Source organism: Ammospiza caudacuta, chromosome 10 (assembly GCF_027887145.1).
Source record: "Ammospiza caudacuta isolate bAmmCau1 chromosome 10, bAmmCau1.pri, whole genome shotgun sequence".
Classification (NCBI taxonomy): Eukaryota; Metazoa; Chordata; class Aves; order Passeriformes; family Passerellidae; genus Ammospiza; species Ammospiza caudacuta.
Window position 1 is genome coordinate 5,201,588 of NC_080602.1, and position 69,943 is coordinate 5,271,530.

At 51.8% G+C, this 69,943-nt stretch overlaps 2 protein-coding genes across 2 annotated transcripts; one reads left to right on the forward strand and one right to left on the reverse strand.

Moving 5' to 3' along the window:
- Nucleotides 1–20,780: 20,780 nt before the first annotated feature.
- Nucleotides 20,781–23,871, reverse strand: LOC131562142 (serine/threonine-protein kinase pim-1-like). Its single transcript, XM_058811710.1, has 6 exons — nt 23,845–23,871; nt 22,696–23,283; nt 22,519–22,569; nt 21,955–22,321; nt 21,136–21,312; nt 20,781–20,887 (listed from the first exon to the last, which is right to left on the reverse strand). The coding sequence occupies exons 1-6, from the start codon at nt 23,869–23,871 to the stop codon at nt 20,781–20,783; spliced, it is 1,317 nt and encodes a 438-aa protein (XP_058667693.1).
- Nucleotides 23,872–24,840: 969 nt separating this feature from the next.
- On the forward strand, nt 24,841–46,114 carry LOC131562143 (thrombopoietin receptor-like). The gene is made up of 9 exons (XM_058811711.1): nt 24,841–24,861; nt 43,934–44,096; nt 44,259–44,388; nt 44,646–44,818; nt 44,922–45,064; nt 45,207–45,366; nt 45,533–45,620; nt 45,739–45,830; nt 45,912–46,114. The coding sequence occupies exons 1-9, from the start codon at nt 24,841–24,843 to the stop codon at nt 46,112–46,114; spliced, it is 1,173 nt and encodes a 390-aa protein (XP_058667694.1).
- Nucleotides 46,115–69,943: the final 23,829 nt, after the last annotated feature.

The following is a 69,943-nucleotide window of genomic DNA, read 5'->3' on the forward strand; positions in this document are numbered from 1 at the left end:
AGGTGCTGGGCTCAGGGAGTGCCCTGCCGAGGGGCAGAGCCCGCGCCGAGCCTTCTGTGTCGGTGCTCCCCGCAGCTGCTGCAGGACGAGAGCCCACAGAGGACCCTGCGAGAGGCTGCCACCAGGTTCATGGGTGAGCCCCGAGCCTGGCGCCCCTCCCTGCCCCCGGCCTGGCTGCTGCCCCATCTGTAGCGGGAGCTGAGCCCGGGCCACTGCAGCCGGCTGGCATGGCCCTGGCAGGAGGCTTTCCTTGGATTTCCTCAATCTGGCCTCTGACCTTGGCACTGTTCTTCTCTCTTCCAGCTCTTCAAGCCCTGAAGGAAGATGAGAGTCCATCGTGCATGAGCAAACTGCTTCAGATGATCTTTGAAAGAAGATGGATCAGATGTACCAGCGTTCATCAGCGATTTCCAGTGCCCATTGAAGATGCGACCCCCCTGCAGAGCAGGATGGACCAGCTGGAGCTCCAGGCACAGCTCTGGCTGCTCACAGCTGAGCCTGTGGGAAGCTCCAGGAGCTCCTGCCATCTCTCTCCCTGTTGGCAATTCCCTCCCTGCAGTCCTCAGGCCCTGCCCATCCCCTTTTCTGCTTCCCAGCTCACCCCTTTGCTTTGCTTTCCCTTAATAAACTGTTTGGGTTTTTCACTTTACCCGCATCTCCGTGCAGCTGAAGCAACACAAAACCTGAGCCCGGAGACATGCACGGCCCTGCTGCCGTTCTCCTCTGCGCTGCATTCTGGGCATGGACAGAGAGGAACAAGGGCAGCTCAGGCTGCAAAGGTCCCTGTCCTGCTGCTCCAGCTGCACAGCAGCATGGAGTTAAAGGTTGTGCTGAGCATGCTGAAGGCGATAAGGAGCCTGGCTTTTAGAAGAGCCAGCTTGAGTTTGCTGTGAACCCAGCTGTGCGGGATTCCATGGCAAGCATCCACTGAGGGCAAAGGAGCTTGCATTGGCGGAAGGTTTCACAAAGAGCTTCCTGAAAGCACAGCAATGCTCCATCCGTACACAGGGACAGGAAGAAGGCAGAACCAGAGACCACCGTGGCCTAGCAGTGAGCTTTGGGTGTGCCTGAAAGCAAATGGAGCAGCAGCAGCAGCGCAGTGGCTGGGACTCAGGGGCGCCACCATCCCAGCGGCCTGAGCGCCGTCAGGCAGTGCCTGCACGCTGGGCGTGCTTCTGGCAGCTCTGGTCTTCCCACAAGCAAGGAACCACAGCCCCTGCCTCAGAGCCAGTCAGAAACCCAACCAAGCGAGACCAGAGGCAGGGGACCCTTCCCATCTCTCTGAGGCATGGCTGCAAAACAGCCGCAGCTGTGTCTTCCTGCCCCTCTGTTTGGGCTGTGCTGAGCCCAGAGTCAGCCAGCTTGTGCTCTGCTGTGCCAAGAGCATTCTGGGCAGGTAGGAGAAGGGCTGCCTGCACAGTGGGGAAGGGGCTCACGAGAGCCTCCTGTGGGAACAGGGCTCCGCTCCCTGCCTGTGAACAGCCTGGTTTTGCTTCCATGAGAGAAAGCAGGAGCTCAGGCACGTGAAGAGACAGCGGGCAGCTCTTGTTTATAGGGGGCCTGGGGCTGTGTGCACCAAGGGACACATGGAAACAGGCTCGGGAGAAGGAAGATGAGCTCCAGCTGGAGTGCCTGTGTGCGGGGCACGGAGGTTCAGGGATATCACACCATGACCAACATGATCCAGTGAAGCCAAATTTATTATCCCTAAAAAGACTATATTTTTAAAAAATCTCTACTGTCCACATGTCTCTAGCTAATACATGATTGGTTAATCCTAGCTGTTCACACGTCTAAATTAGAATGCTGATTGGATCACCTAATTTTTCACATGTCTTGCTGTGGTTGTCTGGCCCACCCATGGCTCACTTTTTTCTTACTTTCCCAAGCTCGCTGACAAACCTCCTGAGTCTTAACAACTCTTCTTCTTTTATCGCTTTCAAGAATATACCAAGCCCATTTCTGAATATGTCCATTATTCATTGTTTGTGAACGTGACCATTGTTCATTAGTACAAGCAGGCTGGATTGTGCATCGGCTGAATATGGCCATTGTCTAGCAAGAACTCCTCAATCTGCAAAAAACTCTCAACAGTCCCCCATGCCCAGTCTGATGCTGCACATGGAGCCACTGCCCACAAGTGCCTGGCTGCGTCCGTCTGGCCAATGGCTCGTGTCCACAGCAGCCCACTCTGCCAAGGCAGGGCTCTGAGGGTGCAGGTCAGCCTGTCAAGTAGGACCATGACATAGTGGGTGCACGGTGGGACTGTGGGAACGGCCTGAGCACAGCAAGGGCTGCAAATGCCCAAGGCCAGGGGCTTCTCCATGCAGCTTCCAGTGGGCTCAGCTGCTGAAGGGCTGCTGGGTGTGGCCCTTTGTGACACAGGGCCCTTGATGATGCAGGACATGGTGGTGCCCAGAGACCATTGTGACATCAGAGAGCCCCACCATGACTGAGGGTGTATATAAGGGGCGCAGAGCCCTGGGGTGCCCAGTCCCATGAGAGCTACTCTTGTAGAAGGAAGCAGCTCCTGGGATCTGTCCGTGCTACAGGAGCTCCAAGATGGAAGAGAGCAAGACAAAGCTCAACTCCTTCCAGTCACCCAGCCCCCTGCCCAGCTGGGGGCAAGACCAGGCTCTCAGCAGGCACTTGGTGGGGGCAGTGGATGCCTCAGCCTGGCCACGGTCAGACACTGAGGAGGAGGAGGAAGAGAAGAAACTTGACAGAGATAACAAGTGGGGAGATGTTGGGGCCCGAGAGCTTGGCCTGAGGGAAGAGGTGACAAGCTGTGAATTCTCCCAGTCAATGCCAGCAATGGCAGCCAAGGAAGTGTCCCCACGCAGAGCAAGGAGTGCCCATGAGTTGCAGCAGTGGAAGGCGGCTGTGAGGGTGCTGTGGGGAGATGGGGCACAGCAACAGCCCTACCAGGGGCAGCAAAGGGCAACAGTCCAGGAGCTGCCCCCAATGGAAGAGGAGGTGACTGAGCCAAAGCTGAGCCAGCGAGGGGAAGGAAGTGTGAACAGCCGGGAGAAGCAGGCACATTCTCCTGCCCCCAGGGAGGAGGTGCCATCAGCAGGGACACAGAGCCCAGTGCCTGCTCCAGACAGCCCCAGCTGCCTGGACAGCCTCTCACCCAGCCCACTGGGAGCCCAACCTCCCAGGGAGCAGCTGGAAGAGGCAGAGCAGGGCTCAGTGCTGGCAGAGAAGGAGAGTGAGGAGGGCACCTCAGCTGGCAATGATGAAGACTAGGAATCCTACACCCAGACTGAGCTGTGCCAAGAGTGCCAAGGTGAGGCAGAGCCAGAGCTGTCCCAAGGAGAGTTCAGCAGCTCCCAAGACCTCTCCAGCTGGGAAGACTGCAGTGAACCAGAGCTCAGAGAATTCTGAGATGATTCCATGGAGGAAGACAGCAGCAGCACAGACCTGCCACAGGACTGCTGTGAAGGTAACAGCATCTTCAGCTTCGCGCCCACTCCCTTGCTGTGGGAGGAGGAGGACAGTGACTGAATGAAGTCAGCATCCACGAGCTGTCTGAAGGGGAAGGCAGGGTCCAAAGGCTGGCAGATCTTGCGGCAGATGGGCTGCCACTACCCTTCCCTCAGGAGGTCTGGGTTGAGGGGCAGTCAGCAGAGTCCCTGCGTGCCTCGCTTCCCTCCCTGTGCAGGGGGGCTGTGGCTCCGTGGGCCAGCAGGGGCCTGAGGCAGGGCCACAGAGCCCAGGGCCTGCCCCGCAGAGCCCTGGCGGCGCTTTAGCTGGCCAGCTGGGAGCGCAGGCCCGCAGGCAGCAGCGGCTGCCCCGAGCAAACGGCCCGGCCGCCTCAGGCGGGCGCTGAGGGCACTGCGGGCGCTGCTCTGCTGGCCCTGCCTGGCGCGGCAGCTGCAGGAGCAGCGATCATGGCCCTGCCCAGCCCGGGCCGGCCGATGGTGGCTGCTCCCTGCGCAGGGCCCCAGGGAGCCGCACGGGCGGCCTCGGCCTGGACATGGCCCTGCAGCCTCAGCTGCCCCAGCCAGCCTGGAGCATCTCCCCAGCACCCACAGTCACTGCTGGGGCCAGCCCCAAACAGCACGCGTGGGACACGATTGGTGCCAGAGCGCTCAGCAGGAAATCCCAGAGTCATCGAGGTGGGAAGAGACCCTGACGCTCACCCAGTGCCACCGGCACCCTGGCAGCACCATCATCACTGCAAAACCACGTCCCCAAGGGCCACCTGGAAGCAAGGGACTGTTGGGACACTGTGGGGCCCCATGGAACCCAGGGAACATGGAACAGCTCTGGCTGGCTTGGCCTCCCAGGGGCCACCTGACAGCTCTGGCTGATCTTGGGAAGTCAAGGGCTGCCTCTCATCAGCTCCTGGAGCACTGAGGCTCCATGCTTTCCTTGCTATGGAAAAGAACTATCTCACTTTTCAGATGCCCATTGCCAAAATTGGTACTCTGCCTAAACTATTTCCTCTATGCAAGGGTATCTTGCAAAACAAAACCTGCCAGCCCTGGCTGGCCTTGGCCTCTGGTGGTCATCTCTCATCTGCCCCTGAAACAGAGGGGCTCTGTTCCTTCATTCCTATGGAAAAGAAACAGCCTTCTTGTCCAGGGACCACGGCCAAAATTAGAATTTGGCCTCCCAAATTCTGTATATCCAAGGATTGCTCCCAGACAAAAGTAACCAGGACAGACAGGTCCGGCTGTCTCTTGTGATTTTCTTAGACTATGAGCTGAATGTTTTGATTTGGAAACACCTTGGAGAGGGCTCAGAGGTGTCCCAAGGAGGGGTTTGGAGGCCTTGGGCACATGAGCACAGTATAGGGACAATGGAGCTCTGTGCTCAGTGGGTTGGAGACTGAGGACAGTGGAGCAGAGCCATGAGAGTGTTTAAAGAGCAGCTTCAGGGATGGTGGATCCTTTTGATATAATGGAAAACAGCCAGAGAGAGGAAGTATTAATGCTAAGGGCAGCTGGGGAGGCCCAGACTGGTACCAGGAGAAAGGAATTTCCCTGGCAGGGCAGGGCTGTGGTGCAGCACGGCCCCCAGCAGGAGCCTGGAGCAGCCCCAGGCTCTGTGTGGGCAGGCAGGGGCAGGCAGGAGGCAGAGCTGTCAGCAAAGGAAGGGCCCAGCCGGGTGGGGCAGCCGGGGGATGCCGACAGCCTGCAGGGACAGAGGCGCAGGGCAGGGACACCGTGGGACAGCCTGGGCTGCACAGGGCACAGGGATGGGCAGCAGCTGCAAGACAGCCCTGCCAGAGCCAACATGGGCAGCACTTTGGCCATGGCTGCTGGGCCTGGGCCTGAGGCCACGAGGGGACAAGTGACCCTTGCAGGCCTGGGGCCTCATTGCCTCCTCGTCCCTGCTCAGCAGCCTGGCAGGGGCCGCCCCATGCTCCTGCCCTTGGCATTGCACATCCTCACATGCCAGTGCCCATCCCGGGAAGAGCCCTGAGCAAGGAGGGAGGGACAGCATCTGCCTGGCCAGGGGCTGGGGCTCAGGCCTTGGCCCTTGGCATTCCTGAAACACATCCCCACCATTTCCCTCATCCAACCCCTGGCACTCAGAGCAGCTGAGGAATGGAGTCACATCCAGGGGTGTCCCCAGGGCTCAGGATTTTGGCCAGGTCAGTTCAATCTCTTTATTGCTGATCTGAACAAGGCCATCAAGGGCACCCTCAGTCAGTTCCCAGGTGAGCCCAAGCTGGGTGGGAGTGTGGCTGTGCTGGAGGGTGGGAAGCTCTCCTGGGGAGGGATCTGGCCAGGCTGGAGCCATCCATGGGCCCAGGACAGCTGGATGAGGATCACCAAGGCCAAGGGCTGGGTCCTGCCCTGGGCTCACAACCACCCCAAATCCCTGGCTGTGCCCTGCCCCTGATCCCCCAGCCTGTCCTGTTTCCTTCGTCCCTGCATTACCAGGGACTTTCTGGGACAAGAGAGCTCTGCTCTGGGGATGGAGGGAGGTCCAAGTGCCACCACTGGAGTGGGAAGCACAACTCATCAGGTTTGTGTCGTTTGGGGGTCAGGAACTGGTGAGACTCAGAGGCACAAAAAGTTTCTCTTCATGGCCAACAGACCACAATTGAACAGGACACAATTTAATAACAATCATGCTCTTCCCTGATCCATGTGCAATGTCCCAGCAGCGTCTGATGAGTGCATGATCCACAGGTGATTTCCATACTAAAATTAATTTTAGACAAACATGGTTCTGTGATAGATACAAACAGAATTAAGTTCTTGTATCAGGATGTCCATCCTGGAGTGGGGGCAAAACAGCTCAAACAATTCCTGATTTGCAAAGCTGTCAGTGGTGGATAGAGAGGGGAGGTCAGGCTGCTCTTGGTGTTAAGGAAATGCTGAAACCAGCCTGACTCATTTCATCTCCTCATGCCCTGCCTGATCTCCCCTCTTTCCCCTCCCACTCATTGGCTTTTGTCTCCCACCAGGCTCCCCGGTGAAGAGCGTGGCTCTGTGTTCTCCATCCCCTCCTCACTGGCACTGCCAGGCTGGCATGAGGAGCCCCTCAGCCTTCCCTGCTCCAGGCTGGACAAGCCCAACTCAGCCTCTGCTCACAGCCCAAGGGCTCCAGCCCCACCTTGGAGGCCCTTCCCAGACCCTGCTCCAGCTGCCAGACATCTTTCCTGCCCTGGGGAACCCAAACCTGGCCACAGTGACCTGGATAATCCCCGTCCTTGATGTCCTGGTCACACAGCCCTGGCCCCTTTTCCCCTGTCAGGCTCTGGAGTGGATCCTGTGGAACATCCTTTGGTGGAGGCTGTGGCTCCAGGTGGGCCGGGGGGATCCTGGGGGACAGGGACCACGCTGGGCATGGACAGCATTGGACTTGTTGGGAGAAACTGTGAGGGGGAGCTGGGGCAGAGTGACCAACCCAGTGACCTGACACAGCCCTGCTGGGATGTCACACAGCCCCTCTGTGATGTCACAGCCCATTCTCTAATGTCACACAGCTGGTCTCTGATGTCACAGCCAACTCTGTGATGTCAGAATCTGCTCTGTGATTTCAGACCCCTGCCCTGTGATGTCACAGCTGGCTCTGTAATGTCACATAGGATGCCTGTGATGTCATCGCTTCTCAATGACCTCACATAACCCACTCTGTGATGTCATAGCCCACTCTGTGACCTCATATTAGCAGATGATAAATTGTCTCCACCAGCTGAGCTGACACCTGGAGTTTGTTCTCCAAAGCCCCAGGCCTGTGGAAACCACACAATGCCCATTGTGTGAGAAGGGGAACTAGAAGTTCAGCAGCCTCAGTGTCCTGCCAGCTCAGCCAGGCCCATGGGAACATTGGGGTCCACAAGCACCAGGGACCACCAGAGAGACCCCCAGGACAGAAGAACACATGGGTTAAGGGGAGGGAAAATATGTTAATGATTTTGGGTAAATAATTACCACATGTGTTAAAAAAAATAGAAAATTACCATATTTGCAGATGACACCACGCTGGGTGTGAATGTTGATCTGCTGCAGGGTACGAGAGCTCTGCAGAGGGCCCTGGACAGGCTGGATCCAGGGCCCAAATCCAACAAGGTGAGGTTTAACAAGTCCAAGTGCCGGTCCTGCACTTTGGCCACAACAACCCCTGCAGCGCTACAGGCTGGGGACAGAGTGTCTGGAGAGCAGCCAGGCAGAGAGGGACCATCAGGGACTGATGGACAGCAGGCTGGACATGAGCCAGCAGAGTGCCCAGGTGGCCAAGATGGCCAGTGGCTCCTGGCCTGGATCAGGAATGGTGTGGCCAGCAGGAGCAGGGCAGGGATTCTTCCCCTGTGCTCGGCACTGCTTGGACAGCGCCTCGAGTGCTGTGTCCAAGTCTGGGCCTCTCAATTTAGGAAGGACATGGAGGGGCTGGAGTGTGTCCAGAGAAGGGCAGCAAGGCTGGTGATGGAGCTGGAACACAAGAGCTGTAAATAGCAGCTGAGGGAGCTGGGGTTGTTTATCCTGGAGAAGAGGAGGCCCACGGGAGACAAGGTAGTGTCAGGGCACAGGTTGGACTTTATGATCTCCATGGTCTCTTCCACCCTTGCTGATTCTGAGATTCTCTAAAGCCACCCTTGGAGCAGTTGCAGGAGGAGCCCTGGGCCTCCTGTTCAGAAGCTCCAGCAGCCCAGGTCCCTCAGCTTCTCCTGCCAGCCCCAAAGCCCATCCTGTCAGTCCTGCAGAGCCTCTGCAGCTCCTCCTCACTGCCCAGAACAGGGAGCCCCAGAGCCAGACACAGCAGCCCAGATGTGCCCCCCTGGCCTGGGGTGCCTCTGGCAAGGGAACAGCACCAGGCACTGCAGGAGCCTGCAGACAATTCCTGCAGCACTTGCAGGATGATCCTGCTGCCCAAGGGACGTTCCCATGGGGCCAAGTCAGGAACTGCAATGGGGAGTGGGGCCAGAGAGGAAAGGGCAAGCAGGGATGGGCTGTTTGCAGGGGAGGGAACAGGGGTGGGCAATGGGAAGACATTTGTATCAGGAAGAGGAAAGAAAGCAAAGGTGAAGCCAAGGAAATGCTCAGGGCAGTTTGAGGGTGGCTGCCAGGCAGCCCTGGCTCTGAGCAACAGCGTCTGCAGTGGGACAGGAAACTCCCAGCTGATGGGAACAAACTTTCTGGCTAAATGCAGAGGCCAGGACAAAGCTGAGTGGTTTCCCTGGTGTCCCCCAGCCCTTGCTGGCCCCAGGGGCTGACGGCATTTGTGCTCCCTCAGGTTGATGTCCCCACAGCAACAGCATGGGGGTGCTCCCCCTGCTGTGTGCAATGCAAACAGGGGCTGCTGAGCCAGTGCTGCCGTGTCTGTGCGTGCAAGGATGGGGCACCTGTGTGAGCTGGGGGAGAGGCCAGGGCTGCAGAGGGGGGATGTTGTTGGCAGCTCCATCAGGACGCTCTGGGACGCTGCCCTGGGCTGTCCAGCACCTTGGGGATGGATCAGCCCCTGCTCTGCTGCTCCTTTTTTTTTTTGCTCCTTTTTTTTTTTTTTTTTTTTTTTTTTTTTAATGGCGGACAAGACAGTGTCCCTGCGCTGAGCTGTGCTGCGAGACTGTGCTGCGGGACTGTGCCGCGGAACTGTGCCGTGGAGCTGTGTTGCTGCGGAGCTGTGTTGCCGCGGAGCCGGGCCTCAGAGCCGGGCCTCGGAGCTGGGCCGCAGAGTTGTGCTGCGGAGCTGAGCCGCGGAGCCGAGACGCGGAGCCGGGCCTCGGAGCTGGGCCGCGGAGTTGTGCTGCAGAGCTGTGCCGTGGAGCCGGGCCTGAGAGCTGGGCCGCGGAGCTGTGCCGCAGAACTAGGCCGCGGAGCTAGGCCGTGTAGCTGTGCCGTGGGGGTGTGCCGCGGAGTTGTGCTGCGGAGGTGAGCTTCGGAGCTGTACCACGGAGTCGTGTCGTGGAGCTGTTCTGTGGAGCTGTGCCTTGCTCCCTTCCCTGCATTCTGCATCCCTTGAAGAGTCTGTGTTACTACCTTAGCAGCTCTGTGGTGCCAACTTGCTGCTGGAGAATTCCTGGAACTCTGAAACCCTGGATTTTTAAATCCTTAATTTCCAAATCTCTGTATTTTTAAACCCCTAGACTCCTATAATCTCAGATTTTAGAATCCTTGGATTCCTAAACTCTCGGATTTCCTGAATCCCCGGATTCCTGAACCTCCGGATTTTGAATCCCCTGCCGTCTGGTTGTCTCTGGGGTGTTTGTTAACAATGGTTTCTACAAGATCAAAAGCTGTGGCTGGTATAAGTGATCAAGTTGGGCCCTCCAAAAACGATGTGAGTGTACAGACCCACCCCTGCCCAGAATGTTTGAGTTTATTGGTGGCATCAGGGAGTGCTGTGGAGGAGAATTGTTTACGCTGCGAACAAGTGAATGACCTCCTTTTAATGGTGGCTGAGCTTAGGGAGGAAGTAGAAAGATTAAGGAGTATTAGGGAAAGTGAAAGGGAAATAGATTGGTGGAGTTCAGCCCTACCATCTTTAAAGGAGGTTACTAATCAAGAGACTGAGGATTTATATGCCTCCCACTCTCAGACGCTAGAAGGGCACTTGGTGGATGAAGAGGAATGGGAATGGGTCCCTGTGAGGGGTAAAAATGGAAAAATCTGCCCCCCTCCATCATCCAGCCAAGTACCACTACAGAACAGGTACGAGATATTGGATCCAGAGATACAACTAGATGGTTTAGGAGAGAATTGTCTACCTAGTGAACCTCCTAATTATGTTTCACCTGCAACACGAGTTATTACCTCTAGTACCAAAAAGAAAAGAAGGGTAATCGTCGTAGGTGATTCCCTCCTGAAAGGAACTGAAGGTCCTATATGTCGACCAGACCCATCCCACAGGGAAGTCTGTTGCCTCCCTGGGGCCCGGGTACAAAATATTACTGAGAGACTTCCTGAACTGATTCAGCCCTCTGATTATTATCCACTGCTGATAATTCAGGCTGGCAGTGATGAGATCGAGAAGAGGAGCATTAAGGTAATCAGGAAGGACTTCAGGGTACTGGGTCAGGTAATTGACAAGGCAGGAGCACAGGTAGTGATGTGCTCAGTCCCTTTGGTGGCGGAAGATAAAGATGGAAGAAATAGGAAAATTCGTATCATTAACAAGTGGCTTAAGGGTTGGTGTCATCGACATAATTTTGGATTTTATGACCATGGCGAAACTTTTACAGCATCTTCTCTGCTGGAATCAGATGGGGTACACCTCTCCGTTAAGGGCAAAAGGATTTTAGCTCATGAACTGGCAGACCTCATTGAGCGAGCTTTAAACTAAGCTTGAAGGGGGAAGGGGAACCAGCTGAGCTAACTGGAAGCAGCCCCAAGAATTGTAAACGTAAGATAGGGGTGAACTCAGTTGCCCAGATGAAGTGCATGTATACAAATGCACGCAGTTTGGGCAATAAACAAGAAGAGCTGGAGGCCATGGTAAAACTGCAAAGTTATGATGTAGTTGCCATCACGGAAACGTGGTGGGATGACTCATATAACTGGAGTAATACATTGGCTGGATACAGACTCTTCAGAAGAGATAGAAAAGGAAGAAGAGGAGGTGGCGTAGCTCTTTATGTTAAGCAAACCTTCGATGCCATTGAAATTGAAACAAAGGAAGAAGGGGTCGAATGTTTATGGATAAGAATCAAGGGGAAGGCCAACTACGCCGACATCATATTGGGAGTCTGTTATCGTCCACCTGATCAAGAAGAAGAAGTAGACGATTTATTCTATAAGCAGTTGTGCAACGTTTCAAGAGCATCAACCCTTGTTCTTGTTGGTGACTTTAATCTACCAGATATCTGCTGGGAATTTAACACAGCAGTAAAGAGGCAATCAAGAAAATTCTTAGAAACTATGGAAGATAACTTTTTGTTACAGCTGGTAGATCAACCCACCAGGGAAGGGACTACATTAGACTTGTTATTTACAAACAGGGATGGGCTGGTGGGGGATGTGATGGTTGGAGGTCGTTTAGGGCAGAGCGATCATGAAATAATAGAGTTTTCAATACTTGGCGATATTAGGAGGAGCACGAGTAAAACTCGTACATTGGACTTCCGGAGGGTGGACTTTGGCCTGTTTAAGAGATTAATTCAGAGTGTCCCTTGGGAAGCCGCCCTTAAAAATAAAGGAGTTCAGGAAGGGTGGGCTTACTTCAAGGCAGAGATCTTGAAGGCGCAGGAACAAACCATTCCTGTATCCCGAAAGATCAGTCAACGGGCCAAACGTCCAGCCTGGCTGGGTAAGGAGATCTTGGAAGAGCTTAGGAATAAAAAGAGGACGTATCAGAGTTGGAAAAAGGGTCAGGTCTCCAAGGATGTATTCAAGAGGGCTGCTAGAGTTTGCAGGAAAAAAATTAGGGAGGCCAAAGCCCAGTTTGAACTCAGGATAGCGACTGCTGTTAAGGATAACAAAAAATGTTTTTATAAATATATTAATAGTAGGAAAAAAGGTAAGACCAGCCTTTGTTCCTTAATGGACACAGGTGGTAATTTAGTATTTACAGACGAGGAGAAGGCAGAAGTGTTCAATGCCTATTTTACCTCGGTTTTTAATGAGAAGATAACTTGCCCTCAAGACTCCCGTCCGTCTGGACTGGTAGGTGGTTTTAGGGAACAGAATGGTCCCCACATTATCCAGGAAGAGGCAGTTATAGAACTATTGAAATGCTTGGATATTCACAAATCAATGGGACCAGACGGGATCCACCCCAGGGTGATGAGAGAGTTGGCGAGTGAGATTGCAAAGCCACTCTCTATCATTTACCAACAGTCGTGGATTACTGGTGAGATTCCGGATGACTGGAAGCTGGCCAATGTGATACCTATTCACAAAAAGGGTGCAAAGGAAGATCCTGGCAATTATAGACCAGTCAGTCTGACATCTATACCTGGCAAAATAATGGAACAGTTCATATTACGTGCCATCATGCAAGACTTGCAGGATGGCCAGGGTATCAGACCTAGCCAGCACGGATTTAGGAGGGGTAGATCATGTCTAACTAACCTGATCACTTTTTATGATCAGGTAACCCGGCTAGTGGATGCAGGGAAGGCTGTAGATGTTGTTTTTCTGGATTTCAGAAAGGCCTTCGACACTGTTTCCCATAGCATACTCCTACACAAGCTAGCTGGCCGTGGTCTGGATAGGAATACCCTTTGCTGGGTTCAAAACTGGCTGGATGGCCGGGCCCAAAGAGTGCTGGTGAATGGTGTCACATCTAGCTGGCGACCAGTCACCAGTGGTGTCCCTCAGGGTTCTGTGTTGGGACCAGTTTTGTTCAATATTTTTATTGACGATATGGATGAGGGCTTAGAGTCTTTTATTAGTAGTTTCGCTGATGATACCAAATTGGGTATGAGTGTAGATCAACTAGAGGGGTGTAGGGCTCTGCAGAGAGACTTGGAACGGCTGGACAAATGGACAGAATCAAATGGGATGAACTTCAATAAGTCCAAGTGCCGAGTATTGCACTTCGGCCATAATAATCCCCTGTACCGATACAAGCTGGGGATGGAGTGGCTGGATAGTGCCCAGGTGGAAAGGGACCTGGGGGTGCTGGTTGACAGTCGATTGAATATGAGCCAGCAATGTGCCCAGGTAACCAAGAGGGCCAATGCCATCCTGGCCAGTATCAGGAACGGTATGGCCAGCAGGAACAGAGAGGTCATTCTTCCCCTGTACTCGGCACTGGTGAGGCCTCACTTGGAGTACTGTATCCAGTTCTGGGCCCCTCACTTTAAGAGGGACGTTGAGTTACTTGAGCGTGTCCAGAGGAGAGCAACGAAACTAATAAGGGGCTTGGAACACAAGCCATATGAAGAGCGACTGAGGGAGCTGGGGTTGTTCAGCCTGGAGAAAAGGAGACTAAGGGGTGACCTCATCACTCTCTACAACTTCCTGAAGGGTGGCTGTAGTGAGCTGGGGGTCGGCCTCTTTCTCCGGGCGACAACGGATAGAACAAGAGGACACAGTCTCAAGTTGCGTCAAGCTAGATGTAAGTTAGAAGTAAGAAGGAAATACTTCACAGAAAGAGTGGTCAGAAACTGGAATCATTTACCCAGTGAGGTGGTAGAGGCATCATCCCTTGAAGAATTTAAAAAAAGACTGGATGTGGCACTTGCTGCCATGATCTAGCTGAACAGTTAGAACATCGGCTGGACTAGATGATCTTATAGGTCTCTTCCAGTCTTGAAAATTCTGTGATTCTGTGATTCCTTCCCGTCTGCCCCAGGGCCCTTGCAGAGCCCCAGCTGTTGCTGCCCTTGGCTGCCATGGCAACCCTGGGACAAAGCGGTGCCAGGGCTGTTCCAGGTACAATTGCAGTGACACTCGTTGGTGCCACCAGGTGCCATGGCACGGCCACAGGGACCCGTTCCTTGGTTTGGTGCAATGGCAACCAATGCCCGGACCCGTTGTGATGGTTGGTGGCCATGGAAAGCTGCCCTGGCCTCTGGCTCAGGGCTGGTGTCAGTGCCCAGAGCCAGAGGGGATCCCTTGCTGGGGGCTGTGCCATGGCCACCTGCCCTGTGCCGCGCTGGCCGCTCTGGCACCAGGAACCAGCAGCCACCGGCACTGCCAGGGCCAAAGGCCAGGTCAGCCAGACAGAAAGGGGCAGGGCTGGGCACTGTTTCCATGGCAACCGGCACTGGGGGGACACCTGGGTCACCTGGCCTGGCAGTTGCCATGGAAACCCCCGGCAGGGACTGAGGGCACAGCCCCTGGCACTGAGACACTGCTGGGCCGGGTGCTGAGCACAGCGCTGAGCACGCAGAGATGGTTTTGTTCTTGCTGAGCTGCAGCACAGCCAAGGCCTGTCCTGCCCCTCGTCCAGCCACGCTGGGGAGGGGCTGGGGCTGCGGGGGAGCTGGGCAGGGGACACAGCCAGGACAGGGGACCCCAACTGACCCCCGGCATAGCCCAGAGCAGAGCACATCATGCTCAGGGTATGAAGGGGGGAACAGGGAGGAAGGGGGGAATTTTGGAGGGAGGGCTTTTGCCTTCTCAGGGAACACTTAGGCAAGAGAGGGCCCTGTTTCACCAGTGGGCAGGGTCACTGCCAAAGACACAGACAACAACTTAAGGAATTGTGTCATTTATATCATACACAGCTGCAAAGATTTACAAAAGGATAAGCTCAGCAAAGCACATCATCATTAGGAAAGAATTACAAAAGAAGCTCAGCAATCCATCATAACTCATTATTACATTTTGATGACCAATCCCTTGGTGAAACACTAGAGGTGTTTTTGGCAGGCAAAGATTCTGGCTGACTATCAAGGTACACCTTACAGACATCAGTAGTACTTTAGTGACACCATTCTTCATTCTTTTTTCTCAATCTCATTCCAATTAGGAACAAGAATTCTGTTGTGCATGGAGCTGGCATCTTTTTAATTCCAGAATAATGCCCCCAGGCCCTTTGCTGTTCAGCTTTCCCATGCTGTCTGTGGCTAACAAGGCTTGGGGGGCCCTTTCCCCTCTGGCTGGAAGGGGCCGGGTCCCAGTCCCTGAGGGGCACCCAGGCTCCTGGATGGAATTCCTGTGCAAGTCCCTCAGTGTCACAGCAGCTTTCCCATGGAGCCCCGTGGATCAGAGCATGTTCCAAAGGGGCCCTTGGGGCAAACAGGGAGATCTGGTCTGGCAGGATGTGTAAAACCATATCCTGGCAGATCTACTTGTTCTCACACAGAATCCTTGGCTGCAGGGACACATTCCCATTGTTCCTGCCCAGGGTTCAGGACGCAGAGTTGTCTTTCCCAGGAGCTGCTCCTTCAGCTGCCTCGGGAGGGCCTTTTGGCCTCGGGACCCACACTCTGGCTCCATTATTAGGGCTGCTGCCCCCAAACCCTTTATCTGCACAAATGGTGGTGACTGGAGGTGGATCTCCTGTTTTCACAATCGTTCTTAAAATTGCAAAATCAGTAATTGTGCTACCCTGTCATGGGGTTGAACAATCCAATCTTGTTTGTTATTGTTTACAGAATTACTGTAATTTCTCCTTGATATTCTGCATCATTTCCTCCTGCCATGACAGGAACACTTTGCAAGGCCAAGCTCCAAGGGAGCAGTTACCAAATCAAAGTGTCCTGAAGGAATCTGAATTCCTGTTTCAGGATTGATAGCTCTCATTGGCTTTGAATTTTTCCTAATGAATTCCAATGCATGAAGGCCCAGCTCTGCAGCCTCTGGGCTGGCCCTGCCAGGGGCCATCACAGCCAGAACAATTTCCCAGGCACCCCAAGTCTCACTGCCCATGGTTGGATTTGCAAATTGGGGGCAGCCGTGCACAGCCAGGGGGTTTCCATTTCCCCAGTGGGCCATTGTGAAGGACATGGAGCACATCTGGGAGATGGGTTCTCCATGGGCAAAGGTTCCCATCTCCTCATTTTTCCAACTGCTCTTTTAACAACCCCTTCACCCATGCAACCAATCCTGCAGCTTGTGCATAATCTGGTACATGAAAAACCCTGCAGGCAAAATCACTGTATTTTTCACAGGAACAGACAAAGCACTCTGCATCACAGTATCAGCAAACCCTGCAAAAATAGCCAATTTCCTCCCTTCCTCCTTTTTTCATTGTATACAATCTCCCAAAGTTGACCACTGACATTAGGGTCCTGGCCAATCCTGTTCTGTAGAGTATTTAGTGTTACATCCCTGAGCAGCCAAAGATACCAAATTAGTATTGTCAGCACTATTTCACATTATTATATAATTTTATACATAGATAGTGATATAGAAATATAGATAGATACAGACATAAATAAATATATATAAATAGATATATTGAAGTCTTATTATACTATAAATACATATATAATTATTATGTATATAGATATTTCACTTGCACAAATGCATCTGAGCTCAAGACTAAAACCTTCTTCTCTTGCTCCATGTGGGAGCATTCCAACCATAATTGTTCCTTCTGAAGGTGCTGTTTCCTATGTACTCTTTCCTTTTCCATATGCAATTATTGGATGCATTTGAAGCCATCCAGGGGTGCAGCTTCTTTTACCCGACTGCCCCACTACTCCCACAGGGCTCCAACCTCAGCCCACTCCAGAGCCAGGGAACTCCAGGGAAGGGCTTCCCAGCTGGGTATTTCTGATGGGACTGATTCCTCACATTGACACTGAACAAGTGACATTTTGTTGGCATCTGGCCAGACTGTGCCAGTTTTGTTTTACCAGTGGCCAAAGTCAGCACCAAAGACACAGACTCCAACTGAAGGAATCAGTGTCATTTCCTGCAGCTCAGAGCAGCAAAGAATCACAAAAGGAGCAGCTCAGCAATGCACCCAACCATCCCCACCAAAGATTGCCTGCAGTGATTAACAAAGATCCAGCAGCATTTACCCTCAGCCTTTACCATCCCCCAGACCCACACAGCAGCTGGGGAAGCTGTCACAGCCAAGGGCTGCAGAGCCACTCCTGGGCACTGGGAATTCCTGCAGGTGCCTCCAGCCCCAGGTGAGGCTCCAACCCCGCTGGGAGAGGGCCCAGCTCTGACAGTGCTGAATGAACAAACTGACAGCACTGCTAGTGTGGCAACATCTGCTTTCATCCTCCTCTTGGGTCCCTCCCAAAGCCTGGCCAGGGCTCAAGGAGGAACCAAGGGAGCTGACTTTGACCATACAGCCCCAAACAAGGCCAGATGTCAGATTTCATGGCCTTGTCTGGCTTCTAAATACACAAAGGTCAATACATGTTTCACTAGTGAGTGGCTACATCTATCACAGGGCTAATGACCATGCATATTTCATCAGGGAGCAGATACAAAGAGAACCTTTGCTTGGAAGGTTCATCCAGAGGCCACCTTTGGCTCAGGGCCTGCTGTCCAGGCCTCACTCAGGGCTGGTGTCCAGGCCTTGGCACTTCAGGGACGTGGTTTAGTGCTGGGCTTGGCACTGCTGGGTGACCGGCTGCACTGGGTGAGCTCAGAGGGCTTTTCCAACAGAAAGGATTCTGTGATTCCATGATTATATCCACTGCATTCAGCTGGGGCTATTTTAGCAGCATTCCTTTGCTCCAAAAGTTCCCTCTTGCCCAGCTCCTGTGGCCTGAGGCTTCAGCTCCTTCAGCTCCTGGTGCTGAGCTGCTCATGCTGAACGAGACGGCTCAGAGAGAAGAACACAGTCCATGCAATTCCTTCTGGGACACGGAGAGGGGAGGCTGTGCAAACAGGAGCTTGTTTGCTGTGGCCTCCTCTCTGCCCTTCACACCTTTCAGCGCTTTGAACCAGCCAAGAGCTTTCTCCAAGAGTGCAATGGAGCAGCTGTTCCTGCTCCCAGGCCTGGCTCTCTCCAGTCTCTGCCCTTGCCTGCTTCTGTCCCTCTTGCTGTGCCCTCTGTTCCCCCAGGGCTCGCTGGCTGCTGCCCAGGACTGTGGCACTGGCACAGATCCAGTGCTCCAGAGCCTCCTTTCTGTGCCCTTGCAGCTGCCTGGGCACAGCAGCCTTTTCCATCTGGAAGCTCCCCATGCACAGGGAGTGCCCAGCTCCGTTCCTTGCACAGCCTCCAGGAGCCCAGGGCTGCCATCTCCAGTCCCTGCTGGCACTGGGGGCTCCCAGGTGCCTCAGGCTGCTGTGACACCGCTGCACACGGGAGGGAAGAGGGGCAGGGGCTGTGCTCAAAGTCAGCTCCATGTGCTGCTGCTGCTGCTGCTGTGGGGTCATTTGTGCAGCCCTGTCTGCCCAGAGTCAGGGATCAGATGCTGCCAGTCTCTTCCAGCCCTGGCTGCTCAGAGTTTGGGCCTTGGAGCCCCAGGTGGCCAAAGGCAGCTGCTGCTGGTCCCTCTGTGTGCCCGTGTTCAGCAGTGCTGCTCCATCAGTCTGTGCCCAGCAACGGGGAAAAGCCTCAGCCCTGCAGGGCCAGGAGCTGCTGGGCTCTGCCTGAGCAGCTCAGCCAGCAGGAAGGGAGCTGCTCCACATGGGAACCAGGAGCAAAGGACATTCCTTTTGTAGGACATGTTTTCGATTTAGAGGGAAAAAAAAGGAAAAAGGAAAAAAATAGGTAAATTGTAAAAGATAAGAATAAAATCCAAGTGTTAGTGAAAAAACATAACACAATGTTAGTGAAAAAACCAAAACATAAATGCAAAGATACATTCTTTGCATTAAGAGGTAAATGATCTTTTTCAGAAGAGAACTCAGTTCTTTACATTGTAAATGTGCTGATGGCATGGATCCATCTTACTGACCTCAGCAGCCTCTTAAAAGATTTTGGGCTTTTTTCCCAACACTGGTATTTGAAATTGTGCTCGAAGCAAGAGGAAATTGCTTTGTGCCCTTCCAGCTCCAAGCAGGACTGGGAATGGAAACTCTGTCAAAGCCCAAATCCTTTAGAAGATGACCTTCCTTCTCACCCTGCGAATGAGCTGCACATTCCCTTTGAAACTGCCAGGAGTTTCTTAGAGTCACAAAGTCCCACTTACGGCTTTTTGCTCTGGTTTGGAAGTGCAGAAGGGCAATTCTCCATCCACCAGCTCCAGACTGCACTGCCTCAGGAGCACGGCCCACTCGCCAGCTTTGGCCCACTCGTGGCACTGCTAGAGGAGGAACAAAGTGCAATTGCACAATTCCAGCCAATAAAGAAGGAAGAATGGGACAGACAAAACACCCTGTGCAGATCCAGGCGTTCAGCTGGGACTGTGGAGAGTTTGGGTCCTTGCCAATTGGATGTGTGTCCCCAGCTGCAATCTCTGGGCCTGCAGCAGAGTCTCACTCACCTGCCAAAGCAGAAAGCTCAGGCGCTGTGCTCACAACGGGCTTGTCTGATGCAGAGCTGTCAGAGCAATGTGAAGGCAGAGCCAGCCCAGCTGGGCCCAGGGCTGAGCCCAGCTGAGCCCTGGCAGAGCCCAGAGCAGCCTCAGCAGCTGCAGAGCCCGGCTGCAAGGAGAGAAAGCAGAAACCGCCCGTCAGCTGAGGGCTCCTGTGCCCTTGTGCCAAGGCCTGCGGTGCCCAGGCCATGCTGGCTGTGCCCAGAGCTGTGCCCAGAGCTGCCCATCCCTGCTGCCTTTGGCACAGAGCAGGAGGGCAGCACATGTGCCCAGCCTGCAGCCAGCCACGGCACATCCAGCCCTCAGCAGCTGCCCAGAGCAGGATGCTCCTGTGCTCGCTGCCAGCTCCCAAAAGCTCTGATACCACCCTGCCAAGCACACAGGGACCCACCTCACGCCAGCCACGGCTGCAAGAAAAGCTGCTCCCAAACGATGTCCTCAGCCTTCTTCAAGGGCACGGCCCATCCACGCCACAGCTGCTCCCAAGCACTTCCCCATCCACACTGGACCACCTCGAATGCTTCCTCTGGAATAACAAAAAACACATTATTGAAAAGAGTTTAGAGACAAAAAGGGAAAAAAAGAAAAACGGTAAAAACTCTTATCTCTGTCAGGCCCTTGAGGAAGGCCCAACCCCTACATGGTAGGGAAAAACCCAGCCATGGCTGTGAGAAACCCACACTTTCTCTCTTCCCCCCTGCACTGCCCCCCAAAATCACGGTGACCCCAAAGCAAACAAGGGCAGTGGAGCAGCCCAGCCCTTCCTTGCCTGCACAGCAAAGCAGCTGTGCACAGGTTCTGGAGTCCCACCTCTGCTCCCACCATGGGCTTTGTTTGTGTCGGGCTGGCTGCCCCAGCCCCAGCCCGGGGCACGGTGGGTGCTGGGGCTGTTGGCAGGGCCAGGAGCCCACTCCCATTTCGTACCCACCCCAGCCCATCCTCCCAGCCCTGCCAAAAGCAGCTGGGCAGCCACTGAAGAATGAGTTGCATCTGCCCCAGCAAAGGGGGAGCCTTTGGTTCCCCGCCATGCTGGGCAATGCCCAAATCTGGCAGAATTTCCCTGGGTGGGGACTCACCTGCAAATTCCCTGTGGAGTTTGGCTTTGAAGAAGGTGCCAGAATCAAAGTCCATCACCTTCAGCCTCCCGTGGCCAGGCTGAGAAGAGCTTGTCATTACTGATGTCACCCTCGCTGTCTCCAGCAGCAGCAGCAGCAGCATCATCCCCACCCGGTACAGCTTCTCCAGGGGCTCCTTCTCCTTCCCTGGGGGCAGACCAGGCTCTCAGGGCTCTGCCCAGGGCCCCAGCTGTCAGGGAACCAGGACAAGCAAAACCAGCTGGGATGGCGGCCACCAGTGCTGGGCAGAGCAGCTCAGCTCCAGCACAAGGGCTGCGTGTTCCCATCCCATGACCCCGGTGCTGTGACACAGGCAGCACAAAAAACTCTGGGTTCCTTTGCTTCTGACTGCCAAGGCACATGTGGAGTAGGAACTTACCAGGGCTCTGGATCAAAGTGTGCCTGTGGCTCTCTCCCTTCTTCTATGGCAGAGGAATATCCCACATCCAAGGATCACAGAACAGGTCTTCCAGTGTGGGTCTGTCCAAGGAGTTCACGGATAAACACCACCTGATCAGGTCTTTGCACTCTGGGGAGAAAAAGCAGAAACTGAAGGTCAGCCAGAGAAGGCTCCTGTCTGCTTTGCCCCACTATTCCCATGCCCAGGCCATGCTGGATGTGCTCAGAGCTGGGCCTAAACTTTCCCATCAATTCCCTGTTTTGGAGGAGAGCAGGACATGTGCCACCTCCTCAGCAGCTGCCAGAGCGGGATGCCCACGAGCCTGCTGCTGGCTCCCAGCACTGGCATTCCCCCCGTGCCCAGACAAGAGGATCCACCTTGAGAGAGCCGTTGTGGCAGCGGGAGCTGGCCCCAGCTGAGGTTCTGGCCCCTCCTGAAAGGGTGCTCCCCGCAGACCATCTGGTGCAGCAGGATGCCCAGGGACCAGACCGTTGCTGCCTCGCCATGGTACCAGCCAAAGTCGTTCCATTCCGGGGGGCTGTACGACAGTGTTCCTATGGAATACAGATGGAGTTCATCAGGGGGATGCTGCTTCTCCCAGAGCCTGGCCCCAGCATCCCTGCACCTGCGGGGGCTGCATCAGGGGCACACAGGGTGACCACTGCCCTCTCGCCAGCACCTGGGACTTGTGCACAAAGTTAGGGTTGGAAAAGAAGCCTCTGGTGCTGGAAGAGGGCAGCCCTGGCTAGGCTCAACCATGACATGCAAAGGAAAAACCCACTCTATGCTGGGGAAAAAACCTGCCCATATCCTCCCTGCCTGCATTGCCCCAAAAATATTATGAAGCCAAGGCAAACAGGGCGAGTGGAGCAGTCCAAGCCCTTCCTCTCATCTGCACACCAAAGTGGCTGGGGCACAGGTTCCGCCCTCCCTCTCTGCTACCCCCACCCACGGGGGGTTTGGTCGGGCTGGCTGCCCCAGCCAAGCCCCAGTCCTGGGCAGAGTGGCTGGCAAAGGCTGCCAGCAGGGCTGGAAGATGGCTGCCCACCCAGCCCTGCTCTAAATCAACTCAGCTGAAGATTCAGTGCCCTGACTGGCAGCAAAAGGGAGAATCCCCGCTGCCACAGCCAGCTTGGGCTGGGAGATGTTGGGCCATGAGATGTCAGCAGCGGGAGCACAGCCCTGTGTAGGCTCACCTGCAAAGTGAGTGTAGACTGTGTCCTGCAGGTAGGTGCCACAGCCAAAGTCAATCAGTTTGGCCTGCCCGGTGTCCAGGTCAACCAGGATGTTCTCTGGCTTGATGTCCCTGTGCAGGACCCTGCAGCTGGTGCAGTGCCGCACGGCCTCCAGCACCTGGCGGAACAGCTCCCGCGCCTCCTCCTCGGGCAGGAACCGCCGTGCCCGAATGAAACGCTGCAGGTCCTGACACTGCTCTGGCCGCTCCAGCACCATCACGATGCAGTTGGGGAGCTCGAGCCACTCCAGCAGCTGGACCACACCGGGGAAGCCAGTAGACACCTTGGTCAGCAGCACAACCTCCAGGGGTGCGCTGGTGCCGTCGGGCTGTGGAAGGAGCACGACGCCGTCAGTGGGGCCGATGCCGTGCCGGGCCTGGGGAAGCCCTCAGCCAGCCCGGGATGCTCTGCGCCCTGCGCTGGCCCCACGCCCGCTCTCCCTCGGGGCGTCCTGGCGGCTCCCACCGTGCCGGGCCCCGGCTCATCCCCGGCCGGCAGCCCCGGCTGCTGGCCCCGCTCACTCACCAGCTCGCCCCAGTGCCGGACGCGGTTCCGTGGCACCCTTTTGATGGCCACCTGCAAGCCAAGGGCAGCAGCGGGGTGAGCTCGCTGCCCGTACTGCGAGCCCCATCCTCCGCTCTCCGCCCTCCTCCTCCTGCATCCCCTCCTCCTCCTGCGCCCGCCGCCGGCCCCGCCGCTCACCGGGGCGCCGTCCGAGAGCCGCGTGGCCGCGAAGACGCTGCCGAAGCCGCCGCGCCCCAGCAGCGATCCCAGCCGGTACCGCTCCTGCAGGGCCTCCTGCGCCGTCCCTGCGGGCGGGACGCGGCTGTCAGCGCTCGGCCCGGGTCCAGCAACGGCCCCCGAGCGCCCCTCACCCGCCCCGGGCCGGCCATGCCCGGGCGTTCGCTCCCAGGAACGCGGCACGGGAGGCTCGGGGCCGGCGGCCGCGCTGCCGAGCGGCGGAGCTCGGGCCGGGGAAGCCGCAGTGGAGGCGGCGGGAGCGGCCGCGCCGCGTGTGCGCTCCGCGGGCCCCGGGAGAAGCCGGGGCCGGGGCCGGCGCCGGGGCTGTGGCCGGGGCCGGGGCCGAGGTCGGGTCGGGGGCCGGGCTCGGGCCAGGCGGAGCCGAAGGGCGGCGATGCCGCCCCAGCCCCAGGCACTGATGCCCGCCCAGCAGCGCCACCGCCAGTACACCCAGAGCCGGGCGGAGGCGAGACCGTGGCGGGACGGCCGGGGCCGGGCACGGGGCAGCCCCGCCCGGGGCCGGGGGCGGGCCGGGGGCATGGCCCGGCCCTGCAGGGGGGAGGGAGGAGGGGAGAGGAGAGGGACGCCGGACAAGGGACCCCGAGAGAAGGGTGCCCGACAGCGGGAAAGGGAGAGAAAGAGAAAGAAGAAGAGAAAGAAAAAGAGAAATAGAAAGAGTGCTTAAAACTATCTGTTTGCTGCTGCTGCTGCTGCCGCTGCTGCTGCCGCCGCTGCCGCCGCTGCCGCCGCTGCAACTGAAGCACCGGGGCCGTTCGTCCCCGTGTCCGTTCCCCGCTCGCCCCACGAGCCCCACGTTCGAGCCCCGCGCGCCCCGGGGACAGCCCCTCTGTCTGCCCAAACACGGGAACTTTGCAGCCTTGAGCCCGGATGCAGAGCCCTGACTCCTGCACACTGGCACAGCGATCCCCTCGCTCGCTGCTGTGCATTGTCCTTGCTGAGGGGCAAACACTGTCGGGCCACCTTCCCTTGGGGTAGGATTCCTACCTGAGCCCAGCACTGCACTTACATCTCCAGTGTTGCTTTGCAGTAAAAACAGGGGAAGGAAAACTGTGTGTGGCTCATGGTATTTTAGTGTCTAAAAATCACTACGTCATCGATCTTAGAGATGAGATGCATCTGGAATTACTGGGATGCAACATGAAAAAGGGGAGCATAGAAATAGATAAGGGAAAACATCTTAGATTGTTTCTTTCATTTTCATTTTACTTCTGGAAAGCTGTTTCAGTTTTCCAGGAATCTCCTCCTGTCTGCTCTCCCCAAGAACCTCTCATGGAGAACGAGGTCAAGTTTCTGTTGCAAGATTTTCCATCAGGGAATTATGCCACATGTGAAGTTTTCATTGTGACTGTTCTGGTTTAGGGCAAATTTTGGGAGGAAATCTCCAAAAGGGGTCCATCTAGAAAGCAAGTTCAAGCGTCCCCTCCCCGACTAGTTCAGGAAAAGACTTCCCTTGAGAAAAGTTAAAAACCCCAGTTTGTTTAACAAGTAAAGTATTCACAAGCATGAAAAATGAATAATATTAAATAAAACCTCGGACAGTGCTGAAGAGATGGCAAATTCAGAAGGTCCTTTTTGTGGGTTGTAGTTGGCTCCCTCGGTCTCTTCTAAGTCCCTCTGGTGCTGGAATGCAGCGTCCCAGAGCTCGGGGGGCCACAGGTGTGAGCTGCTGCTGCCGGTGTTTTTCTGGGTTTTCAGTCCAGAGCAGGTGTAAACAGTTCCAAGAAAAAAGAAAGTCACAGTCCAAGGAACTTCCCTGCCCCAGCTAGCTAAAAAACAATTGCTAGACATGGGCTGTGAAGGCATCAGGAAGTTTCCAAGTCTGAGCACTGGTGGTCTCAGCTAACACCAGAGCTGGATGGTGCTGGAGCCAGAACCTGCAGATTTCCAAATTTTGGCTTTCTGTGCCAGCAAATCGCTGGACTTGGGCTGTGCCAGCACTAGGAAGTTTTCAGATCTGGGCACTGGCGTTGCCAGCAAACACCAGATCTAGGTGATGTCGTTGCCAGTGATAGAAATCTGCTGGATTTGTGCTCTGCTGGCACTGAGAAATTTCCAAATCTGGGTTCTGGTTACATGAAACGCAAGATGTGGGTGGTGCCAGAGCCAGTAAGAGGAAGCTGCCACAGGTTTTGGATTTCTGTGCCAGCAAATTGCTGCACTTGGGCTGTGCCAGAATAGGGAAATTTCCAGATCTGGGCACTGGCAGTGGCAGCAAACAGCCCATTTCAGGCTCCAGGCTCCAGGCAGGACTGTATCTGGATGCCTTCCTCTTTGTCTTCCTTCTTTCCTTCCTTCTTTCTTGGGATCCTGCGGCCAGCAAACTCCAGATTGTGCAGTGCTGGCAAGGGGAAATTGACAGGTTTTAGCTTACTTTGCCAACAAATTCTGGACACGGGTGGTGCCAGAAGAGGGAAATTGCCAGATGTGGGCACTGGCAGTGCCAGCGCACACCAGATCTGGGTAGGGAATGTGCCAGCACCAGGAAATTGCCAAATGCTAACTTTCAGTGCCAGCATATTGCTGGAATTATGCTGTGCAGGAACCTGAAAAATTCTGGATCTGGGCACTTGTGGTGTCAGCAAACACAAGACTGGGTTGCTGTAGGTACCAGGTATTTGCAAGGTTTTGGCTTTCTTTGCCAGAAATCACTAGACTTGGGCTGTGCTGGCACCGGGCAATTCCCGCATCTGGGCACTGGTGGTGCCAGCAAACACCGGATCTTGGCATTGCCAATGACAGTAGCAGGGAATTGCCACATTTTGGCTTTCTTGACCAGAAAATTGCTGGACTTGGCTCTGCCAGAACAGGGAAATATCCAGATGTGAGCACTGGCAGTGGCAGCAAACACCAGGTCTGGGCACCTGTATTGGCATCAGGAAATTGCCGGATTTTGGCTTTCTGTGCCAGCAAATTGCTGGACTTGGGCTGTGCCAGGACAGGGAAATTTCAAGATCGGGGCGCTTGTGCAGCAAACACCAGATCTGGGTGGTGCTGGTGGCAGCACCGGGAAGCTGCTGGGTTCTGGCTTTCTTTGCCAGAAAATTGCTGCATTTAGGTTTTGCTGGCACTGAGAAATTTCCAGATGCTAATTTTCTATGCCAGCAAACTGCTGGAATTAGGCTGTGCAAGCATCTGAAACATTCCTGATCTGGGTACTGGTGGTGTCAGCAAACCCGAGATCGGGTTGCTGTAGGTACCAGGTCTTTGCTTGGTTTTGGAATTCTTTGCCAGCAAGTTGCTGGACTTGGGCTGTACCAGAATAGGGAAATATCAAGATCTGGGAACTGGCAGTGCCAGCAAACACCACATTTCAGGAAGGACTGGATCTGGACCCGTTCCCTCCCTGCCTCCCTCCTTTAGCAAGGTGCCAGAGGGGCTGGACAGCAGCCAGGCAGAAAGGGACGTGGGGACACTGATGGACAGCAGGCTGGACATGAGCCAGCAGTGTGCCCAGGTGGCCAAGGAGGCCAATGGCTCCTGGCCTGGCTCAGGAATGGTGTGGCCAGCAGGAGCAGGGCAGAGATTCTTCCCCTGTGCTCAGCACTGCTTGGGCAGCACCTTGAGTGCTGTGTCCACTTCTGGGCCCCCAATTTAGGACATGGAGGGGCTGGAGCGTGTCCAGAGAAGGGTAGCAAGGCTGGGGAGGGGTGTGGAGCACAAGTCCTGTGAGGAGCAGCTGAGGGAGCTGGGGTTGTTTATCCTGGAGAAGAGGAGGCTCAGGGGAGACAAGGCGGTTTCAGGGCACAGGCTGGACTTGATGATCTCCAAGATCTTTTCCAACCTTGCTAATTCTGGGATTCTCTGGAACTACCCTTGGACCAGTTGCAGGAGGAGCTCTAGGCCTCCTCTTCAGAAGCTCCAGCAGCCCAGGACCCTCAGCTTCTCCTGCCAGCCCCAAAGCCCATCCTGTCAGTCCTGCAGAGCCTCTGCAGCTCCTCCTCACTGCCCAGAACAGGGAGCCCCAGAGCCAGACACAGCAGCCCAGATGTGCCCCCCTGGCCTGGGGTGCCGCTGGCAAGGGAGCAGCACCAGGCACTGCAGGAGCCTGCAGACAATTGATCTGAAGGCCAAAGCTCCTTAGCTCCTTCTGAAAGAGCAGGAACAGTTTCTCATTCCAGAGTGGTGGAATGCTGGGCACCGCAGCTCCGGGTGAGGACTGGACACAAGTTTGCTCCCACTGAGTGCTGGGATGGGTTCTGCAGGAGCTCTGGGCTCCTGTGCTTGCCAGGCACAATGAGGAGAGAAGGAGCCAAGTCCACTGATGTGGGAAATGGATTTGTAGAAAGTTTTTAGAGCCTAATAGAAGGCCCACAAAGTATGAATCTGTATATAAATCTTGAGACAAGAAATGCTAACTTAAAAATTTCCATGGAATAGGACAGATATTGTTGAGAGAGAAATGCAGCTGGAAAAAAGTTTCAAAAGATGGCCTTGCAAATAAGATTTTGGAAAAACAGAGCTATGAAAGATGCATTGTAGTGGGACCCACAAAGAGTAGTTTTAAATAATTGGCTTTAAGGCATCTACAACATGGCATGGCAAAAGGCTGATAGACCAAGAAACGCTTATAATGTAAAATATTTAGGAAGTAGTTGGCTTCTGATTGTGATGGCGTGAATGATAACATCTGTATTGTCTCACCCTTCTCATGAGACTGAAAATGGAATAGAAGTTTTTAAAACACCTCTCAGTTGCCCCATCTCTAGGTCAAGAAAAGAGTATTATCCAACACACTGACACACCTTTTCCTCAAGCATAGCCCAGCCTGGACCAAACACACTGAAAGGTTTCCCCTGTGGCCCATGTCTCGAAACATCAGGTCTGCTGTTTGACAACTCAGGTTGGTTTGGTGTCAAGGAGTTCCCTCAGAAATACTGGGTTTGTCTTCCTCTGTGCCTTCCCCTCAGCAGCCTTGGGGATGCTCCTGTGTGAAGCCATCTGTCTCACACAGTTTGAGACAACTTCAAACAGGATACTGTGCAATAAGTCGTCTCCTCTAAAGTGTTCCTGCAATCCCTTTCCAGCAATGGGAAATTATTACTGATAGATGAAAGTGGAAAACCCCCAACAGTTTATTATCAAACAGAATCCCCCATGACACGCGTTCCAAGAAGGCGCCGGGGTCTCTCTCGGAAGAACAGGAGCTGTCACGGAGCAGTTCCAGCAGCTGATGGAAGCTCGGGGACTCATCCGGTGTCGGCTTTCTCCCACGGCAGAGCTCCATGGGGCGGGCAGGGCAGTGAAGCAGCTGGGCTGGAGCCCCTCGCTGCCTTGTCTCCCCGGCGTGGCTCAGCCCACAGACTCTCGGGCTGGGAGCGGGGCCGCTCCGCTCCTGCCGGCACCGTGTCCCTGGGCTTGGACAAACAGTTTCCTGCCAGGAGAGCCCTGCACACTGCTCCACAGATCTTTCATACAGGCCCAAACCAACACCAAACACTCTGTCTGCAGCAGCTTTGCACAAAGGGCTGCAGCAATCCGGGACAGCTGCAAGTGAGTGTCGGAAGGCTCTTGTCTTGTTCCTGTCAGCAGAATGCTTGATGATCTGATGCAGTTTTATTCAGATGTAACATGAGAGCGGAGGTTTTTTGTTAAAATATTTCATGATGAGTAACAAGCCTTGGGTGCATGAGGTACAGGACTGACATGCCAAAGCATGAGCGTATCCTCCAAAGCGGCCAGTCTAATTGTCCATTTTATTACTCTTGTAATTACTTCACACTAATGAGGAAAACCAAGCTCTGCTTGGAGGCAAAACAGGCATGGGATACACTATGGTCCCTCGCAGGCTCAGCAGGGCTGGCAGTGACAAAGCAGGCCGTCTGCTTCATTGTGAACCACTACAGAGCTACATCCCAATCTGGTTTATGTAGCGTGGTATTATTAAGAGCTCCTTTTCTGCATGAGACACAAAAAGGAGATTCCAAATGATCTTCATGCAAGCATGCAGTAAAGAACTGCTTCTGCTATCCTAACAAAGCATTTGCTTTGGCAATTACACTCTTCCCATTCATCTTTTGATGCAGACACGTCAGGTTTTCTCTCACACCCCTGCAAGGCTGGCAGTCTCTGTTTCCCATTTCCTGTTCTTCTCTAGAGATGGTGCAGTGGCTGCTTTGAAACAAAAAGCCCTGAGATCTGGACAGCGTGAAGGAGCATGAAATGCTAATTAAGTGCTCATATTGGTAACACCCAGGTCTGCACTGCCCAGTGCTCTGCAGCAGCAGCAGCAGGACCATGCATCATTCCTGTTGGTTGATGTTCATGTTTCTGGTGTGCAAGAGCAATGACTTTGAGGAGGGACAAAAATGCCCCTCTTCAAACAGTGGGTGTGCAAGGAGATGTGAAGTTTCACAGCCTTTTCTAGGATATTTCAGAAAGATCTAAGAGAATATTGTGGCATGGGGTAGGTCCCTAATTTTGTCTCCAGAGAAGTCCCCAAAGGGCACATTGACTCTGCTGCTGATGGCAACCCCATAAGCTCATGGACCAGTTTTCCCTGCAACGTTCCACCCTGCCTGGGCTTTGCTAGGCCGGGACTAGACCCAGAGCCAAGCAAACACAGGCAGCCAGGTGACATTGTGTAACATCAGAAGCTGGCAACCATGAGGACTTTCCTGTCAAAAGGTTACAGCTTGCACTGGGCCCAGAAGTGTTTTACCCTAATGCAAAGCAAATTGAAATGTGAAGTTTAAAAGCTTCAAATGACTATGAAAGGAAACTGCAGAATAATTTCTGGAAGGGCAGCATTGTCAATGATCATGCTGCCCACCAAGAGCTGGAGCTGAATCCAGAATTGCTTCTTCCAGCTGGGCAGGAATTCATTCCACTGGCAAGCACTGATCCACGGGAACAAATGATCCCCTAGCTCTGGGCTGAATGGCAGCCAGGCTGCAGTGCAGATTTGAGGAGCCCTTGTCACTTGTTATTGGCCTCCCAGGGCACTCATCCTTCTGCAAACAAGGTGCAAACAACACAGCTGCACTGCTGTCCCGGATAAATATACATATGGGTGACTTTGCCAAAGCAGTGCATCATTTCCCAGTGAAATACATGACCTCTTCTTACCTATGGAATTGTGATTGAAGACACCTGTGAGCCAGATCTGTGGGAGATTGCAAAGGAGAAAAGCTTTGGGATTTGGGCACACTTCTCTTGGTTTCTTTGCTCAGGCCTTTGGTGAGCACAGAACACACCTAGGTAGAAAACCTTTGATTATACAGGATCTTTTGGATCCATTGTCCCTCAAACAGGTCAACAGGTGACTGTTGTAATGCTAAGTAACAAAGAGCAGCACAAATGACACAAAGATAACATGGCCAAAGTGGAAGAGGAGAGGCCCAATGAGGAAAGGATGTGGTGAGACACTGGCACACTGAGTGAGCTGCACTCCCATAATCTCTACGCCAGAAGGTCCTGGTCTCACATTCTCCTCTTGGTTTTTTCGATTTTGTTTATTTATTTACTTTTTTTTCATCATCAAAATGAAATATATAGAATTAAAGACATGTCATCAAAACTTAAAGACAGAATCAAAACACATTAATTCAAAACTACATCTAAAGATCAGAACATATGTACATCTATAACTATGAAGCCTAACGCATCAATCCTTTTCTTCAAGCACTCTCCATACAGGCGGCAGCTTCTTCCTGAGCTTGGAGGATAGAGAGCTCTTCTGGATGAGAGACAAGGACTTTGTGGGTGAGAGAACATCGGAAGTGTCCCGAGACAACTTCTCGGTAAGACTGTAACCAGCCAGATCTGCAAAATGGAGACACAAAGTTTAACAGAGGCCACAATGCAAACCTAAAGCATCTGAAGCTCTGTATTTCATGGGACACATTTCCTGGAGATGTGTAAACAGCTGCACAGGGAAACATGCTCCTGCTGGCAGACACTGAGGCAGGCCAGGGCAAACCCTGAGCCACTTGCCCAGAGCTGGCACAGGCCCAGCCTGGCCTCTGGGCTGCCCTGGGACAGCAGGGAGCCCAGAGCCCTGTGCTCCCCAGGAATGGCTCAGCTGCACAGGCACCCTCCTGCTCCTCTGCCTGCCCCACAGCTCAGCAGCCCCACAGCTCCAGGGGCACTGGCAGCAGCACAGCTCATTGCAGGGGCACATGCAGGGCACAGCTGTTCCCTGGCAATGTGCACAGCCTCTCTGGGCTGCCACAAGACCCTTCCTGCCAGCAGAGATTGGCCCAGCTCCCCCCTCACCTCTGTGTGAGGCTGAGCCATGATTGCCTTCACCTTGTCCTCCATCTGGAGCTGCTTCAGGCCCCCATGCCATGACTAGGAAGGGCAATGGAGAGAGTGGGGCAGATGCACACCCTTCCTTAGGATTTTGTCATTTTTGGCACAGCTCAAAAGGCAAATCCAGAGGTTTCCAACTCAGCGCTTCCTCAGCCTTCTGGAGAACATCTCGCCTTCACCAGCCCAGCATTTTGGAGAGGTTTTCCCGCACATGTGGAGGCTTGCTGGCAGCACATTCCTTCAGCTGGGTGCCCATCACCTTGCAGAGGGCAGAGGCCAGCTTGGTGGCCACGGTGCGGACGCTGGCGCTCCGCACAGGCAGCGCCTTGTTCTCCAGGCAGGGCCAGAGCACGGGCAGGGCGTCGCGCTGGGCGACTTCAGGGCTCCTGGCATGAACCCCCTGCACAAGCACTGCCGGGACAGAGACACAGCTCCTTACCCACCAGCCTCACTGCAACAAGGATCTGCCTCTGCTTCTGCTTCTTGCCAGCCTCTCTGGCCAAGAGCAGCAAAACAGCACCCAGAGCCCCTTGGTCCAGAAAGGGGCAAAGCAGCTGAGCATCCTGGAAACAGAACCACCAACCCCTCAGCACTAACTGCTCCAACCAGAGCCTTGTCCCTGCGGCAGACTTCCTACCTTTACTAAATTAGTACACAATCTCTGCATAAACAATGAATGAAATGTCCAATTGCCTTTGATTTCCATTAAGAAGTTGTCTAAACCCACACTGAAGATTTGGAAATGCACCATAGAGAGGAAATGGAGAGATTTCTAATAAAAGGGATGATTCCATTTTTGTAGCTTTGATGTCAAGTGCCAAATGTCTAATCTGGCTCTTCCCTGTGCTCAGTGGCACACAGCAAAGGGCAGGGTTAGAACACACCTCAAAACTCCAGCCCACCAGAGATGGCTGCTGCCTGACAGCTGGATGAGAAGCATCAGTGACCAGCTGGGGTCTTTGGCAGAATGCTTTTGGGGCTTCCAACAAAGAGCTGTTTCAAACCTCAGGGTGTCTTAGATAATTACTCAGACCCCATTGCCTTGGCATTTGGGCATCTCCACATTTTAATGCCACTTCCCCTCTCAATCTTAATGGCATTTTTTCTTATGATGTCCACTTGAATAAGGGCATAGAGAAAGAAAAATGCTACACAGGGGACTCAAATATAACCAAAACACGAGTGTTTTCTCATATTGTCTCTGAAATATCTCTGCTCATTTTCTGAACTGAACTATATCAAACACAGACAAAAAGTTACTACCAACAGGCTTCTTGCATGGCAGATTTGGCTGAGAGATCAAAACCTGAAATGCTTTGGAGACCATTCTTGTTTTCTGATCAGACAAAATGTTATCTACCAGCCATTTAATATTCTGTGGTGGAAGAGACTTAATTTTCTCTATGCTGTTAATCCACCAGCAGTCAGCAACAATGAAAGAGCTCCTACAAGTACCCAAAACCAATTCTGCTTAGCAGGAAAGGGTTATGGAACCCATTTTAAAATGGGAATTCATTTGAGTTTAAATGCAATTAAAGACATTGGTGACTACTGAACAGGAGGAGCACCTGTCTGTTCCTACTATATTGCAGAGAGAGCATCTGCTCTTTCTAAAGTACTCCAAATTTATGGTTAAATCGTTTTTTTGAAAAAGATGACCTCTTTTTCAAAGAACAGCTAAACTAAATTCCCTGTTGCTGGAGATGTACTTTATTCAAATGCTCTTTAAAGGGCCTTTGACATTCCCAATCACTGAACATGCCCTTTTGAGATTCCTAATGAAGACACAAAGTGTATTAAACCTTGCATTCAAAGATGTTGGCATAATTAGCAGTGGATTTAGCCCCAGTTGAAGCAAGGCTATCAATCATCTTCTCTGCTATATATTGAGATTATCCTTTTTCCATTCCTTGGCTCTGGCTGACACAGCAAGCTCCTCTGAGGAATCAATTATCAGCTGCATTTGTAGCATTTTGGACAGCGCTGACACAGGCAGACACTGTTTGCACACCCTGAAAGGCTCAGTCCAAGGCCCCTCTGACAGTACAGGCAGGGAGCCTCAGCACTCTGCTTCTGTCCCTGTGCCCCAGAGGCTGCCTTGCACTAAACCCGTGCCTCTGGTACCTCTGTTGAGTTCTGGCCTAAAGCTGTGACCCCCAGGCCCTGCACGGTTCAGCCTCAAAACTTTCCAAGAGAAAAACAAGAATTCTGTGAGGACAAAACAAACTGATGCCCTGAAACAGCATTGGCCACCATTTCCCCTCAAAGATCACAGATGCCCCTGAGCTCCCCAGAGAGGAGCCAGCTGGGGCATTTTCAGCCCTCCCTTTGCTGGAGGTGGTTCTGAGATGCCCCAGTGAGAGCTCAGCCCCAGGCCGAGCGCCGCCCCCATCTCAGGTGCTGCCCAGCTCTGCAGCAGCCAGGGAAAACCTGCCAAACCCACCTGCCTTGGCCATGGGGCAGCAGGGACACGCTCAGCACCTCCTGGTTTGGAGGAGCTGCTCTGCTGTCTGCTCACAGGCATTCCCTGTAAATGCTCCCTGGGAAGAGCTCTGGGCTCAGAAGGGGAGGCCAAGCCTGTGATACGCTCGGTGACATCCAGCAGGGCTTGGCCACTCAGGTGATTCCATTGGTAGCTGAATTCTTTCAGCAGGGACACTTTATCTACAAGGGAAACACACGTTTCTGCTCACTTTTCTTAGGTCATAGGAGAAAGGGCAGGGCCAACACCATTTTATAAAATAAAGTACATTTCTGCTGTGTTTTGAATCCTTTTCTTCTTTCCTTCCAGCCTACTTGGCAGGGTTTTAAATTCCAAAATAAAAGCTCTCCTTTTGTCGGTTTCTCGGCTGTTTTATGGCCTGGAAAGGCTCGGGGATGGTCTTGGGCATCCCACGCTCCAAAGGATGAAAAGAGGCTTCAGGTTTTTTCTCGGTCTTCAGTGTTTATTAGTTGTTTATCTAAAAGATTTTCTCTCGGCCCGACAGAGGTCTGCACAGCAAGTCAGCCATGAGCACACTGAGAGCCCCCGGGGCAGTCACCTATCTTTATACTCAAAATTATGTATACAATATTTATCAATTTTCCCCAATACCTTCTACCCTTATTAACCGGTGCACTTTTAGTAATAACCAATCCCAAAGTGCCAACATCACCACAGAAGATGGAGGCTAAGAAGAAGAAGAAGAAGAACAGGACACGCCCCAATTCCTCCATCTTACTTCTTTAGACCCCCTGTACAGAAATCCTAAACCCCGTGTTTCACACTCTAATTAACTTATCCCTTCACCATTTACCCCAGTGAAATCCTCCCATCCTCATACAGGTGTCGTCTCCCGTGTAGGATCAAAGTCCAGCCTCCAGACACTTCTGGCAACATTCCAGGACTCCCGAGCCCCCCAAGGGTGGTCTCGGTCACTCTGCACATGAGTCCTGAGGTGCTGAGATCCCACATCCTTTCACATTTGTAAATCCAAAGTTGTTTGCTGTAGCTGGAGCTGTGTTAAAACATTTCACATCAGGGACCTCATGAGTTCAGTCACATGGAAGCAGCGAAAAGGTTTTGCATCCCAGAGCACAAAGGAAGAGCCCCATACTTGGGACACAGAAAGGCACTGAGTCAGGCAGTTCCTGAGTTCACAGAGCAGCTGGGGAGGAGAAAGTGGAAGCTCCCCTTGAAGACCTGCCTCTTCAACACTCCTTTTTTCAGGCATATTTCCCCACTGCAGCATTCTCAGAGCTGACATAAATGTGTGTGGCAAAGGAATTTAGAGCAGCCCTTGCCTATGTAGTTAATTGCTGTGGCCATCTTGCCCCACGCAAAATAACATGTGGAACAAGGCATCCTTGAAAGCTGGGTTTATACCTGTTTGTTCTAAAGAAATGAACTTGGTGAATCACAAGTTCCCCTTTGAACATAGAAGACAAAGAAGAAAAGTGGAAAATAGGCAGCTAATGCCTCTAATGTAGAGCCTCCCAGGTGGCTGCCCTGCAGAAGCTCTGATGGGTCAGTGTCCCTTCATGCCAACAGCAAAGCTGTTCATTTCGGAAGTCAGATGGGGCCCAAGCAAACTCCAAACCCCCTTTGCCTCTGAACTGTAGCAGAGCTGCAGTCCAGGACTTGCTCTTCAGACAAGCAGCACAGAGCCAAGGGCTCCTGGGACTGTTGGGAAATGCTGATCCCATTCCAGCCTGTTGGGGATGGTGCATAAGGACTGCACCTGCACAGCCTCTGGTGGGTGTCAGCTGCAGTGTTCCCCAGACAAGAGCAGCTGTCGAGGCACTCAGCGCTCTCTTGTGCAGGAGAGACAGAGACGAAGCTGAGGAGAGTCCCTGCCAGGGCTCAGCCTTACCCAAATGAGCAATGGATTCTCCCAGTGCTTTCACAGCTGCCCCACGAACCCTGGGATCCTTTGAGTTCAGGTTCTTTGTTATTCCTTCCACCAAACCAATGATCAGCGGGTTCAAGGCATCTCTCAGGGCTCCTGTGATTTCAGCCAGCACGTCCAGCACCCTCTGCTTCACTTTCTTGTGGCTGTCAGATATTCTCAGGACAAAACAATCAAAAATCTGTGAAGAGAACAAGCAATGTGAAAGCTGGATTCAAATGCCCCTGTTTGAAGAGTGGCTGTAGCAGTCAGCAATGTCAAAGATGAAAGTGATCCTTTCTGTCAGGGCAGCACTCGCTTGCACAATTTCACTGTTTTCCTGTGGGCCACTCAATGGAATGGTGGCGCAGCCTCATGCTGGTTGAAAGATTTTCTTCTGTTTTTAGGAGGTTTGGCTGGGGACTGAATGGTTGCTATGGTATTTCTCTCCATCTATAAATCATTAAATCAATTCCATTTATTAATGCTAAAGAGTACCTTTGCTTTGAATGGAAGCAGATGTTTACAATGCCTGGTTTTCTATACAGTTGCCTCAAGTACTGAGGGCAATTATGATTTTGCCAAAACTATGGCTGGAGGAGATCTAAGTTTTCTTTGTTTGTCTCAGAGCCAGTGTCTGGAGAAGAGCAGGGCCCTGATCAACTCTTCCAGGATCCAGACCATTTCTCTAAGTAACAGGTGGACTTCTGAAATGTAATGTGCTGTACAGCTCTCATTAGAGCAGGTTCAGTCCCTTGACAGCCTCATTATCAGGCACCTTTCCCTGGAGAAAGGGAAAAAGCAGCTACTGGGAGGAGAAGGCAGAGATGAGTCCTTAGCTGTTTTCCTCCTTTTCCAAAGAGAAAAAAAGACTCCCAAGAAGGGTGAGCACTGTCTTTACCAAGAGGAATAGGAACAAGGATGGAAATGAGTAGCCAGAGCTGTGCCTGTGTAAGACAAGATGGAGTATATAGAAGTATCCTTAAATAAAACAACTGGGTTTAAACCAACCCAGCCTGATACTTCCCTTCCCTGTGCAAACCCATTTTTGGTCTGGAGAACAATTGCCATGCTTTCAGGGGCTGGATTCCCTTCACTTCACCCAGCTGGGAGTAGGAGAGAGCAGCAGTTACACCAGCAGAAAATTCTGCCATCATCTGATGAACAGCATCAATAGGCACCTGCCAGACAAATACAGCTGGACTGAAATAACTTGTCCTGAAGCCTGGACCTGAATTACATTTGTCTGGGTGAGAGGGACCAGCGTGTCCCAAACAGCCAGGACAGAGTGCCAAGACACACTGAATTAACTTTGCTGCTACAGGCTGAGGAAAGGAGATAAAGGAAAGGAGCAGCGAAGATACCCCACATACTTGGGCAATGTTAGTGGAGATGAGCTGGGGGCTGGTTTTGCACAGGTCTAGGAGGAGTTCCACTCCTTCCATCCGTGCCTGAAAACCCCTTGGCTTCCAGGAGATGGTGAAGCTTCTGGAGCAGCTCCGTTTCTTCCACTGCTGGAGGTGACGTGACCTGGGCTTTTGCACGGGGTAGGAGGTGTCCATCAGAGGGAGATTTCACCCTGGGAAATAAAACCAAATGAGGACCTGGTGGTGATAATTATCATAGCATGGCATCCCCATAGTGGAAATAATTAGCATGGGCTCCATGATTCCAGAAGGCTGATCAATCACTCTATCATACTATACTATACTATACTATACTATACTATACTATACTATACTATACTATACTGAAACTCATTGCCCTCACAGACAGTCTGATACAGACAGACCAGATTGGGCAATTGAATCCAAAACACCATCACCAGTGGCCAATTAAGAAATTACCCTTTGGTAAACAAATCTCCATAACACATTCCACGTGTTCACAACAACAGGTGCAGCAAGTGAGGATAAGAATTGTTTCTCATTCTTTTCTCTGATCTTCTCACAGCCTTCCCCAGAAAAATGCCTGGGAAAGTTGTGCCTGCTGCTCTCTATGGAGACAGTTGCAGCCACAGACAATACCTGCAGTTAATTGTGAGCAAAACATCTTGAGCAGCTTTCCTAATTATGTCATTTCAAGCTGCAAAGTCATGGGGCTCTGAAGAACAACATGGACCTCATGACAATCATTACAGGAGACAATCTGCAAGTGACATTCTCACCACTGCTCACTCAGGAAAGCCAAGGATGAGATGCATCTGATCTATCTTCAGATGGCTGCCAGGGCACACAGATCACTTTGCTTTGTGGAGAAAGAGAGACACTACTGCCAAGTTTAAATGCCTCCTCATATGGGACGTGTGTGTCTTAGAATAAGGGAACTCATCACTCTGGAGAAGTGTCTCTGCAACGAGGCATGACAATCTGGAAAAGTAGCTCAGATGCATCTGAACAGATAAACAGGGCCATATTTGAAAGATTCAGAAAATCAGTAAGAGAGATAAAAACAGAAGCCAGACATCCCAGAATTACACTCACATTTCATTTGCTTCCCTGGAGACCAGATGCACAGCTTCACAACCCCACCGGGAACAATTCTCCTGATCAACCTGTCTCTTCCATGAGCACAGGAAGATGCCAGCTGTGCTACTGAGGCATGTGGTCACTTTCCTGCCACTGCTGAGCAGGACAGAGCTAAATAAATCCCCTCTGCTATCAGAGCAGAACAGGTACAAGCAGCTCTGCAGCTGCCATGAAGAGACAGCAAGGAGCAAATTCCTGTCTTAAATGCTGATTGCAGCACAGGGGGAAATAAACCAAACATGCTGTCCATCAAGCAGATTACGTGAAGGACAGGAATTTCAAAGCAAAAAGTGCACATTGAGACACCTGTTGACTGAAGTTGTTCAGGAATTGCCTTGCTCCTTACTACTCAAACTTGGCACTGTTTGAGGGTAAGGAAACCACGATTCCGCCAGGCCAAACCACACGGATGAGAACTGCATCTTTGTGGAAGGGCATCTTGCTTCCAAACTGAGATTTCTCATCAAAACACCCATCTGAAAAAGACTCCACTCAGGTGAAAAAAAGCCCTGTTTGAATTTACTTGTCCCAAGTCATGCAGCAGAAACTTGGCTCTCTCCCAGCCTCCACAGCACTGCCCTTGCCACTGCACTGGATCGTCTGAGCTGCCACCAGTGGGTGTCTGTTTGTCTCTCCATTTTTGTGGAAACCCCTCCAGAGAAGTTGTGTTCAGCACAATGCACAAGTAGACATTTTTTATCCTAGAGCATTTGTAGGGAAAGGAAACAATCTGTGGCATTGGTCATTTCTGCCAGACAGTTTTTCCTGAGGAAGAGGCATGCAAAGCTTGTCATGTGCTTTGTCACATCTGACAAAAGTGCTCAGTACCGTTTGCCAGCAGACAATGTGGCCTGGGGCTCCTCTGAGCCATCGTTCCTCTCCTTCACCGGCTCCTTGACAGATGGGCCTTCAGCCTTCTGGTTTTCCGTCCCCTACAAAGACACAGAGAAACCCCATCAATCTTTAGAGTATAAACCAGGAAATTCCCTGTTGAAAACACAAGTTAAAACCAGGATCACTGCTACCAAGGCTTAGGGAAACATTTCCTAACTTACAGATGAAAACAGACCAGAGATTCAGTGATGCCAACTCTTCGTTTTCAATAGCCCAAGGCAGGTTATGGGTGCTACCAGACTCAGCAGCAGTCTAAAATCCCAAATTCCTTAGTCTTGAGCATAAATGGGAATAATGCAAACTGGCAGGCAATTAGTGTTTGTGAAGGAATCAACAGAATAAACTGGACTCTTTGGGGGTTGGCCCAGTGTGTTGGAAGTTGATTTGGTTCAACACTCACTCTCCCTGTGCCTGCACAAAGGCAGGCTCCCTTCTATAACGTCAATAGAAAAAATAAAATTGCCTCCCTCAAACAAACAAAGGATTTTTCACTGGATGCTGCTGAATTCACCAAGCTTCTTCCAGCCCCACATGGCTGGACAGCAGGGCAGTATTCCCAAAAGACAGACAGTCATTGTAGTAACTAGGCTTGGACATCTTTTGTAAATTTGGGAATTTTCTTGGCACTACTACTTCCAGTGTCCTTTGCAAAGACTCTGTTATCTTCAGAAGCACAATTCTCACTTAATTGCTGTACAGGGGGCAGGGTAGGGAGAGCATGGTGGGTGCTTACGCTTAAATGTAAATCCATTTTCTCCTCTTTCCCTTTCCTCTTTGTGACAAGTATTGAAAATATTCAAAACCCCACTTTTCCCTAGTAATATCAGTTCCTTTGTGGTCTGCAGATGAACAGGCTGAGGATTAACAGCTCATTCCCAGGAGCAAAATGATTCAGCAGAAGAGGAATGAGCTAAAGACAGATTGGGTATGTTTGATCTCATATTAGCAGTGGCAATACTTGCACAAAGGAGACATTTCTCCTGCCAAGCACTTATTTTCTTCCTAATTCTTGTCAGAATATCTTCCAGGTCACGGGGGGAAAGAGATTGTTCCAAAACTGTTTTAAATTGTTGATGATTGAGCAACATCTTCACCATCTCCTGTCCATAATGCCTAAGGAAGGAAGGAATGAAGGAAGGAAACAAAACAAAAGTGAACAAACACAGGAAGAGCGTTACCAGAAGAGACTGATACCTTAAACTCATCAGGTGCAATCCCTGCATAAGAAGGCATTGCCTACTCAGCAAAGAGGGAGATTTACCTCACTTGACACTGCACAGTGCTGTCAGCTGAACACAAGAGGCAAGAGGAGAATGTGGGGCCACAGAAAAATACCATTTCACTCTGAAACTGGGGGTGTGCTTCTGTGGCATCAAAGGATCCCAGGGAACAAGCAAAACACATCTGCTTTGTTGTCAGAGCCTGTTAGCAGTGTCTTGCTGCCATTGCACAATAATTTGCCTTTCTTTACCTGGCAGGGAAGCCAGGACAAAACACCTCATGCATCCTCTTGATAATTCTATACTCTGTGTATGCACAGGGGCAGCTAGTTGCTCTGGTGTTCTTGGCAGCTATTCATGGGAATTTCATCATCAAAGGAAGGGGATTTTGGTGATTTGGGTTGATTTTGCCAGTAGGAAACCACAGTTTTCTTCAAGAAGAAGTTTGGAACTCACTGAGCCACAGATAACAGCATTCTAGAAATCTGCAGAACAGGTTTAGAAAGACTGAATATTTTGGCTAAAGACCCCTGAAATATTTCTAGAAAGTCTGAAGTTAATGAGAAATGGATGTTGGGATCCTTCAGTGATGAACATTAGCCAACACTTTGGCTTTGTGTTTTGCACCTAAGGCCAAACAAAAGTGTTGGACTGGCTGATCTGAGCTCTTTTGATCTCAGTAAAGAATCCTTCAAGCCACAGGAAAAAGGTGGCAATGCTCCTTTTTGCTGGCCAGCCTCAGGTCTCCCAGCACAGCCATTTGCCCAGGCAGCCCAGAGCAGTGGTCACAGTGCCAAGGCTGACAGAGCTCAAGAAGAGTTTGGACAATGCTCTCAAGCACATGGAGTGACTCTTGGGGTCACTGCACATGGCCAGGAGATGGACTCGATGACCCTGATGGACCCTTCCAACTCAGCATATTCCATGGTTCTGTGACCCTTATTCACACCGTGAGGTAACTTCATATTCCCTTTAGTTTCCACTCTTGTGTGGTTTCACCTTTACAGCCAGACACAAAGCGGTTTTCCTGTTTTGGGAGGTGAAATGAAGATCATTACTTGTGTCCTTGTGGCAGTCCTGAGCAAGCTTCCCTGCCACGTGTGGCAGCCTCTCAGCCCTGGGGGTGCCTGCGAGCTGGGTGACTCCAATTCTCTCCACCAGGGACAGGAGGAGTTGGGCCGCACACTCGCGCACCGGGGCGGGGCGGCTGCTGGGGAGGAGAGAGCAAACCCTGGGCACAGGGACAAGGAGCAGCGGCAGCGCCGGCCTTGGCCAGAGCTGCTCCCTGCCCTTGCTGGGGGAAGGAGCCCGGGCTCTCCCTGCGCCTTCAGACACCTGCACAAGGCTCTGTCCTCAGCTAAACACAAAGGTAGCATTGCACACTAGGCCTGCCTGCACGGAAGAGGGAGAATTCAGTCTCCCTGCACTGTCTGATACTCAGTTTCTTTCACAGTATTTGCTCGGAGTAAGATTAAAGAAATAGATGACATATGAATAATTTAGAAATTAAGGACAATTGATGCTGACCCATCAGAGGACACCCAGTACACAGAGCTACAGCAGGACTGAGGCTCTTTCCACCCATTTATCCCCAAATCTGCAGACCTTTGGAAAACAACAAATGCAGGGAAAACACATGGTGGGCTGTGAAGTTGCAGAATATCCAGCAATGCAGCCTGTTTCTGCTGTGGGGCTTGGCAATGGATCCATCTGAATGTTTTACCCTATTGCAAAGCTGAGGAAAGGGGGGCAGGCAGTTTAGCCAGGCTGTCCTGCTCTAGAGAGTGTCTCTTGGGAACTATCAGGCCCAGCACCAACATTTAAGGCAGCATTTGCTCCAACTGTCCCATGGCTGTCAGCCTGTGGAGGTGCCTGTAGAGTGATTCATCTTCTCAAGGCTAACATGAAACATCAGTTTGCATAGAAAGTAGAGCTCTAAGCCAGGACAGTCATACAAGGCTCCTTTGGCAGGAGCTGCACCTGCTGTGCAGGCTGTGCCACACCCAGCAGATTGTCCCCCATGTGCTCCACGCCCCAGCAAGGACCCTCCTCATTTCCCAAGTTAGTGGCATCATGAGGAGATGTGGTTTTCCCAGGGCCTCTGTGGTTAGCACTGTGAAATACCAAACACTGCTCACAGCTGCAACTGCAATTGCCCCTCTGCCCACAAAAGCACAAGGCTCTATCCTTGGCCTTTGCAGGCACTTTCACTTCCCCATCAGTCACCACATCTAGGAAAATCTGACAGACTGGGAGAACTCCAGGAAGCAGCAGGAAGCTGAGTCAGAGGACCTTTAGTTTGGGTATCAGGAAAAAGGGTTTTTCACCCAGAGGGTGGCTGGGCACTGGAACAGGCTCCCCAGGGCAGTGGTCACAGCACCAAGCCTGACAGGGCTGAAGGAGCATTTGGACAGCAATCTCAGGAACTTGGTGTGACCCTTGGGCTGCTCTGGGCAAGGCCAGGAGCTGGACTCCATGGTCCTGATGGGCCCCTTCCAGCTCCCCATATTCTACACTTCTGTGATTCTGAGAACTGATGGGCTGCAGGAGGGCAGAAATAGGTGACGAGAGGACAGAAGTGAGGTTGGTTGGAGAATCAAGTCACTGAGTTCACAGAAGATGCAGGATACAGGACCCTTCCCTCCAACCATTCCCATTCTCTTCTCCCTCCCACACACACAAAGGTGAAGAATATCACTAAAAGAAGAAGAACCTACTTGACTCCCATGTCCATGAGAGCAGTCATTGCTCGTGCAGGAGTCACATTCTCCACCAGGATCCCCAGGGTCTGACTGGCTGCTTTCTGAACAAATTCTGGGGAGCTGGACACCATCTGGAGAAGGACCCGAGCACCCTCATCCACCTCAGAGTCCATGTCCTTCTTCAAGGTCACAGAGAGCTCTCCCAGAGTGACAATGGCAGAGCAGGACACCTTGGAACGGAGGTTGGTCACCTGGGGAAGCCATGAGGGGAAACATAAGAATCACCTTGAAAAGAAAACCAGTTGCCTTCAGGAGAAGTCCCAGGAAATGACAACACATCCCACTGTGTCCAGGGTAACATACAAGTACAGGAAGAGCTGGAGAGCACAAGCACAGAAAGGCACTTACTCTGGCACCAATTTCTGGCCTCAGACCTGCTCACTTCAGGGCTAAAATAAAAATTTCATTCAGTGTTCTACTTAACCCTTCTAAAATGTCCACTGCTTTCAGTTTAGGCCCTTTTACTAGAAAATTAAAGCAAGGGCTGCTTTCAAATCATCAAGGCACAAGTCATAAAGATAAAAGAGTCAGGTGCTCCTGTTCCAAAAAGCAACACCAGCAGTTGAAGCACTCAGCCAGGAAACAGAAAACACAGGCTCAGGTCTACAGAATAATTTGCATTGTTGAATTACAGCTTGGGCAGAAACTGGGACTCTGGGAAATAACATCATCAGTGTCTCAATTTCTGCCTTTGCACTCAAAGATGAGTGTCAGATACCCGACCTGCCAGTAAATACAGCTGCATGTGCCCACAGATCCTACAGATAGCTGACAGAAATTAGAAATCTCAGGTCTAAAACCAGAAATGAAGGCAGACCCTGAGCACACATAGAGATGAACAAGCACATACCTACTCTACACACCGTGTATGAAGTATGGGGGACAATTCAGAACAATGTTCTCACCTCGCTGGTAACTGCCAAGCAAACCTCACAGAGGCTTCAAAGCAGGACCTCTGAATGGGACCCAGCCAGGTGTTGGATGGTGAAGAGTCCCTTCTCGTTCAGCTCCCTGAAAGGCAGAAGATTGATTTTTCTCTCCACCAAGGCAGCACCCTCTGAAATGAGCAGCACTGGGACAGGTACATAGAGGTGTCAGGGATGGGCAGGGGCGTTTGGAGCCTGCAGTTGCTCCTCAGCTTGGCCCCTCTCCTGCAGAGGCTGGTCCAGGCCAACACTTGGGTGGTGCTCCGGGGCCTTGGAGCCAGGGGTGAGGTACCACATCTGTACCAGCTGTGCAGCAAGCCCGACGGTACCTCCATGGACGGCGTCTGGGGGCCCTGGTCGCAGGCTCTGGCTGCAGAGACCCCCCACTCCTCCGGTGAGCAGCCATCCCCTCTGCAGGGTGCTGGCAGCAGCAGCAGGGAGGCACCCACGCCTGGGGCTGCAGGGCTGGGGGTCCTGTTGTAGCAAGGTGTGACTCCCAAGTTTTGGGGGGCCAAGGGGAAGCAGCCCCCTCCCTGTCCTGGCTCTCCCTGCCCAGGAGACATCGGGCTGTGCTGCAGAACCCCTGACCTGCGGCACGTGCGCTGCGAGCGGGGCTGGGACCCTGCAGAGCCCCACAGCTCCCACCAGCTCCTCTACCGGCCACCTCCGAGCGGGGCTGGCACAAGGTAAGGGGCATGGCAGGCAGGTGGCACCCATGCAGGCACATCCCAGAGACCACTGGTTCTGCTGCGTCCCAATATCCCACACTGGGCCCCTTGCCCATGCCCTGCTCTGTCCTGCCCTTCCACCACCAATCTCATACCCCCTCACCACATTGCACCTCCAACTACAAGCAGCAGTAGCTTTCCTGGGGAAGAGCAGGAGGACTGCTGGCTGTGGGTATGCTTTGGTGAGACACTCTGGCTCCCCACTCCTCCCACAGGGAAGATGCATGGCAACAGTGCGAGGAGGTAAGCAGGGGGGCACAGGGCACCTATGCCTGCACCTTCCAGCCCAAGGCTGGCAGTGCCATCTCTGTCCTGGTGAATGTCACCAGGACCCACATGCTGCCCACACTCAGCTACTTCAAGGAGCCCTTTTGGCTGCACCAGGCTGGTGAGTCCCAGTGCCACCGCAACCCCTGCTTGGCTCACAGGGGACACAGTGTCCCCTGTCCCGTTTCACAGGAGCGACAAATGCCTATCCCCAACACCAGCAGTGCTCACAGATGCCCCACAGCTTGTGCAGGCAACAGCGTCGCAGGGCCGGCTGAGCCTGCAGTGGCTGCCGCCCCTGGAGCTGCCTGCAGAGCAGCTGGACTACCAGGTCCGCTATGCCATGGAGAACAGCCATGACTGGAAGGCAAGGCCTGCCCAGGGTACCCCGAGCAGCGCTGCCCCCCTCCGCTGCTGACACACGGCAGGCGCGGGGTCGGGCCAAGCGGGACCCGCCCCTTGGTGCCAGCCCACAGCAGCCCTGCCTCCAGCTCGGCTCTGCCCCGCAGGTCCTGCAGGTTCCGCGAGCAGCGAGGAACGAGGTCCTGGAGCTGCGGCCAGGCTCCCGCTACCCCGCACAGGTGCGGGCCCGGCCCAGCGGGCCGTGGTACCGGGGCAGCTGGAGCGCCGGGCCCAAACCCGTTGTGGTTGATGCCGTGGCCGATGCGGGTAAGGGGCAGGGCTGGAGGCTGCGGCCGCAGGAGCCACACGGCTGACGGCAAGAGGCGGACAGTGCTGGAAATGGGGAGGGGGGCACGGGGCAGGGGGCTGCGAGGGGCTCAGAGATGGTGGCTCTGGGAAAGGCTACAGTTCCGGCATTCCTCCTCCGATGCAGGCTGGCTCATCCCCAGTGTTACGGTGGTGCCGCTGCTCTTCTCAGCAGTGCTCCTGGGGCTGCGCTGCACCTTCCCCTCCCTCTACAGGTAAGGGCTGTGCCAGGGGCAGGCGGGGGGGTCCAGCACCAAGCCTGGGCACCTTGCATGGGGCATTAGGGCACCTCAAGTCTGAGGGTCAATTCGATGCCCCTTCCTGCGTAGCCAGCAACATGAAGCAGAAACTCTGGCCGCCCGTTCCTGAGCTGCACCGTGCTCTGGGCAGCTTCCTCCAGGAAAGCAGCAAACACGGCCAGGTGAGTGGGTGGGCAGGGCGACTCAGCTGCTCCCGGGGGCAGCTCGAAGGGCAGCCCCTACCCCGTCCACTCCATGTCGCCCCAGGCCATGCCTTCAACAAGCAGCCGCCGGAGGAGACCGTCCTGCCCTGCCTGCTGGAGGTGCTGCCCGGCCCGCGGCGTGAGGCGGGCCCGCCGCCGGAGCACGCTGGGGGCCGCCTGTCCAGCACTGACATCGCCAACCAGTCCTACCTGCTCATGAGCGGCTGGGAGCCGCGGGCAGCCATGACCGCACCCACCCCGCCATAAACTCCTGTTTTCCCCCGAGCCCCCGCCTGGTTCCTCCTGCGCCGCCGCGCCCCCGGCCCGGATCGCCTCAACTTAGCAAGAACGCCCCGCCCCGGTCCCGCCCCCGGTCCCGCCCCCGGTCCCGCCCCCGGTCCCGCCCCCGGTCCCGCCCCCGGTCCCGCCCCCGGTCCCGCCCCCGGTCCCGCCCCCGGTCCCGCTCCCTCACTTCACGCGCGGAGCGCTCCGCCCCGTCCCGCGGCTCAGCCAATCGCGTTGCGGCGCGCGGCCGTCGCCGGACAGTGCGCGGCCGGTGGGTGTGAAGCGGCCAAGCTCGGCCCCGTCCGCCCGCCGTTTGAAATGCTGCGGGGCGGCCGAGCGGCGGCGGCGCCGCGGAGGTGAGCGTGCCACAGGGCCGGAGAGGCGGCCTGGAGGCGCAGTCCCGAGAGGGGAGGCTGTGGTGAGGCGGGCAGGGGAAGGGAGAATGTCGCTTATCGGAAGGAGCCCCAAAGAGCGGCTGGAAGAGGTGCCGGCTGATCAAGGAGCCCCGAGGAGCGGAGGGAGGGCGTATCGGCTGACGGAGTGTCCCGAGGAGCGCCTGGGGAGAGTGGGGGTGTGCTTTGGCGGGGAGGAGCGGCCGGAGCGCTTGCACGGTCCGGTGGTGGGGAGGCCGGCGGGGCTGTCGGAGTAGGCTCAGCCCGGCCGGTGGGCACGGCTAACCCCGCCCGCCCGCAGGACCACGGCGCAGTTCCTGTTGGAGGCGGACCTGCACGGGCTGCTGAAGCTGGACACGCTGATCCCGAACGCGCCGCCTGCGCGATGGCAGCGCAAGGCCAAGGAGAGCGGCCCCGGGCCCAGCCCCGTCGGCGTGTCGCCCGTGAAGCCGGCCAGTCGCTCCCACAGCTCCAGCAAGATGCCGTCCACCACAGCCGGTGAGCGCCGGCCACCGGCGGCAGAGGTTGAGTGTGGGAGCCTGGCCCAGGCTGCTTGTCCGTAGCCACGGGGCTCTGGGCTCCCTGCCACGCTGCCCTACCGGCTGCTGCTCAGGCAGGAGGAGGTGGGCTGTGCTCCTGACAGCCACCCACCTCCTTGCCAGCATGAGGGGCAGAGCTCTGAGCACTGGGGCTGGCCAGCTGCTGTTCGCCCAGCTGAGCCTTGCTGGCACAGCTGTATGCTAGGACCAGTGTGGGCAGGACTGTCAGCTGACAGCTTTACATCCTGTGAGCGTTTTTGTATCTTCCCCTTATCTCTGGACTCTGGAATTGTTGCACTAGACCCAAGGAGTTGCACCACACTGTCCCTAACCAACTTGGTGGCAGGGAGGAAAATATAAGTTAGTTGTGACTGTGTGGCATGAGACCTCAGAGTCCTACTTGTCTGGTGGGTGTGATGTGGAAGAGTGTTGGGTTTGCTCCCGTGAAAGCTCTAATACAGGCTGTTAAATAGCTGTAAGACAATATTTTCATATGTGAATGCAGGTAAATCTGGATCCAAAATTCAAAGCTACCCCACAAAGGCGGGGGGGATCGCTACATTCCCAAACGCAGCATTATGCAGAGGGAGATGGCAAATTTCCTCCTAAGCAAAGAGAATGACCCTGCTGAGGATTCCCCTACCAAGAAGGTGAGCATGTTGCTAAGTTACAATTACTTCAACAACCGCTACTCCTTCCTGCCCCTTTACAGAGCAGTGAACAATAGGTTCTATCGAGGGGGCACACGGGACTGACAAGTCCCAGCCATCACTACTTGCAGCTCTGGGCTTCAGGAGCCTAGGATGAGACTGAAGCTGTAGAGACTGCCATGCACTCTAAGCCTATGCTGCCTCTGGTAGCAAAATTTAGCTTTTGACTAATGAGGCTTTAAAATGTTGCAGGCAACACAAACACAAAGCTGTGAGCCTATGCAAAGTGAAACTGCTGGTGGTAGCTATTCTAGGACAATGTCTGCACAGGGAACACTTCTGGAATGTTTTACACTGTCTTCTGAAATCTGTTTGTGAAGCATTTGGTTGCTTTGTGGCTGTGGCTTTTCGCACTGGCAATGACACTGAATTTGCCATTGTGTGAAAATGTGAGCAGGACGATGTATGAAAGTCTGAGGAAAAACTGCTTTGACCTGCCTCTGTGTGACTGACCCTTGCAGCACAGGCAAACATCTTCAGATTCTAAGAGAAGGGGACTTAGGTGTCTGTTTAAATTGCAGTGTGGGAATTGTTTTAAATGCATTGCACTGAGGGTGATTTGTCTCTGTAGGAGCAACAGAAAGCCTGGGCAGTGAATCTGAATGGTTTTGATGTAGAAGAGGCAAAAATCCTCCACCTCAGAGGAAAACCACAGAATGCTCCAGAAGGTATGGTACAGGCTCTGTGTGAGCTGAATCAGCAGGAGAGATCAGGTCAGGGGAACAGCAACACAGAGGCTCTGTGTGTGGTCACAGGAGAAATCAACTGGTTTCTGAGAGCTGTGCAGGCTGGAGTCTCCTTTCTTAAGGCTCCTGAGGTCGAGGGAGGGCATAACAGTTACAGGGAATTTATTTAGGAGAGTTGCTATGACTGCCAGTTGGTCACCTGTTACAGGGCTTGCAAGGGTCTTCAGGGTGGAGAGAGAGACGAGAATCTTGACCTCATGTTCAGAAGGTTTGATTTATTATTTTATGATATATATTACATTATTACTATACTAAAAGAAATAGAAGGAAAGTTCCCAGAAGCTAGCTAAGCTAAGAATAGAAAAAGAATGAATAAACAAAGGGCTGTGTCTCAGCAGAGAGTGAGACCCAGCTCTGCCTTGAGTGGTCAGTAAATCCAAACATCCACCCGAGACCAATCACACATCCACCTGTTGCATTCCCCAGCAGCAGATAACCATTGTTTACCTTTGGTTGCTGAGGCCACAGCTCCTCAGAAGGGGGAAAAATCCTAAAGAAAGGATTTTTATGAAAAGATGTGGGTGACATTTCACCTATACTGCAGGTTCCAAACCTTCCTGAAGTCTGTAAGAGCATCAAACCCTCTGCTGTGCACTTTCTAGCTTAAACTGCAACTAAATATAATGGGATTCAAAAACCCAAGTGTTTGTCAAATTTGTTTCCATGAATGAGGAAATTGTAGCTCACCCCTGTTCAGCAGTTCATACTGCCCGTGATTTTAGTGCACTGCAGGCTTGTGAGTGTTTCTCTTAGGACTTTATTTTCACTCCAAGGGATTCCTAGTTGGGTGAGCAGCACTCAGCTGGGAGGAAACGAACTCAGGTTAACAAACCTGTTCTCCTGCACACAGGCTGTCAGAATAACCTGAAAGTGCTCTACAGTCAGAAAATGGCACCTGGATCCAGCAGGAAGAATAGCAGAAATATTCCCTCAAAGCCAGAACGGGTCATGGATGCACCAGAGATGTTCAACGACTACTGTAAGTAGGCTGCAGGGTTGAGTGCTGGGCATCCAGAACATTCTGCACTGGATTGCTGTTCCTAGGACAGTGTAACTGGGCTATCTGTATTATTTGGTGTACCCAGGCTAGCACAGACCCCTTCTGGAGTGTCCCTGTGTGGCCTTAGCGGGACAGTGGTCTAGGGCACAGTGTAGATGCCTTGGAGCAGGGTACCTGGCCCCAGCAGCTGGGCATAGTGACACTCAGAAGGCTGCCCCTCACCTGCACGTGTGTGTGTGCACATGTGCACCCACACCTGCTGCAGCAGCACGGGTGAAGGGCAGGGCTCTCTAGCCATCATGGTGTGACCTGCATTGCTCTTTCAAATTGTAGAACTGAATCTCATAGACTGGAGCTCCCAGAACTTCTTGGCAGTGGCTCTGGACAACACTGCTACACAGCGCTCTCATACCAGGACCTCAGTGCTGCCTCACCTGAGGATTTAGAGCTGCCTCCTGGCCTTTCCAGGCTAAATGCAGGTGCTCAGGACTCTGAGGTTTCCTGGCTTCTTGGGAGAAGGTGTTTGCTTCATTTGGACTTCTTGGGGTTTCATTGGAGGTGCCAGGCACAGGCAAATTTCATCTCCACTGTGAGCTCTTCATTCTGCTTGTTCCCATGAAGCTCAAATGCCACCCTGAGCTCATCATTCCTCTGGTTCCCGTAGACCATCACAGCCCTTCCATGGCCTCTCCAGAGAGGAGCAGCTGCACATCTTCAGAGCAGCAGTTGCCGGCCCGCATCCCATCAGGGAGGGAAAGAGTTTCTATCCTTGCTTTCCAAGCAGGCTCTGGTTAATGACCCTTTAAAGTGTTTTCCTGCAGTGCTCTATCATGGGTAGATCTCAAGTGAGAATCAGGTAGAAAGGGTCAAGTCGCCTAGGAAGGGGGACCTTGAAAACAGAAAGACTCTCTGCCTGCTTTTCCTGTCCTTGGTGCAGATTTGGAGGGTGTTCTGGGCATTTTGCAGACAGCCTCTCTGTAGGGGTACAAGGGCAAGGTGGAAGATATTGCCTAATGAGTGGTCAGTGTTAGGTGCACTCTCCTCTTTCTTTGAATGAAGCCAAACTAGGACTCTGATAGGATATTGCAGATGTTTAAGACTCTGCCCTGCAAATCAAGCCGTGCCATTTGGCGCTGGCAGGGGCTATGTAGAAATCACGAGCGGGCCGGGGCTGCTGAGGAACGCGCCTCGAGCTGTTTGTTTTCCAGCATCAGTCTCATTACATGGTTATGACAATGGGAAGATGCCAGCAGCTCACATCCCAGGCAGCAGACAAAGAACTTAATGTTAAAACTTACTTTAAAAGTTTTTTGACCAATTACACAAAGTAAAAGCATATTGACAGTAGTTCTATCCAATCACTATAAGCACGGGTACCTTTGGTTAAAACAGTGCTTGTGTATTTCGAAGACAATACCTACTAGTAAGCCTTAAAACACAATGCACTGAGCTCCATTATTAAGCTTCAACATTCCCAATATCTTGCTAGATAAACTTTTCTGTAGCTTGGAGATTTATTCTAGACTAGCGTTAATACACAGACCATTGTTCTATTTGTCCTTGCTCTTCTGCAGTTTAAATAATTTTTCTGCTGACCTATCTCACAGCTGCTGCTTGGCTCTAATCACAGTTCTGCTGTATCTGAGACCTGCCTTTTGCAGCTTTCCCAAAACTCTCTAATTTTGTGGATTCCCTCAGAGGACTCAGTGTCAGAGCCTCTGGAGAAGCGTGGAGGGCAGGGCTCAGGCAGGCTGTGCCAGCGCAGGATTTGAACTCAAGGCACCAGGAAGCACCAAGGCTGCAGACAGGAACTCAACCCTTCTCATCTCCCTCCCTGCCAGAGGCAGGCTCAGAGCAGCCATCTCACACCTCTCTAAACCAGTGGGGGCTCTGTCCTTACCAGGCTCCTCGGGCTCCTGGGGATTGTTCCCACAGCTCTCGGTGCCAGGCAAAGCTCCCTCTGCTGCAGCTCTGTCCACAGGCTCCCCTCCTGAGGACTCAGGGGCAACATTAATATTCCCCTTGAAAGAGAAACAGAAAGGAAGAAACCCTTCCCACCACTTACACAAAACACCCGGTCCAACAACTCCATGGCTCACACGCTTAATCCCTTGTTCCTAACAAGAACTCTGGGCCCCAAAGCCCTTCAACAGTCAGAAAAAATTGACTTCTCAAACACAGTCCAAAAGCTGTCAAAGCTGACAGTGACAGTGTTGAACATGGGGGTGACACTGAACACATGGAATGGCTGCTAAGGAAATCAGTTGCTGCTCTGTTCTGTAAGGTTGCATGTCTGACAGCACTAACATCAGTCCTCATGTCACTAATTGCAATGGAAGTAGCACTGTCTCCTTTCTTCAGCCAACACCCCAATCGGTGTAATGGTTTCAATGCCTCACCCAAGGCAAGTTGATGTAGAAATAAATTCAATGTACCTCATTTTGCAGGGCCCTAGGGTCTGAAATTGCTATTACAGTTTTCTTGATAATGATGGGCAAATCTTTTTTCTCTGTGTTTTCTCTTGATGGCTTTTTTAACGATAGGTGCTATCACAGTGAGTTGTCTGATGCTACATGGGCCACTTTAATTTTTGAGGGAATGTCCTGCCAGGCTCTATCTCCACAAATGAGCCAATATTCTGCTGCTAATTGATGTGGGGACTCATCTAGGTCATCTACCCATCAGCAGTTTCACCCTTAGGGGGCACTGGGGTAGTACAATTGCACCACAAACTGGAGTATCTGTCCTCAGGATGATGGGGAGTAACATTCAACTGTGGATCTCCCTGGTACTGAAACTCAGCACAAAATTCCATCACCAATGAACCAAGAATCCCAATTCTTGAGGTTCAGAAGGTGCTTTAAGAAGATCAGGGGCCCAGTGATGTCAGCTGGTTATGGGATTGGTCTCGTTGGCAGCCTCACACCAATATTTGTCACGATTGGGTATTGGCTGCTCCTTGGCTGGCACAGGCACACCGACCAGACGGGTTGCAAAGGATTTGTCTGGGCTGAAATGGGTCAAACACACGGTGTCTGAGCCGGCTGACTTGGCTAAAGCAAGGCAAACATTCATTTTTGGTTGATCTACAGGCACGTATGCATGCAAAAGCAAGCAAGCAAAACCAACAAGTGCCAGTATATCATTTGATCAAGCTCCATGTTCCTGTTCAGCTGTTTTTTGGCAAAAGCTTCCCCATCTATTTCAGTTCTCAAGCAAATCTTTTAGTGCTTGTTTAGGGACTGGCCAACTACAGGACACTAAACTGTCCCTCTAACCTTCAATTTTTACAAATTTGGATATCTTAGAATTCTCTGGAACACAATGGACACCACGCTTTTGCTGAAAGAGCTCTATGAAACAAACCATTTTCCCAGTCCAAAAATCAACATCAAACTCCAGAATTGTAGCTTTCCCAGGTTGAACGGGGAACGCCTGGCATGCACCGTAGCTTCTCCGTGCGGCTCACGTCTGCGTGCTCATTTCCCTGCTGGTGGAATTGTCGGTGTGCTCTTGTGTATGAGACAGTTTCACATCCTTCACCAGGACCCGCTTAGGTCCAGCACCTGTGCAAATACAAGCATACCCTTTGCCCCAAGTGATTAGTGAAAATGGTCCTTCAGTTTGTCCTAACTCAAGGTTTCTGATCAAAACTGCAGGATTTTCTTTCAATTTTTCCTGTGTGCTGTTTGAAAAGTGCCTAAAAATTGGAGGATTAGTTCCTGCAAATGAGCTATTAAAAACAAAAAGACATATAAAGCTTTGCTCAACCTCATCTGGGGTGTTGCTTGGGCCACTCCCCGTTTTCTTGATGTAGAATGGTTTTAGAGTGTGGTGCGTCCTTTCAACAATTGCCTGACCTGTGTAGGAATAGGAAATTCCAAAATGTGGCGAACACCCCAGTCCATCAAAAATGTGGCCAATTTTTGAGCTGTGTGTGTGGCACCATTTGTCAGTTTTCATCTTGTGGGGGATCAGTTTGGCGAGCTCTGGGCCCAGTGACACTGACAAGGACAAAAGCAAAAGACGAGAGGCGCTCTCTCTTCCCGGGACCAAAGTCCCACAGCTTTAATGGAGAACAGCTCCAGGAGAGAAAGGGAGTGTCCAGGAAAGGAAAGAGGATGTCCAGGGGAGGAAAGAGAGTGTCCTCCTTGTGGCAGGAGACTGTAAATGCTCGGAGAGGGGGGCAGTAGAAAGGAACTGCCATAGTTCAGCATAATAAATCACCACACTGTAGTCTTCTGCATAAATTGCTGCACTTGTTGCAAACAAAATCCTGAAATCTCCCCACACACAACCGTGCAGTCCCAAATGACCACAATGTGTGAGAAAAATCATTCAACCCCCCTGTATACCCAAGCACCAGGTGTCACAGGGAGCACCAATCCCTGCAACTAGAAAGTCCACACACACAGGCTCACCGGGAAGGGAATATCTCTTTATGAGGGGACAGAGAGCTCACTCTTCTCAACACGACACACACCATACACCACATTGGCATCCACCCACATCATCTTCCTCAAACATTCACACACTGAAAACACAACCACAATTACAACACACAGGAAAAACAGCAGCAGTAAAACAGGATTTGCTCAATTCACCCCCAGAATTGCTAGCAGGTCCTTATTGACACAGCAAATCCTTTCTGCCATCAGCCAGACCCAAGCCCAAACTGCACAGGCGTACGTTGTGCACAGGACATCTCTGTGTGACTTGTGAACAGCCCTTCCCCTGCATACGCCTTAGGGTTACTTTATACAGAGTTAAAGGTTCCTTTCTCCACAGTGCCAGCAGTCTTGTCTGTCCCCCACGAGGAGCAGCCGAGAGCGGAGGTGCCTCCAGGAAAGGAATGTCCTGGCAGTGCCCAGAGACGTCCAGAGCCCGGATGTTCTCGCTGGAGCAGGGAAGCGTTCCTGCCGCGGTCAGCAAATGAGGTGTGGAATAGAACTCCCCACAGTTAAAGGTAGGAGGTGGTGTGTTTATTACAGCCAGGCACAGGAGGAGTTGTCTCCTAAAGACATGTGTGAAGAATCACTGGCTCTCTCTCTCATCTCTACTCATCTAAAATATCTGACACATTCATATAAATCCCAAAAAACCTGACACATATTCATTAGATAACACTGCCTACCCTCCTTTGAATTAAAATGTATTATAATTGAGTCCAAAGTTCCTTCGCATTTCTGCAGTCTTTCACTTCAAATGGGTTGGTGGGTTTTAAAGTGGGGAATGGTCTCCTCCATTAGAAAGAGACGTCTTCCTCAATTTGACCTCTTTCCTTATGATCTGTTGGCAGGCTTTCACACCCCTTGGCTATAGTTGTGGTTTCGGGGCCCAGGTGCAGGCTACGCTCCTCTTCTTTGTCACAAAGAAATCCGCATCCCATCCCACTTCTTTAAACATAGTAAAGACAGGCAAGTGATATATTACCCTAGCCTTAACTACCTTATCTGATAAAAATTAACTATCCCTTATTATTTCTACTCTTCTTGCTATACTCTTTCCCCCTAACTAAATCTTGCTAAAATTTTAACTCTTCCAGTTCTTTTAAATCCTGGATTCATGGCCTCATCTCACACACCAGCCATGTGTGAGCCGATGCTGTAACTGGGAAATTCCACTCCTGAGCAGGAGATCCCAGGCCTGGTTCTGAGCTGGAAGGGTGAGAAGGATGAGGTGCACGTGGTTTTGCTCCAGGGGATGTCCTGAAAGTGCACTGCCTACCTGCCTCTGCTGCCAAGCACCACGCTCCACCTCCTTCTCCCACTCAGCAGATTTTTAGGAATCCAGGGCTTGGTATGTATTATTTGCTACTGCAACAAATAGAATGAATTTGCTTTGCAAGCCCAGTTTTGTCCTGGGTTATTTTCTGCATGGGTCTCCTCCTGAACCTGGGGCAATGACCAGTAGGGACCTACAGGACACTCCTATTCTCTTGTCAGTAAATTCGGAGAAGTGATTTAAGTATCAAGAAGTCAATAAGTATCAATCAGTAAATCAAATAATTTGGGGGAATATTTAGCCTGTGAGTTTCAGCAAAGTATTGAATATGTCTTAGATCCATGGATACAAACTAGTAAGTGAGATTGCTGGGTGTGCACGTGTTAGGGAAGTGATTCCCCACACACCCAGTGCTGAGATCAAGGATTGCCTCTCTTCTAACCCTGAGCTGGCAGCAGGAATTGGGCCCTGCTTGGTAACGTTCATTTTGAAGACTTCTGTTGAGCAGGTAAGAATGGTCAAAATGAAATCTTTTCCAGCTGTTTCCCTTTGGTTTACCAGTTTGAGGGTTAAAATTCTGTGCTGCAGGTGTGCTGGGTGTGTGCAGAGCAGTGCAGCCCCAGAAACTCCTTGGCTTGCCCACAGGTTGTCATGCCTTGCTGCCAGGTGTGCCCAGCTGTGGCAGGAGAAGGAGCCCGCAGCGCAGTGGGCACCGTGCCCTGCCCAGCCGGGGCTCTCTGGCACAGAGCAGCAGCAGCGCCAGCGCCGTTCAACCCGCTCCTGCCTTGGCTTCCCCTGGCACACAGAAGCCTCTGGAAATCAGCACCGCCAGCGGCGTTCCCAGCTGGGAGCAGCTGCTGCTGGCGGGCAGATGCTGCCAGTTCGACTGCTGCCAAAGGGGAAGAGAGGCAGAGATGTACCCGCACCGGAGCCCTGGTCATGTCCAATAAAGGTGCAAATATGTGGGGAGATTTGTTAGGAAGCATTTCAGCTGTGATGCCAACAGTGGCTACTCTCCTGGTTCTGTGTGTTCTGGACGAGTAATGCAATGGTTGGGTCTGACAATTAAGAAGCAGATGTTATGTGGATGTTCAAATGAGTAGTGATTATATTGTAATATATCCTCCCATAGTCCTCTTTCCCGTCCCCCTTGTAACAGCCTGGGTAGTCAGGGCATTTGGGGAGGGCTGGCTTGTGACCAGCAGGCAGGGTGTAACAACACCTGACCTCCAGTCGGGATGCAGGAAAGTAATCTCCACCAATGGACAGCAGAGAAAGAGTTGACTGACAAAACTTTTGGAGGGGCTGAGGGTATAAAAGGCAGAGCATCCTTTTTGTAGATGAGCACGTGGCTGCTAATCACAGAGACTCCCAATGATGCGACTTTTCCTTATTCAGTCCTTTGTTAAGGTTTACTAAACCTTTAAATTTTTAAAGTGAGAGTCATTTCTCACACGTGCAATGCTGTGGGCCATTATCTTGGTCTGGTTTCCTTTGCTTGGGTCCCATCTGAGTGCTCAGTTGGGGTACAGGCTGTAGGTGCTTGGGGCAATCCTGGAGTTCCTCTTGGATCCTCTGAACAACAGGGTTTGGCCCATGAGGGGAATTTTTGCTGCTTTGTGACAGATGAGAATTTCCCAGGCTCTTTTGTGTTTTCTGTAGGGAAGGTTGGTTATTGCTTTGCATAAACTCACAGACCAACACAGAGCTGTCCCTTTGTGATGTCAGGGAATGGTTGCCCCATCGTCATAGTGGCATCAGAAGGTTGCATTGGTGCACGGAAGGCCTGAGTGTCAGAGCAGCCCTAGGCCTTGCTCAGATCAGGAGAACTTTCCTGGTCCAAGCATCTGTCAGTAGGCAGCTGCCCACTGACAAGAGGCTTGTTTTTTTAGCGTTTAGAAAAATTGCAGAAATGCCAATAATTAACCATCTGGCCACTGCAGCTTTTGCTGCATATGGCATTACTTATTCCATTTATTATTTCACGAATTTCGCACGTAAGTAGAGGCTTCCCTTCTGCTTATGTTAGGGTGTATCCTAACCTGGCTTTTGCATGTCTTCCTGCTCTTTGTTGGGGGCTGAGTTTCTGATTTTGAAACAGAAAGAGCATTAGGATGCCTCTGCTTTGGTAAAGCTCCTGTCAAGAGGTTCAGCTAAAAGGGGGTGTCTGTAGCCACAGGGGCAGCATTTGCAGGGGAACCTGCAGGGCTTCCGTTCCCTGCACGTGAGAGTCTGTGGCAGCAGAGTCTGTCATTTCCTCAGGTTGCTGGGAGAAGCAAGACACCTTTGAAAATGTAGACTGGCAGATCTTCTTTAAGGCTTTCGAAAGTTGTTGCCAGAATTCAGAGAAAGCTTCTTTCTTTTTAAATTTTGTCATGAAAGAATTTGACTAACTTGACCTTTTACTGAGTGCTAAAATAGTTGTTCCCTTTGAAAGGAAGTGCTGCTGTGCTTTAACCACAATAGAACTGCGGCACCTCTGGGGGATTTTGGGGAAGCTTTTCTGGGCAACTATTTCCTGCAAGTTAATCAGAATTAGTGCATGACACTGAGTGAAAAAAAAAAAGACCTGAAGGAGAAGATTTCAGAAGCTGTCTTATGTGTTTGGTAGAACAGGAGCATTGAATGTTAGAAACACTTTGCATTTGCTTGATCATATTTGTATTCATTTCCTGGCTAAACTGCCTGCAGTGTAGGCACAACCAAGAATATTGTCCTGATCTCTTGCTGGCTGTGTGAATGAGATGTGTCTCCTGGAGGGATGTTGTGAAATGGGAAATCTTCTCTGTTTGGGTTGACTTGTTCTGTGGGATTCAGCAGCCCAGGCAGTTTTCTGACAGCATCTGGTTCATTTTCCCTTCCCACTACAGGTCACCTGAAGCGCGTATTCAGCAGCACTGAAGATCCTGAGGTGAGTGAGAAAGGAACATTTCATGTTCCTGGTGTTTAAGAATTGTAGAGGAAGATGTGAGCTTGGCCAGTAGCAGTAGACTGAAGAGGGCCAGCTAGGAAGGCCGAAAGAAAAACCATATTCATGCCTGAAACAAAAGTAACAAAGGCAGCGATAGATATTTTTAAATTTCCTTCTCAGAGTTTGAAGAACTAAAAACCTAGTTTTGAAAAGAGAACGATGCTTGCAGACAGCAGATAGGGAAAATTTAATTAAGAGCAATTTCCTGTACAGTTGAATTAGATCATTTTAATTTAAACAGAGGGACTTAGAATCCTATTCCTATCAAACTTTATGATATCTACTTGGAACATGAGGTGGTAGCACAGGAAGGCCATCTTGCAATGGTGCCTGCAGTATCTGAAGTGCAATGGGCACCTTTGTGGCTGGGGAGCTGCATGGGCCCAAAGGACGCAGGGCTGGCGGCCGTGAGCAGCTGGAGATGAGGCAGCGTGGGGCCAGGGGGCCAAGAAGGCCAAGGGCACGGTGGCTGTGCCAGCAGCAGTGGGGCAGCAGGAGCAGGGCAGGGAGCGTGGCCCTGTGCTGGGCAGCGCTGCGGCCGCAGCTGGAGTGCTGTGTGCAGCTGTGGGCCCTGGGAAGCAGAAAGTCATGGAGGGGCTGCAGCGTGGGCACAGAGGGACAGGGGAGCTGGGCAGGGGGTGCAGCACAAGGCCAGGGAGGAGGGGCTGAGGGAGCTTTAGCCTGGACAATGGGGGCTCATGAGGGACCTTCAGGCAGACTTCCATAGATCCCTGCCTTGGATCCATAGAGCCAATGCTCAGCACGAGGGCTGTTTCCCTGCCAAACATCCCTTCACTGCATCCAAGTGCTTTAGACACTGGTGTGGGTAACACTTTCACATTTTGTTTGTTTATTTGTTTGTTTGCTAGAAGGAGAAGCCTTGTGCAATTTCTCCTTCTCCGGGGAGCTTTTCCTGAATCTCTCCTGGCCTTTTCCAGCCATGGCAGAAACTTTCAGGTTAACGGATCCCGTGTCTTTTGGCTGCCCAGGGAATCAATGTGTGTTGTGTTTGGGAACTGAGTAGGAAATCAATGCCCTTGCATTCCAGCTGGTGCTCAGAGATTAGAGGAGCTGGGAGGGGCTGGGCTGCATTTCTGATTCCAGCCACTTCAGCACCATCAGTGTGGCCGAGTCCAAGCGAAGAACTTGCCCGAGCACAGATGCACAAAGAGAGCCGTTCCCAGTGCAATGCTCTGGGTCTGATTGCATTCCATAAGGACCTACATGCTCCAGATTCCCCAAGAGTGTGGGTTACTGAAGCAACAGGAGAGCAAGTTCAGGATGGCTGCTGGTTGGGGCACTGCTGCCGAGTGCTGATGTGTGTAGCGACAGAAAGGACAGGATTGATTCAGGGTGACCCCCACGTGGCGAAAAATGTGCTTTCACTCTATGATTTACAAGTTTAAACAAATGCTTTATTAAGCTATGTTATATTACACTGGTATTATATTAAAACTATACTAAAGAGATATTATACTAAAAACATACGAAAGAAAAACTCGTGACTGTCTCCACACAGCCTTTTATCTAATTATCTAATCAGTCTAAACAACTATCACTAAAATCCAATTAACAAATCACTTTCAGTAAACAATCACTATAACACATTCTTCATGTACTAAAAAACAAGAACAGCAAGGAGAGATAATAATTGTTTTCTCTCCTTCTATGAGTTTCTCACTACCTTCCCTTAAAAAAAACCTAGGAGAGAGAATTATATCTCTCTCCATTCAAAGAATGTAAATACTAGAGCACAGTAAAGAGAGATGATAAAAGTGAGATCTGTCTATCTATCTATTTTAATCTTCCTGGCTCTGCTCCAAAGCAGTGGAAGATGCAAAGCTCACCTAAAGGCATCCCTTCAGGAGAGAAGTAGAGACAAGTTCCATTGACTGATCCTGAGCAGGCAGAGATGTTTCCCCCTCCAGAGATGGTTGCTTTTTCCCGTCATGTTTTCCTACTCCAGCCTTTTCTGACCTGAAGCCTTCATTTGTCCTTTAAATTTTTGCATGTCTTAAGGGAGTGGAACTATCCCATGCTGTAGCTGGGGTCTGGTGACTCTGGTCATACATGCCATGCCATACATGACACATGGTTTCCTTCACTGGCATCCCCAGGGCTGTGTAAGTGCATTCGTTAATGGGGCCTTATGAGAAACTCTGTTACTGCTGGTCAGAATTCTCCGTTGACAAAAGAGGGAGAAGAAACACCTTGGTCCTCCTCCATATACTGAGGTGGCCATAGAGGTTCTCTGACTTCCATCAGAGATCTTTGCATGCATCCTTATCTCCTGAATGACCCGGTTTTCTAACAAGAGTGTGGATGTCAGGAAGGAGGAATGCTGGTGCAGGCCTGAAGGGAAGGTGAACTCCAGAAGTGTCTCTCACAAGGAGTGAGCTCACCCAGGAAGCCCCTGCAGAGCCAGGATGGAGCTGTGGGACAGGGCGGGGAGTCAGTCACTACTGAAAGACAAACAGGACACGGCAGAAGCAGAGGGAGGCCCTCACCAGACCCTTGAGAAATGCCACCCCTTCCCTGTCAGCTGCCTGAGAGGCTGCTGGAGCTTCAGTCCCAGATGGCCCCTGATTGTAGGGCCAGGGCCACTTTGGAATCTGTGCCTCCCCTCGGGCAGAGAACGACCCAGGAGAGCAGCAGCACAGTGCTTTGGGAACGTGTGAGCCCAGCAGTCTGTGAGTCTTGGCCCACAAAGGGCGTATGGGAAGTTGAAACCCATCTTCTCTTGCTTTCTGTGCAGGTGCTTCTAGAGAAAGAGCAGGAGCACACTGCCTCATCTGAGCTGCCATGCCAGACTCAGGGAGAGCTGTTCCCTGCCCGAGGGCAGGAAGAGCAGCTCAGGCAGCAGGTGGAAGAGCCACAGGAGAATGGGCAGGTAAGCCTGACTGGCCAGGGCACAGAGGGAAGGGCAGAGAGAGGGGCATAAACCAGAGCTCTTGGGACTGAGGAGGCCAGGAGTCCCACAGGCAATGGAGGCACAGAGCCTTGCAATCTGCAGAGATCAGCCCTGGGACAGGAGGTTTGCAGGGGAGGCGGATGTGGGGAGGGAAGCAGAAAGAAGGGGCTGAATAAATGTGATTTGGAGGCTGCAAGAGGAAAAAAGCTGAGCCTGATGGCAGCTCTCAGTCCCTTGCTCTGCTTTTGTGTGTACAGAACATCAAGGCAGAGCCACAAGCAGAGCTGCCCGAAGCTCAGAGTGACATCATGGCAGTGAAGAGAAAGAACAAGGAAGACATGGGAAGAATTCAAGAGGAGAATCTCCATCAGCAGAGGGGCGATCAACAAAACCAGGTGAGTGAAAGAGTGGCAGCCACTTCGCTCATGAAATATCCTCTCTTTTGTTTGTTAGAGAACATGAAGGAACAGCTGGATGCAGAGCTTCAGACAGCTCACAGTATGATCAAGGCAAGGCATAAGCGGCTGGAGGAAGAAATGAAAATCATCAGAGAGAAACTTAATCACTTCCGTCAGTCTCTGCAAAACCAAGTGAGTGAAAGAGGGATGCAGCCACTGCAGTCACCAATCTGGTGGTTTCTGCCCTTCTTGCCTTTCCAGTGCAGAGCAGCAGGGAGTGGGGCCATGCCTCTGAGTGCCATGCTGCTGTAGTGTGTGTATCACAGTCACTCTGAAGGACATTTCCTGGTGTGCTGAATCTCAACTGCTGCCCTGGACAGTGAAACTTGTCCTTTGGCCTTTTGGCCAGCAGTCATCCAAATTGATTCCTGCTGGCCTGTTCCTGCTCTCCTTTTTTCTTGAGGTGTTTTTACAGTGGAACTTGGTGACCCAGATGGAGGATTGAAACAAGCTGTTGTATCCCCTGTCAATCTGTTCTTTGCCTTTCCTCACAGTCGATGACTCCTGGCCGACAGGGACAAGCTGTAGTGTCTGACTGCTTTGTTCTGTTTGACTTGAGGTGCAAGTGTTGACATCTCACCGGGCAGCCTGCGAAGACTTGCAGGGAATGTGTGGCAATGAAGAACCCCAAGTTAGGAGTGAGGCACAGGAGCAGTGCCCACCAGAAATGCTCCAGGTCCAGCACATCATGGGCTCTGAACCTGCTGCTGCAGCAGCATCACCTGGAGGAAGCCCTTCTGTGAAACCTGGGAACTCAGGCTCGGGCACATCCCGGGAACAGGAGACTGAGGAGGAGTACCTGGAGCTGCTGGGTACGTCTGGGGTGTTTCTTATCTGAGGGACAGTGTGTTGTGTGCAGGTGTCAGCAGAGCTGTACCAAATGCTCCTCCTGAGCTCGGTGTCACAGGGCCATTTAGGACTCCCCAGAGGCAGTGCTGTGCTCCGGGGCAGCGAGAGAGCTCTGGGTGTTCCTGCTGCCTCTGAGGGCACCTGGCACTGGCTTGGGTTTGCCTGAGCTTCCCTCTCTGCTAAAGGCTGAAGCAGGGATTGTTCTTGGATCAGCAGAAGGCTGTGACCTAGCAAATGATCTAGGCAAGTCCTGTGTGCTAGTGGCCAAACTGAACAGAATTTTTAGCTTCCTAAATTCTCCTTAGACTCCTGACTTCCAACCAGTCATCACAGCAAAAAAACTTCACAGAAATAGACTGACTTTGGACTTTTGTCTTTTTGGTTGGGGATTTTTTTTTTGGGGGGTGGGGTAGGATTGCTTTTCTGTTGTTCATTTTTGGTGGGGGTTTTTTGTTGTGTTTTTCTCCATCCTGAAGGAGCCCTTCTACCCCACGTTTTACTGATGTCATTTTTATGACTGTTCCTGTTACCACTACTACATCTGCAGTTTATTTTCATGAGAATGCTATATTTTTGTCAAGAAGAGAATGCTATCTTTTTGTCAAGAAGAACTACTTTGAAAGAACATCAGGTTACAGGACAAATAGAGAGCACAAGGTGTTTTCCATGTGCCCCCAAAGAAAAAACAGAGACTTTGATAACAAACTTTATTTAATCTTCTAGTTTTATGCTTATCAAGATGTGTCCAGGAGACACATCCAAGTGGCGTGATCAGATAAAACTGTACTGCGGGCATTTCTCAGGAGAGAGCCTCCAGCCCAGCCATGGTATATCCCTCATATCCATGGCACTTTTCCATACCTGATTCCCACTCTTTCCCATGACTCTTAGAATCCTACCCATTGGCCCAGGCCCTGCTCAGATCAGTCTCTAGGAAAACACATCAAGCCCTTTGTGATTCTGCAGCACAACCCAATGAATCTGCTTCTTGCCCGTAACAGCTGCCAGTGCTGTGCTCTCAGATAAGAGACCTGGTGGGGCTGAGACCAGAGCCCAGTGCATTCTGTGTCTGCCATCACCTGTTGGGACAAAAAGGGCACTGATCTGTGCCTGGGTGTGGCTGATCTCAAAGCCCATCCTGTTGTGTCCTGAATGGGGGCAACAGCTTGTCCGGGGCTCAGGCTCACTCTGGCTTCTTCCCATCAGTGCCTGTCAGTGCTCATGCTTGGGCTTTGCCAGCCTTGTTGTGGTCAGTGCCCTGTCCCTGAGGGCTGGAGGGACTGCAGAGGCTGGAGCCTTCCTTAGCTGGGAGAGGGGCAGCTTTGAGCTCAGCCTGCTCACAAACAGGTCAGGGTCCTGATGCTGAAAGCCCCGTCAGGATCGGTTACAGCTGGAGCTGCTCTGGTTTACAAATGGGACGGCATTCCTTTGGCAAACTGCTGAAAGGTGGGGAAGATGTCCTCCTCTCCTGGGATTGTATGTCCCTGTGCTTTGTTTCCTGTCAAGAGAACTCTTCAAAGGACTGTACAAATCAGTCTCTGTGCTGGCCACCTGTGCTGCAGGGCTGTCTGCCTGGTTGTGGTTGTTGTTACCCAGCCGACCACAAAGGGCTCAGAGCTCCAGGCGCTGGGGCTGCCTTTTGTATCTCCTGGAAGCTGGGATCTCTGCTTTAAAGTCAGCATCTTGCATTTTGTTTCCCTCAGGGAGAATGGTGAACACCACTGAAAATCCCCTGATGAAATACACGCATCTGAATTATATTGGCAGCGGGTGAGTCCAACAGCAGTTACTCCTGTACAACCATGGGCCAGGTGTTTTTGGGGTGGAATGTCTATCCAGCGTGAAGTCAGGCCAGCTGCAAAGATGATCACACGGTGGGGATAGATTGTCCCATCTCTCAATGCTGCTCAGAATTTGTGAGTGGGCTCAGAAGGCATTGTCAGAGATGCCTTGCTACCGAGGTCTTGCCTGCATCAAGGAACAGGACCTGGAAGGTCTCCTTGTCTCTCAAGTGTGGGACAGCTCTGTGTTAATTTCTTTAGCATTTTGTGTATGTCTCAAAATCATACTGGCACACTAATGAAAAGAGAAGAAACTTGCTTGCCTGAAAGATCAACCTATGCCCTATCAAAGCTGTGAGATAACAGTTCCCAGGAACAATTCTTTCCCCTGGTTTGAAGAGGGAAACACTCTGTGGTCAGGATAGGAACCACACTGTTTAGACAGTGAAACCCAAGAGGAAAGACTAAACTCCCTTTAGAAATTGAACCCCAGTGCTTCAGGAACAGGCCCAGTGCCCATGCACTTGAGAGGAAAATGCATCATCTGCCTTCTGGCAGAGCCCTCCTGCATCCTGCAGGTTTTGACACTTCCAGCAGAGATCTCCTGTGTGGGCTGGCTTTCACTGCAAGATCTAAACAGCTTCTCCTTTCTCTGCTTCTGTTTTGTTTCTAGGACTTTTGGAGATGTTTACAGAGCACTCGACAGTGCCACAGGAGGAGAGGTAAATGTCAACAGCCCCTGCAGGCTCTGCTGCACTCGAGGGCTTTCCCCTCTGGTGTGAGCTGTGGCTGGAGCTTTGGGCAGAGCTGTGCTGAAAAGGCACAAGAAGCACAGACTGGTGCCAGCCCACAGAACACATTTGGGACTTTGTCCTCCTCAGCTGCCAGAAGGAAGGCACGGAGGGCAGCGGTTCCTTTCAGAGAAGGACGCGCTCACTCGCTCCCCATTGCTAAAACAAAGGTGGTGCCTGCGAGCACCTCACTGCTCTTTGGGGCTGCAGCTTCAGAGTCCTGAATTCTCATTTCTGGCTGCCAGCAAATCCATCTGAAAGTTACTGGTAGTTCCTTAGCCACCTGCAGTGCTGCACTTGGGAACTGCACGTAGGGAGAGATCTGCAAGGCGTCCCTGAAAGCCCTAAGCCCTGCCCATATCACAAGATGTATCCACAGAGTATTAAGGCATGGATTCCTTCTTCTGAGTCCCAAACAAAGCAGCAGAGAGTGCGGTCAGAGGTTTTTGGGTGATAACTGAGACACCGCTGTTACCAAGTGGTCAAGGCCAAATGTCAGTGGCCCCACATGCCCTGTAACTGGCTCCCAAGGGAGCAGAGAAATGGGCTGTTGGAATGTCAGTTCCTGATTACTGCAGTGCCTAATCACAAGGCAGTTTGGCACAGCTCAGCTGTGTCATTGCAAAATCACTCGCTCCACGTGCCTTGTGGTCTCGTGCCACCAACCTCTCAAGTTACTGATTTTCAATGTCATTTTAGGTGGCAATAAAAAAAATAAATCTTCAAGGAGTGAGGAGGAAGGAGCTAACCTTTAATGAAATAATGATCATGAAGAGGTATAGGAGTCCCAATGTTGTGAATTATTTAGACAGGTGAGAGGTCATGGTCTTATCTCATGGATGTGTGCTTACATAAAGCAAACATGAGAGGTTCAAAACCCACTTTGGTCAGTGGCAGCAAGTAAAGCTGTTAATTTTTATTTATTCATATTTCTCTACTCATCTCCAATGGATGAGAAGAGAGTGCATCTTGTCTGCATGAGTCTTCCCTGGCACAGCTAGTTTGATAATTACTCCAAAATTATTCAAAACCTGGATCAGCTGTATCTTCCTAACTCAATAGCCTCAAAGTTCATTGCCTCCACATTTATTTGGGATTGATTTTTTAAAGTTTCTTAAGTGCAGATGAACCATCCTAAAGTGGATTTCCCTTGGATTGTTGCCCCTCTTTGCCATTGCTATGCATGCCAGGAAGACTAGGTGCTTATTTCCAGAAACACCATGCCTGACATGTTTTTTATCTGGGCTGTTTCTAACTGCACTTTTCATTTGCTGCCCATCTAAGACATCTCCTTTTTCACAGATGTGTCTTTCTCTTTGAGACTGCTCAGATTGCAAATAATGCACAGCCAAGAGGGAATGTCTATTCCTTTGATTCTGTCCTTGTCACAAAGGCATCTGGAAATAAGAAACCTGGAAGCAAAAAATCAACGTAGCCATGCATGTTCATCTCTGCCTGCTTGTTTCCTTCTTTCAGCTACCTTCTGGGCGAGGAACTCTTGCTGGTTATAGAGTACATGGATGGAGGTGTCCTGAGCGACATCGTCAGCCAGACCTGCCTGTCTGAAGATGAGATGGCAGCCATCAGTCGGCAGGTCAGCAATCCCAGCTGTGTTTCCAAGGGCTTGGGCAGGATTGTCTGGGAAACAGGGGCTCAGAACAGGAGAGGTTTCTTGTGCCGAGCTTTGTTTCTGTGTTGCTGGTATGCTATGGGCAAGTAAAAGCATCTCAAGTGAAAGGCCTGCCAGTGCCCCTGCACTCCCTGTACTCAGTGCCAGTACTCTTATCTCCTGCTGTTGTATTCTCGCTCTGTCTCTTGTATTTGTATTTGCTGTTCTCCACCTTGCCTCTCTACATGTTTGCCTGGAGTCTGTCTTCACTGCATTCCTTGCCTGTAAAAGCAAAGGTGCTGGTGGCAGGATTTGAAACAAACAGCAAAGAAAGAAGAGAGAGACTCGTTTCTCTCAGTGCTCAGCTAAAAAGGATAGGAGTGCAGCCAGAATGCTCTTTGCTTCTGAGCACATGCGCTGCAGCAGGAGTCATCCTGGCTGGTTGGCAGGGGACAGCCTACAACAGCAGGTGCTGTTGCTCTTTCAAAAGCTGACGTGCCTTTCCTAAGAAAGGTCCTGCTCTGCAAGTGTTGGAGCAGCAAGCTCTTCCTCTCAGTGGCCATTACTGTTCTGCCAGTACTCCCCATTCCCCTGGAGAGGGAATCTTTTAGATTCTTTGTTTCCTTTCTTGTGTGATGAAATCACATCACTCATTTTTGCCCTTCTGTTTCTGTTTTCTCGCTCAGTGCCTGCAAGGACTGGATTTTCTTCATGCAAACGATGTGATCCATCGAGACGTGAAGAGTGACAACATCCTTCTCAGAACCGACGGTTCTGTCAAACTGGGTCAGTATATTCTTGGTCAGGTGCAGCGTTCCAGGGATGTGGGTGTGGGGCTGCTTGGCGTGACTGCCAGCTCCCCAAAAATGGTGCTGGTGGCAGTGCAGGGACCCCTGCTGCGAGCTGAGGGCACAGTTGCAACGTGCACAGAGGTAGAAGGAGCCACAAGCAGTCAAGAGTGGCCTTGCTCTGTGTGTGTCCCTTCCAGAGGGAGGGAGTTACAAGTCTAAAGTTTCCAAAGAACAAAAGCCACTGCTAGAGGCAGTGTAAAACATGGGGGGATTTTTAAAGTCGCCAATGCCAGGAGATTCAACAGAGCAATTTCAAACTTCTGGTGGGGAATTCTTTTGCTTGCTTTCCTAACTGCACAGAATTCAGATAAAACCAGTATTTTGTTTTCTCCTCAGCTGATTTTGGCCTCGCTACTCAGCTCACCCCTGAGCAGAGCAGACGGTGCTCGGTAACCGGGACTCCTTGGTGGATGGCGCCTGAAGTGGTGACAGGTCAACCATATGGCCCCAAAGTGGACATATGGTCTTTTGGAATTGTGGGAATTGAAATGATAGAACAAGAACCTCCTTACTTGGGCGAAAGTTCTGGCACGGTAAGGAGCAAATACTCACTGATCCCACTGTCTTTCTCACCTGTCCCATGTCCTGTGTGCCACTGGACAAAATCCCATTGCCATCTGCTGGAACTACTTCCACCAAGGTCCCCTCCTACAAATGTCCCTGCAACACATCAGCATCTGCTGTACTTTTGGTTGCATCAGTGGGGGAACTCAAGCCTTACCACATGCAAACAAACTCCAAACAAACTCCATTCTCACTCAACACTTTCCTTTGGGTTAGTGGTTCCAGTTCTTTTGTCTGTGTAGATGGCCTTAATAACAGGAAAAAAGCATCTTAAAAGTGTTGTTATCTTTCCAGAAATGAAGGAAGGATACCCAAACCCAACAAAGTTTCTAAAACCGTGGTCTTTAGAGAGGAACCTAACCCTGTGTGCAGTTTCTTCTCACTGGGAAACATGGGCATGAGGGTGTAATGCACAGAGTCTCTTCTGCTTCTTGTGCAGTGCTGCTGAAACACTCAGTGACCGTGTTTCTCTCCTAGCCCAAGCAACATTCTGCACGTCACCAAGCCAGAGCCTGGTGATGTGGAGAGCCTGCCAAAACCTCCTGTTTGTTTCCTGGCACTTTCTGGCATGGGCCTACCATTAATGCATTGACTTGAGCAGCCAAATGACTGGAGGGTGTCCATAGGGATGGAACCTCTCCTCCTTCTGACCTAGACAATTTTTCTTTTGCTGCAAAAATGGGAAGCTGAAATTTTCAGACTGCTGAGAGACAGAGCTGCAAGTGGCTCCTGTGTGCCCAAGCAGGCATTTTCATCCCAATACATTTGTGCAGGCATCTTAATGTGTCTGTGTTGAAGAGGAGATTGTAAATGTTTGTTTCCCTACCTGGCTATTAACTGATGGATTTTCTTTCTTTTCTTCCAATTCCCATTGTTTTCAAGAACAGCACAAAAAGCTTGATGAGTTTTGTTCTAGGGCACGTGCTCTTAAAGGACCAACAAGCACCACAGAGATGCCTTTCATGTACTAACCCTTGAAATTAGTTAGTATAGCAAAGTCCCTCTTCCAAAAGCCCTCTCAAGCTGGCATGAATCCTCAGAGAAGCAAATGTCCTTTTGCTGATGTAGTTCCCACTAACTAGGTCAGGCATTGAAATCAGCTGCCAAGGCAAGATCTGCAGGATGGTGGAAAAGCTGTGGCTGCGTCGGGGTTTGGGTTTTTGGTTGGTAAAGGAAAGTCATCTCTGGGTCTGTGCCAGGGCAGAAACTGCCACTGAAGAACAGAGGTTAAACAAAGGGATGTGGGAGAGCCTTAGAGATGTGAAAGCAGGAGGTGGAGCCTGGTGTCTCCTTTCTCTCCAGGCTACATACCTGATAGCCACAGTAGGGACTCCACAGCTGCGGCAGCCCAAGCTCCTCTCGGCTTTGCTGCGTGACTTCCTGAGCTGCTGCCTGCAGACAGACGAGGAGCAGCGCTGGTCTGCCAAGGAGCTCCTGCAGGTAAAATGTGAAGGGGCTGCAGGTGAAACAGGCTCTGAGGGATGGGCTCCTCCTCCACTCAAGCCCAAGGCAGCAGATGAGCCCCCTTCCTCCTCACCTCCACTCTTGCTGCTCTTCAAATGAAAATGGTGAGGAATCCTAGACTGAGCTGGGCTGGCAGGGCCCTGTAAATGTCCTCTGGTGCAAGTGTCCTGCAATGAGCAGGGACATCTTTAAAGAGATCAGGTTGCTCAGAGCCCTTTGCCACCGGAGCCGGAATGGTTGCAGGGATGGGGCTCCTACAAGCTCTTGGGGCAAGCTGTGCCAGGGTGGCACCATGCTCCAAGTAAACAAGTTCTTCCTTAGACCTACTCTGATTAGGTGCCCTTAGTGTTTAAAAATATTTGTCCATATCCTATTGTAACTGGCCCTGTTAAAAAAGATGTTCCCCACTTTCTTCAAAGCCACTGTGAAGTCTTGGAAAGTGGCAATAAAG

Bases quoted from the DNA above. Each gene is read 5' to 3' on its own strand.
- LOC131562142 (XM_058811710.1), bottom strand. From the start codon at position 23,871: ATGCATCTCATCTCTAAGATCGATGAC. The intron at 23,284-23,844 runs GTAGTGATTTTT...TCCCCCCTGCAG, and splicing joins TCATCTCTAAGATCGATGAC to GGCCGGGCCATGCCCCCGGC. The intron at 22,322-22,518 runs GTGAGTGAGCGG...CTCCTTCCACAG, and splicing joins TCCGGCACTGGGGCGAGCTG to CCCGACGGCACCAGCGCACC.
- LOC131562143 (XM_058811711.1), top strand. From the start codon at position 24,841: ATGTGGGTGGTGCCAGAGCCA. The intron at 45,367-45,532 runs GTAAGGGGCAGG...CCTCCGATGCAG, and splicing joins TGATGCCGTGGCCGATGCGG to GCTGGCTCATCCCCAGTGTT. The intron at 45,831-45,911 runs GTGGGTGGGCAG...ATGTCGCCCCAG, and splicing joins CAGCAAACACGGCCAGGTGA to GCCATGCCTTCAACAAGCAG.